Raw genomic sequence first — 70,051 nt, 5'->3', positions numbered from 1 at the left:
AGGTTGAGAAAGATCTCTCAGAACTGTGCCAGAGCTCTATATTACTTTAAAGTGTGGTAGAGCTTTGCCAAAAATCCTGCTGTTGTTCCACAGCTGAACTGCACGTCACTTAGGTCAGCAGTACACCAGGAATGTGTGAGCTCTGTCTTAGTGGGTTTCACTTGTTAGAAGTAATTTAATGCTGCACACACACCATTTGTGCTCTTGGGTTTGGTTTTTTTTTGACAAGTCTGCTGTCTGCCTCTGACCTCTTGGATTTGCTTTTGCCTAGGCTTAGTTTGTTTTTTTTTTTCAGATTTGAACTGCTCCTTTTCCTGAGACTTCCATCTTTTGTGACTGGAAAGAACAGTGTGCTGAAACAGTTTGCTTTTTACTGCTGCTACGTACTCGTTGGAACAGGATAAGAGGATAGAAACTGACTTCTGCTTTTTCTTGATAGGTGTTTACTAAATGAGATTGTTACAAGAAACCCGTTATTGCTGAAGAATGGAAGTATTCACAGCAAATTATTGCTGTTGGAACTCATTGGAATAAACATACAGCACACTAGATAAAGGAGCTCATGAACGATCCTTGCGATGTGGTAACAGCCATTGAAGAAGCTTCCATCTACGGAAATGTGCAACAGGTAAGAGTTTGGGGATGGTGTCACTCTTTGTTCACGACACTGTTTTGCTGTTTGCACTGATTGAGGTCAGTATACATGAGCAGTGCTACAGGGCTGAATGGACTGTCCAGTTGTACGTCCCACGAGTGCAGCGAGGGAACTCTTGGAAGACCTGTGTCAGTTAATCACTGAACCAGCTGAAGGTCTTGTTTAAGCCTGAGATGAAGGTGCACTCTCCAGTATTTTATTGTTAGTGCAAATGAGTCTGAGTTTGGTGTCAAATACTTGCAAATGCTATTGTTTGTGACCAGAATGTTCAGAATGTTTTTGTGGTTGTTGATTGAGTGGCAGAACTACAAGTGAGTTTTCCAAAGACAGAGCTAGTAAAATGCTTGTTTGACTGCTCTGTGCCACACAGTGCAGAAATTAATTTGATCTATTATTTTGAGAAGGCTACTGTATATCCTGAGGTGTCTTCTCATGGAACTTCCAGTCAGTGTGGTATAGAGCTGAACAATTTTATAAAATGTTACAAGTATGATCTGAATTCTTCAATGACTCAAAACATAATCATTTGGGGATTGAGAATGTTGGGAAGTCTCTAAGACCAGACATTCTGAGCATGAAATGAAACTGGAAAAACATCACTTTTTGTGAAAAGTCTAGTGATTTGGCAGCACTGCAAATGTCCATGTTTTGGGGCTTTTTTTAAGACTATCTGAGGTAGTGCACTGTGCTTATGGAGTGTGAAACTTCTTCAGTGGTACTTCAATGAGAAACTTCAACACTGACAAATCATCAAAAATCACACGTATAAGAAAATACCGATGTGAGATTTTGATTGTGATGGGTTTTAATTTTGCTTCTGGAAGCTGTCAGAAATTCACACCCTTATATTGTACATTATAAGTTTAACAGAAGATTTAGGATTTACCAATGTTCTTTGACATATAACAATGCTTCGTGCTTCTTAAAAAAAGAAATACACAGTAAAGCATGTCTAGATTACATGAATTACCAGCCCTCTGGTTTGTATCCACCTTTAGGTTGTACAGCCTTGTATGGGCAGTGAAAGAACCGCTGTGTTACTCAAAATACTGGCTTTTACCCACAGTAATCTTCAGAAGGTGCTGACATTCACTAATTCAGGAGATGAGGCAGAAATGGTTCATCAGGTGAGCGTCATTTTACACAGGTAAGTGGGGTTTTTAATTATTAAGATATAACAAACTAAAATATCTTGACTTCTAAGAATAAAGGAGGTTTGTGAATTTGTAATTTAACTACTTCTGCTAAAAATAGCCCAAACCCTGCCCTTCTGCCAGCTAGAAGAAAGGCTGACAGGAATGTCTGACACAGAATGCATTCATGATGACATTTTTAACTATGTTCTGTCTCATTTTGATAAATCCCAATATGGTTCCTCCCCACAGTTACAGCTGTGGATATTGGGTCCCTCCTTCGGGACACGGCCTGCTCTGGCCATAGTGATAAAGAAGGAAATCACTGCTCCTGGCTCGGGGCCATTAATGAAGTGAATCGCTGCCCCTGGACTGGGGCCAGCTTTAGCAAAATGAGTCTCTACCGCTGCTGTAGGGTCTTTAAAGAAATGCAAACAAATCTCAGCTTCCCCAGTTCTCTCCATAGAATGCAGGGAGGTCTCTGTTCCAGCACACCTCCTCCTCTCTTTCATCACCGACCTTGGAGTCCACATGGTTGTTTCTCCCACTGTTCCTACTCCTTGCACCACCGCCAGCCAGAAGAAGAAAGGGCAGAAGAAAGAAGAATGGAGGAAGAAACCTCCTCTTCAGGCTTCTTGTTACAAAGTGATGGTGGAGGTGTCTCATTGGCTCAGCCCCAGCAGTGGGTCTGGCTCAGAGCTGGGGAGAGCTGCGAGCAGCTTCTTCCAGGAGTCATCTTTACAGCCCCTTCGCCCTCACCAGAAAAGGCTGTCATGGCAAACCATGACAAAGTGGTTTGGGAAGGACCTTTTTTCTTGCTTCTTAAATCAGTGGATGGAGAGATGGAAACAGCCACTGTTAAAGTGATGTCACACTTCATATGCTTCGAGTAGTACACTTACAAGTGTGTATAAACCGTGTGCTTAGCTTTAACAGATGAATGCATGCAGTCTTTGGAAGCTACAGATGCCACTTGTGTGACACATTTCAGTTTTCCTTCTCCAAGAATCTTTGCTCATCGTGTACACAGCATGCCTGACAACTTCTGTAATGCGATAAAGGTTTGACAAAGCGTTGCCAGGTTAATAGTGCATTTGATCACAAAGTAGTGGATACACAGAAGCTGTTAAAAATACGTGTGTATTTGTTTTAGGATTCTTCTGTAGACCAAGAGAACACAAAGGCAAAGTCAGTCGTTCTGTTAAGAGAAAACAACGAGTGTGATGCACTTGGGATCCTCCGCTATTTGCAGCAGGCAGAAGCTGAAGTTCCCCCAGAACTGCCTGGTTTGACTGCCAAGGTGCTAAAAGATGAAGAATACCAGAAATTGTCAAGGCCACTGTGTACCCATCTTAAAACATTTGGGGCTTGCAGATAAGGAATTGCCAAGCTTTCTTACCACCCATACTGGTGTAGGAAGGTGGTATATGCCTCAATCATGGCTGCTTCTGTTTTCTTGCTCAATTTTGCTATTAGATACTTTCATGAAACCATTTTTTGTTCATGACTCTTTTTCTTGTGGTTACTTTTGCATCAGTTTCACTCTTCTTAGATACTGCTATGAAAATCAAAATACCAACATTTTCTGGAGACCAATCTCATGTAGCCTAAGGTGTCATTGTGGTTTTGAAAACAGTTTTGATAGAATCCTGTTACATTCAGACTGCCATTTTTAGTAGTTAAATAGTCATGAAACCTTCCTGGTTACTGGTTTGACTTTGCTATAGTGGTTCTTCACATCTCAGTAACAATTTGTATGTCAAAACTCCCTTCACTTGGCTTTTCAGTCCCGACTTTACTAGATAGTCTTCCTGTACAGCAGTACTGTAGAGTCTGTCTCGTCTCCACCTTGGATAATGATTGCTGAGGGCAGATGTGTAGACACTGGTGCTTCCTTTCAAGGTTAGTACTTGGATCTGAGAACTGCTGGGTGCTTTCCTTTTTGGATGAGCTGCTTACACTTTCTTCCTGTCCTGTCTTTAGCTAGAATTCAGGTGCGCTCAAGTCATGCAATCAATGGGTGTTCCCCATTCCCAAAAATCATAGGTTGTGAGAATAGACAATAAAAACTGAGTGGATTCCTTGGTGTCACTCCATTTCTGCCTAATAAAGAAGCTTTTGTTGGCAGCTGGTAGTTGAAACTCGTTGATAACCTATAGATACAGTTTGAGTGCTTGAAACCTGGACAGATTTCATAATACTCCTGTTATAAACTTGTACTTCCCTTTTGTGCACTCAAGACAGCAGTTGTGGCCTCTTTCCTCATCTAGTTCTGCTTCTGCTGACTGCAGAGCCTGGACATATGCCTTACAAATCCATTGTCAACTGGATAAGTGTTCACTGTCTCTTTTGTTTAGAACTCGGTATCATGTTGCTTTCCTTTAAGAATCTCTAGTTGCACTGTGAGAGTTTTAGGGTTTTAGTAAGTGGAAATTACCTTTCTGGTCTTCTTTTCTGTCTGGCCTCATACACTCAGCTGTATCTCAGTACTTGTGCCTAGCATGAGCCTTTGGATGAAATGCACCCAGCATTTCGTGAATTGGTGTTCTTGATAGCTTATGTCAAGCATTTTCCGTGCAAAAAGAGGGAAGGCGTCACGCTTCCCCAGTCAGTTCTTCTAAATCTCATTGTAAGGTTGGAGAACACTTAAAATTAAGCTTGGATGATGTGAAATGCCTTAGTGGTTAGTAGCTTGACAGGTAATACTGTAGTTCACTAGTGTTCATTTAAGTGGAATACCACCAAGACCTATTGATCTTGCTCTATAAACTTGTGTCCAGTCTGGACTGGGCTATGGACAGTTACCATTCATAAGGATTCATTCATTCAGGATTATTCCTAATCTTTGGAGTAATAAGAGGTCATCATCTTCTGAAATGCATGTGTACAGCAGTATTTGTCATCTCTTTAGGCTGGAAAGAGGTAGGTCACCTTCAACATGAAAACGTCTCATTAACTTAAGAAACCATCAGTTGTCTTTATAACGTATTTTATGCTTTCAGATTCTGCCTCTCCACGTTGTAAATGCAACAAACTACTTTGGTCGAAGAGTAGATCAGCAGAAGAACCAATATACAATTCTTGCTGAAGGAATTAATGGGTATTTTAAGGAACCTGGTAATAAGATTGCTGTTAAAAATGTGGAGAAGCTGGCATTTCATGGTTTGTGTCAGAAAACAGTTGTTCACAGGTAAAAATGTGGATTTTTTTAGGTTAAATTATTCATGTGCTCTTTTTAATACAAAGTACTTTAGAACTTTTACTGCTCAGTTAAAGTTAACCCACCATGAAAACTAGCAAAAAAATCTCTGCTGTACAAATTGTTCTTTAAAAGCTCTCCCATGCTGCCTGTGCTGAAGGGAAGCCAGAATGGCTCCACATAGACACCACTGAACATTGTGCTGTGAAAGTTTAATCTTTTTTAGACACAAGGAGGTGAAGAAACTTTACAACTATAATAATTCTTTGTTTCCTCTCCAACTCTGAAGGGCTCAGGTGCTAGATATTTCCCCAAAAGAGAAGGAAAATATGTTCTGTAGTGTCAAAATTAACTATATAGATGAAGGCAGAACATGTCAAGTCCAAAGTTACCAGCTGCTTCCCTCACCTGCCAAGTTTCAGTGTCTGCCACCTCAGGCTGGGGAATTTGTAGAGTGAAACCCATTGGTAATGAACTGGAGTGGAACCCAAAGGTAATATTTATCAGATTTTCAATGGTATGTTCTTTTATTTCTCTTTGTGTGTTATTTTCTGTAAGAAAGCAGTAATGAACTGCAAACTTAGTTTTCAAATTTAACTCCTCATTAGTATTGACAAGAAATATCTACTATTGGCCAGATTCTGAGAAGTCAGCTTTCTTGGTTTGTTTTCCTGCAAAATCAAGTGAGATTTATGCGATTTTTTTTCTTCAATTCTTCTGAATTCAGTATCTTCTTCCAGAAAACGTTACTGCTGCTTTTGCATCTGTGGGGATTCAACGGGGGAAGGGTAGCCTCTGTAAATGAAACTGTGTTTGAGTACTGTCCCATTCAGGAAGCTCCTTCCTTAATGAGTAACAAAATCTGGTTTTATTTGTTTAATACTCGTGTCATGTTTAAGCTTGGAAGATTTGTTTCATTACAGTTATTGTAAAGTTATGTTGGAATTCACCTCAAGTGCAGTGACTTTTTTTCCTTAGGTAACTAATTCTATTCATCAAACAATTAAAGGAGAACTACACAAAGCGAAAGTAGTACTGACCTTGGGAAACACAACTGGGATTGACCCAATGGGAGGTATAGAATTGCAGCATTACAAAATATTTGTATCTAAACTCCTTTACCAAGAGCACCTGTTCTTTTCTTTGCTTCTGTCCGTTCCAAGTTCAATTTGATTCCACACGGTATTCAGGTAATACTGTTGGATAATTTACTGTGGTGGCGTCTGACCCCTGGAACAGGTTTCTCAGAGACTGTAGAGTCTCTGTCCTTGGAAATAAGCAGAAGCAACCAGCATGTGGTCCTGGGCACATGATTCTAGGTGTCCCTGCTTGAGCAGGGAGTTTGGATGAAATTATCTCCAGAGGGCCATTCCAGCCACAGCCATTCTGTGGTAAACTGAGATAACTTCTCATGGCAATAATCTCAGGCATGGGATGAAATTGTTTTAATTATTGGTTTTCTCAGAGTCAACTCTTCAGGTTTTCCTGAAATGAAAATATTACAGTCAGTGCCATGTTTGTATTGTTCTGTCAGTTCCCTGGCCTGTAATAAAGGCACTGGCAAATATTCTTCTGGGTAAGACTGACTAGAAGGTAACAGCCCTCCATGCAGTGAGTGTTTCCTCTGAACATTCTCCTATTCTCCCCAAACTTTATTGGTAGGAGATTGACTTAGAGATGAGTTTCGCTTAAAGAGTTGGTTATTTTTTAATTGTCTGGACAAGTTCATCAGAAAGGCCACCCCTCCATCTCAGGATCATGACGTGCCTCTTGTGGCTGCTTGGTCCTGTCCAAGAGTACAGTTAGTTAGTGTTTTGGAATGTGTGATGCTGTTTTCCATCTGACCATTCAGTCAATTTCAGATGAAAAATAAAGTGGAAACGGGGAATTCCTGGAAGTAATTCTCTTTAGCAGCTTCCTTTTCTATATGGCACATCTCAGCCTTTTTCTGATTGCCATGCTTTTGTTCTTGTTTAGAGTTTTTCTAACTGTGTCCCCCCAGCAGTTTTCTTCTTCTATTTTGGTCTAGGAAGTTATTCTGTGTGGTGTGTATTTCAGCTGTAACTTGTGTAATCAGGGCTCGGATTGTTTACTTGGTTGCTCTCTTGGTTGTGTTCCATGGAGTTAACTACGAGTTCCTTACGACACTATTATGATGAAAAAGATGGCAATATCTGGAGAAGAATTAAACATGGGAACGTGCCTGTTGGGACATTGGGAGAAAACCAATTACTTACAGTTATCAATAAATGGGTACATGTTTAAAGTTTTACTTAGAGCAGCTTAGAGTTAGAGAGAGACTACCGATGAGTTATGGTTTCAACTTGGTGTGTTTTGTCATCCAAGGTCCGGGTTACCAGGCTTCCAGACTTTAAGGTGTCAGTCAAGGAATACGACGTTCAATCTGAGGTTTTGCCTACAGGTCTGGGAACTGACAATGCAGAACATAGAACACAACTTCAGAAGCTGTGCAGCCACATGAACATATTGGACATGCAGCAAACTTGGAGCCCTTGTAAGAGTTTACAAGGTTTTTTGAGCATACACTTTATGAAAAAAGAATGCTACAATTAAGGAGATGTTTTCATGATTGATATTACTGACTGTGTGTTTCGTTTGAACACAGAAACAATAGTGTTTGTAATATGTCTGCATTCCTGTGACTGTCTGTAGTGGGTCTGGGATGGTAGTGATTTTCCACAGCAGCTCCTGCAGTGCTGTGCTTACTGTTGATATCAATATTATGACTACCGCTCACACAGCATCAGGGCTGTCCCTCCAGCACTCCTTCCCCCACCTTCACCAATAGCTGTGCGTGGGCATGATCTTGGCACGGGCCATGGCCAGGACAGCTGACCCAGGCTGACCAAGGAGATATTCCATACCATATGACATCAGCTCAGGAATATAAACTGGGGGAGAGGAGCAGGAAGGGGAGGCGAGATTCATTTCTGGCCTTCCCAAAGCAACCGCTACGCGTACCGCAGCCCTGCTTCTCGGGAGGTGGCCGGACGTCGCTGCTGATGGGAAGTGGAGAGGAACAGCTTTATCTGCTTCTGCTTTGCTTCCCGCGCGCGGCTTTGCTGCTTCTTTATTAAACTGCTTTTATCTCAACCCACGAGACTCCCATCTTATTTTCTCCCCTTCCCTGGCTTGCTGAGGAGGTGGGGGACAGAGTGGTGTGGTGGGCACCTGGCATCCAGCCAGGCTCAAACTACCACACCTACTTACCACTGTAGTTTTGGTCTGTGTACCTGCTTTCTTGTAGTGTCCAGACGCAATCGCGTAACTTGTACCGGCAGCCTGTATTTTTCCAATGGGAGCTGAGCAGGCCAAGTGCATGGGATTGGAGAAAACTGCCACAGGAAAGCAGCTCAAAATGTGACACAGTGCTGGCTGATAGACTACATGGGGAACTACTTACCACTGTAGTTGGGGTCTGTGTACCTACTTGCTTGTAGCTCCCACACGCAGTGGCGTAACTTCTACTGGCAGCCTGTGTGTTTTCAATGGGAACTGAGCAGCCCAAGTGCATGGGATTGGAGATAAGTCCCACAGGAAAGCAGCTGCAAATGTGACACAGTGCAAGATGATAGACTGCAATGGGACCTACTTACCACTATAGGTGGAGTCTGCCTTCCTGCTTTCTTGTAGCTCCCATACTCAGTGGTATAACTTAACCGACAACATGTATTTTTTCAATGGGAGCTGAGGAGAAAAAGTGTGGTATTGAAGATAGCTCCCACAGGAAAGCAGCTGCAAATGTGACACCGTGCTGGCTGATAGACTGCAACGGGACCTACTTACTACTGTAGCTGGGGTCTGCCTTCCTGCTTTCTTGTAGCTCCCATACGCAGTGGTATAACTTCCACCGACAACATGTATTTTTTCAATGGGCGCTGAGCAGTCCAAGTGAGTGGGATTGAAGATAGCTCCCACAAGAAAGCAACTGTAACTGTGACACAGTGCTGGCTGATAGGGTACACCGAGATCTACTTACCACTGTAACTGAGGTCTGCCTTTCTGCTTTCTTGTTGCTCCCATACACAGTGCTATAACTTAACTGACAGCATATATTTTTTCCCTGGGAGCTGAGCAGTCCAAGTGAGTGGGATTGGAGATAGCTCCCACAGGAAAGCAGATGCAAATGTGGCACAGTGCTGGTTGATAGACTACAGAGGGACATACTTACCACTGTAGTTGCGGTCTCCGTACCAGCTTTCTTGTAGCTCCCATACGCAGTGGTATAACTTAACCGACAACGTCTATTTTTTCAAAGGGAGCTGAGCAGTCCAAGTGAGTGGGATTGAAGATAGCTCCCACACAAAAGCAGCTGCAAATGTGACACAGTGCTGGCTGATAGACATGGGGACATCACAGCACACGTGGACACTGCAACGGGGTTCAGTGACATTGCCACAGTTGTGGCAATTGCAGAGAGACTGTGTGACATCACAGCTTATCTGGGCACTGCTACAGTGCTGTGTGACATCACAGCAGACATGGGCACGGCAACAGTTCTCTATAACATCACATCACATCTGGACACTGCAACAGTGCTCTGTGACATCACAGCACATGTGGGAACTGCATCCAGGCTGTGTGACATCATAGAATCCTAGAACGGTAGGGGTTGGAAGGGACCATTAGAGATCATCTAGACCAACCCCCTCCCCCACAATCAAGTTCACTTAGGTCAGGTCGCACAGGAACGTGTCCAGGCTTATGCTGAATCCTCCAAGAAAGGAGACTCCACAAGCCCTTTGGGCAGACTGCTCCTGTTCTTTCTGTTCCACGGACGTTTGACATCACAGCACATTTGAACACTGCAACAGTGCTCTGTGACATCACAGGATGTGTGGGCCCTGTAACAGTGCTCTGTGACATCACAGCACTCCAGGGCACTGCAAGAGTGTTCTGTGACATCACAGCACAAATGGACATTGTTACAGTGCTCTGTGACCTGACAGCACATCTGGGTACTACAAGAGTGCTCTGTGACATCACTGCACAGATGTGCACTGTTACAGTGCACTGTGACATTACATCTGAGTACTCAATCACTGCTCTTACATATATCAGCAACACTGGGCTCTACAACAATGCTCTGTGACATCACAGCACATGTGTGACATGACAACACATCTGGGCACTTCAATAGTGCTCTGAGACTTCACATAGTATCTGGGCACTGAAAAGACACTCTGGCATCACAGCAGACGTGGGCACTGCAACAGTGCTCTGAAACATATCACAAGAGGACATTGCTACAGTGCTCTGTGATATCACAGCACATCTGGGAACTGCAACAGGGCTGTGTGACATTGCAGCACATCTGGGCAGTGCTACACTGCTCTGTGACATCATAGCATATCTAGGCACTGGAACGGGGCTGTGTGACATCACAGAACATCTGGACACTGCAACAAGAGTGTTTGACATCACATCACATCTAGACACTGCCGTGGGGTTCTGTGATGTCACATCACCACTGGACACTGTCACAGTGCTCTGTGACATCACAGCAGATGTGGGTACTCAATCACTGCTTTGATATATAACAGCACATCTGGGCACTGCAACAGGGCTATATGACATCACTGCACATGTGGGCACTGCACCAGTTTCCTGTGAAATCATAGGACATCTGGGCACTGACATGTGTGACATCCAAGATCATTTGGGCATTGCAGAGAGACTGTGACACCACTGCACTTCTGAGTGCTGCAACAGTTCTCTGTGACATCACGTATGGGTTCTGTGATGTCACATCACCACTGGGCACTGCAACAGTGCTCTGTGACATAACAAGACATCTGGGAACTCAATCACTGCTCTGATATATAACAGCATATTTGGGCACTGAAACAGTGCTGTGTGACATCACAGGATGTCTGGACACTGCAACAGGTCTGTGTGACATCACAGCACATGTGGGCACTGCAACAGGGCTGTGTGACATCACAGCACATGTGGGCACTTCAACAGTTTCCTCTGAAATGACAGGACACCTGGGCACTGACGTGTGACATCCAAGATCACTTGGGCATTGCAGAGAGACTCTGTGACACCACAGCACTTCTGAGTGCTGCAACAGTTCTCTGTGACATCACATCTGGGAAGTGCAACAGGTCTGTAAACCTGGCTGTGTGACATCACAGCACATCTGGGAACTGCAGTGGGACTCTCTTACATACAGCACATCTGGGCACTGCAACAGGGCTCTGTGACATCACAGCACATGTGGGTACTGCAACAGGAGTCAGTGACATTGCAGCACATTTGGGAATTGCAGAGAGGCTGCGTGACATCACAACTCATCTGGGTACTGCTACAATGCTCTGTGACATCACAGCAGACGTGAGCACTGCAACAGTTCTCTATAACATCACATCAACTCTGGACGCTGCAACAGTGCTCTGTGACATCACAGCACATCTGGGAAAGGCAACAGTACTCTGTGACATCATAAGACGTGGGCACTGCAATAGGACTGTGTAACGCAACAGCACATCTGGGCTTTGCAGCAGGGTTGTCTGATATGACAGCACATCTGGGCACTGCAACAGGGCTCTGTGACATCACAGCACATGTGGGTACTGCAACAGGAGTCAGTGACATTGCAGCACATTTGGGAATTGCAGAGAGGCTGCGTGACATCACAACTCATCTGGGTACTGCTACAATGCTCTGTGACATCACAGCACATCTGGGCACTGCAACAGTTCTCTATAACATCACATCAACTCTGGACGCTGCAACAGTGCTCTGTGACATCACAGCACATGTGGGTACTGCATCCAGGCTGTGTGACATCATAGAATCCTAGAATGGTAGGGGTTGGAAGGGACCATTAGAGATCATCTAGACCAACCCCCTCCCCCTCAATCAAGTTCATATACTGCACTTCGGAGCCTGTTCAGGGTTTTTCCAAGAGGAAGTAAATACTTATACACATCTTGTTTTCCCATCACATGCATGTTTGGATTTGGTTCAGGAACCTCATAGGCTTTTCCATACATACTTACTGACATTCCACTTCGAGCTTTCACTCTTATTTTTGTAGCAATGCAAGTGGAAGTGCCTGAAGCCATTTCAATTTAGCGTCCTGACAGATTTTTCTAATCTCTCTTTTTAGGGTCTGATTCATTCTTTCCACTTTTCCACTCAATTGCTGTCTCCAAGGGGCATGTAAATCCCAGGAAATTCCTAGGACTTTGCTTACCTCTTGTACCACATTGGCCACAAAATGTGGTCCTCTGTCTGAAGATATTCCAAATGGAACTCCAAACCTTGGAATAATTTCTTGCAGGAGCCATTTAACTGTTTCCGTAGCCTGATTGGTGCGTCAGGGAAAGACTTCTGGCCATCCTGAAAAGGTGTCAACCCCAACCAACACATATTTATATCCATTGCATTTAGGTAATTCTGTAAAATCAATTTGCCAATAATCTCCTGGTTCCACTCCAGTTTTTATTTTGCCCATCTGTGCCTTTTTTTTTACTATTGGATTGTTCTTTAAACAAATTTCACATTTCACAATTACTCATTTGGCCATTTCCAACATTTGTATTGATATCACACTTTTCAGAAGCTGAGTCATAGCTTCTGCACCCCAATGACACTCCCTGTGCTTTGTTTGCAAAACCTCTCTCATGACTAAGGGAGGCAACACTACCTGACCTGTACTTGTTGTCCACCATCCTTCTGAATTTTTCTCTGCATTTAGTAACTCAGACAATTTCTCATCCTCCCCGGAATGTTTTGGTGGCTCCCTAGGAAGCGCTACTGTTCTGGTGGGGATGATTGCCATTTGTGAGACTGTGTGTTGTGCTATTTTACTCTCCTTGAGTTCCCTGTCTGATGTACTTTACAGTGCATGATTGTTGCTTGAACTGGTTCCTGCACTGCCACTAGCAGTTGCAAGATTTCCTTTTGATGCTTATTGTTTGTTCCCTGGGAAGACAGTCATCCTCTTTCTTTCCACAGGGTGCCATGGACCTGACTACTCCAAAAGCATATTTTGAATCAGTCCAAATACTAACTCGTTTTCCTTTACTGAATTCCAAAGCACTTCTCAATGCAATCAGTTCTGCCTTCTGTGCAGAAGTTGTGCTTGACAATGCATTTGCTTCTATTATCATGTTTTCGGTTGTTACCACATATCCTGCGTGGCGAGTTCCATTCATGACGAAGCTGCTGCCACCTGTGAACAGTTCCCATTCCGGGTTTTCAAGAGGATCATCCTTCAGGTCCTCTCTGCTGGAATATGTATGTTCAATGGTTGCAATGCAGTCATGTTCCAGTTGTTGCTCTTCCTGTGAAGTGCTCAGAAACACTGCAGGATTTAGAAGGTGAGTTGTTTTCAACACCACATCATCCTGCTCAGTGAGAATTACCTGGTATTTCATCATTTGGCTCGGGGATAACCAATGTCCCCCCTTTTGCTCCGAGACTGTGGTTACCATATGTGGGACATAGACTGTAACAGTCCTTCCCAAGGTCATCTTTCTTGCTTCTTGGATCAGTGTGACAGTGGCAGCTACTGCTTGCAGGCAAGAAGGTCATCCCTTGCTCGCCAAGTCCAGTTGTTTGGAAAAATATCCCACCAGTCTCTTCCAGCTTCCTAGTTTCTGTGTCAGAACTCCTAGAGACAAATGCTGGTTTTCATGAACAAATAACTGAAAGTCTTTGGCTCAATCTGGCAAGTCTAAGGCTGGCGCTGTCATCAGAGCTATTTTAAGCTTCCGGAAAGCTTCCTGCTGTTCTTTGCCCCATGTAAAAGGGGTAGATTTTTGGGCTTCATATAATGGTTTGACTATAAGACCATAATTCATGATCCAGAGCCTGCACCATCCTGTCATTCCCAAAAATGCCCATAACTCCTGCACAGTGTGTGGCTCCAGAATAGCACAAATCGCTTCCTTTCCATTTGTGCCCAGCCTCCGTTCTCCTTTTGAAATTTCAAGGCCCAAATAGATCACTCTTTGGCTGCTATTTGAGCTTTTTCTTTTGATACCTTGTACCTGTTTAATCCCCAAAAGTTTAAAAGTTCAATGGTTACCTGTATCCAGGCTGACCTTTCCCTTGTGGCAATTAGGGTGTCATCCACATATTGGAGAAGCAGATGCTCTGGTCTCGGTTTCACTGTCATTTCATTAGTCCAGAGTTCCAGTTCTTTTGCCAGTTGTCTTCCAAAGATAGTCGGGCTGTTCTTGAATCCTTGGGGTAGCCGTGTCCATGTTGACTGCACCTTGCATCCTGTTTGGGGGCTTTCCCACTCAAAAGCAAATAGTTTATGACTTTCCTTTTCCAAGGGGATACAAAAGAAAGTATCTTTTAAATCAAGCACTGTAAACCACTGATCATTTTCTCTCAGAGCTGTGAGTAAGGTATATAGATTTGCTACAACTGGATGTGTATCTTTCACAATCTGATTTATGGGCCTTAAGTCCTGAACTAACCTATACTCTCCATTCAATTTCCGTACTGGTAAAATAGGTGTGTTATCCTCTGACTGACATTCTTCTAGAATTTGATATTTCAGAAATTTGTCAATTGGTACTTTTAATCCTTGTTTTGCCTCAGGTTTTATTGGGTATTGTCTCACCCTGACCGATTTTACTTTTTTTTCATTTCAGTTTTTACTGGTTGTGTCAATTGTGATTTTCCTGGAATCTCAGTTTCCCACACCATTGGGATCGCTGCATTCTCCACTTCTGGAGGTAATTCTAGCACCTTTAGTTTTTCTTTTATCATCAATATTTGTCCTGTCTTTGATGCAAATATTTTTAGTAACAAGTCTCCATTTTCAAAGACAATTTGTGCATTTAATTTAGACAACAAGTCCCTCCCCATCAGGGGTATGGGACATTCTGGAACATACAAAAATTCATATGTTATCACTTTATTGCCAAATTGTAAATTTAAGGGTTGCAAAAATGGACCATTTTCCTCTTTCCCTGTGGCTGCCGCAATATTTGCAGTTTCAGTTCCTATTGTGCCTCTACATGTATTTAAAACTGAATGCATTAATCCCATGTTTATATTGGGTTCTGTTCTCTGTTGGGTTTTTTTTTTCCTTTTTTTGGTGGGGTTTTTTTCCTCTTTTTTGTTTTTTTTTTTATCTTTCTCACTTTATCTGGATGCTCCTTATAGTATTGACCAGTTGATTTTTTCTCAGAGAATTAAATCAGAAGGTGAGAAAGGCACTTTCATGTGTACTGGCTCACCCTGCCCAACCCCTTGCCTTAATGGGGCAATTATATGCTGTTTGATTTTAGAATTTAAGGGGATCTTTAAGGTGGTTATTAAATGAGTACAGCATTGAGTTCTCATGGACACCAATGAGGAAGATTCTGTGTCAGAGTCCTCATTTTTCCACATTACTACTATCTGGACAGGGCTGGGAGCCCTCCCTAGAACCAGCCCTCCGGGATATATCCTTGTCAGGTTGCTGGATCCCTGTTCAGGTTCATGTTGGGGAGCGGGTAAGTGAGAGGGGGTGTATATATTGGAACAGATCTTCCCCCTTAAGGGTCAAATGTTTAAGACACATTTTTGCTGCAGTGCATGGGGAGCAATGGTTTTCAACCTTTTGTTTTTCTGCTGTGAGTGACATTACCCAATTTGTTCATTCAGATTAAAGTCCTCTGGAGAGCCTGTTCCAGTGCTTCACCTTCCTCTTCCGCGGACGTTTGACATCACAACACATCTGAACACTGCAACAGTGCTCTGTGACATCACAGGACGTGTGGGCCCTGTAACAGTGCTCTGTGACATCACAGCACTCCACGGCACTGTAAGAGTGTTCTGTGACATCACAGCACAAATGGACATTGTTACAGTGCTCTGTGACCTTACAGCACATCTGGGCACTTCAAGAGTTCTCTGTGACATCACATCTGGGAGCTGCAACATGGCTGTGTGATATTGCACCACATGTTGGTACTGCAACGGGGCTCTATCATTGTAGCACATGTGGGAATTGCAGAGAGGCTGTGTGATATCACAGCTCATCTGGGCACTGCTACAGTGCTCTGTGACATCACAGCACCTCTGGACGCTGCAACAGTGCTCCATGACATCACAACACATCTGGGTACTGCATCCAGGCTGTGTGACATCATAGAATCCTAGAGTGGTAGGGGTTGGAACGGACCATCAGAGATCATCTAGACCAACCCCCTCCTCCAGAATCAAGTTCACCTAGATCAGGTCGCACAGGAACGTGTCCAGGCTTATGCTGAAATCCTCCAAGGAAGGAGACTCCACAAGCCCTGTGGGCAGCCTGTTCCAGTGCTCCGTCTTCCTCTTCCGCGGACGTTTGACATCACAGCACAACTGAACACTGCAAGAGTGCTCTGTGACATCACAGCACGGGTGCGCACTGCAACAGGAGTGTGTAATACAACAGCCCATCTGGGCTTTGCAGCGGCACTGTGTGACATGACAGCACTTTTGGGCACTGTAGCAGTGCTCTACGACATCACGTCATATCTGGGCACTGAAACGGGTTTCTGTGGCATCACAGCAGACGTTGTCACTGCAAGAGTGCTCTGTGACATCACAGCACAACTAGGTACTGCAACATGGCTGTGTGACACTGCAGGAGATGTGGGCATTGCAGAGGTTGTGCTGTGTGTATTGCATCACAGCACATCTGGGCACCACTACACTGCTCTGTGACATCATTGCTTATCTAGGCACTGGAATGGGGCTCTGTGACATCACATCACATCTGAACACTGCAGCAGTATTCTGTGACGTCACATCACCTTTGGGCACTGCAACAGTGCTGTGTGACATCACAGGACGTCTGGGCACTGTAGCAGTGCTCTAAGGCTTCACATAATATCTGGGCACTGAAACAGGACTCTCTGACATTACAGCACATCTGGGCACTGCAACAGTGCTCTATAACATCTTATCTCAACTGCACACTGCTACAGTGCTCTGTGACATTACAAGACATCTGAGCACTCAATCACTGCTGTGATATATAACAGCATCACTAGGCACTGGCACGGTGCTCTGTGACATCACAGCACATCTGGGAAAGGCAGCAGTGCTCTGTGACATCACAGAACATGTGCACAGTGCAACAGGACTGTGTTACACAACAGCACATCTGGGCTTTGCAGCAGGGCTGTGTGACCTTACAGCACATCTGGGCACTGCAATAGTGCTCTGTGACATCACAGGACGTCTGGGCACTGGACACACACTGCTCTGAGACTTCACATAGTATCTGAACACTGAAACGAGACTCTGTCATCACAGCAGACGTGGGCACTGCAACAGTGCTCTGAAACATCCTATCACAAGAGGACATTGCTACAGTGCCTGTGAGATCACAGCACAAGTGGGAACTGCAGTGGTACTCTGTGACATCACAGCACATCTGGGCACTGCAACAGTGCTTTGACATCATAGCACATCTGGGCCCTGCAACAGGGCCGTGTGACATCACAGCACATCTGGGCATTACAAGGGGGTGTGTGAAATCAGAGAACATCTAGGCACTACAACAGGACTGTGTGGCACAGCAGTACATGTGGGCATTGCAGAGGATGTGCGGTGTGTGTTGCATCACAGCACATCTGGGCAGTGCTACACTGCTCCGTGACATCATAGCATATCTAGGCACTGGAACGGGGCTGTAGGACATCACAAAAATCTGGACACTGCAACAAGAGTGTTTGACATCACATCACATCCAGACACTGCCGTGGGGTTCTGCGACGTCCTAGTACTAGGCAGTGCAACAGTGCTCTGTGACATCACAGCACATCTGGGAAAGGCAACAGTGCTCTGTGACATCATAAGACGTGTGCACTGCAATAGGACTGTGTAACGCAACAGCACATCTGGGCTTTGCAGCAGGGCTGTCTGATATGACAGCACATCTGGGCACTGCAATAGTGCTCTGTGACATCACAGGATGTCTGAACACTGGACACACAGTGCTCTGAGATTTCACATAGTATCTGGGCACTGAAATGAGACTCTGTGACATCACAGCAGATGTGGGCATGACAACAGTGCTCTATAACATCACATCACCTCTGAATGCTGCAACAGTGCTCCGTGACATCACAGCACATCTGGGTACTGCATCTAGACTGTGTGACATCATAGAATCCTAGAGTGGTAGGGGTTGGAAGGGACCATTAGAGATCATCTAGAGCAACCCCCTCCCCCAGAATTCAGTTCACCTAGATCAGGTCGCACAAGAAAGTGTCCAGGCTTGTGCTGAAATCCTCCAAGGAAGGAGACTCCACAAGCCCTCTGGGCAGCCTGTTCTGCAGGGTTTCTTTTTCTTTGTGCAGGGGTTCTTCTTTGTTGCACGAAACGGGAGTGACCAGACATCAATCTGATGTGCATCAGCTCCAATTTATTGTCACATCATCATCACTTCTATACCTTTTCCAAATGCTTTGTACGTGCCACAATTCATGGCAAATAGTTAATACTAAGCATCACACACTATGCATAAGGCCTCAAAGTTTCATTTTGGTAACAACTTAAACACCAACCTCACTGTGTTTAAACACCATCCTTATTGTGCTTAAAACATCAGCCTTATTGTGTCTAAAATATCACCCCATCTGTTCGGCCTTCAGTTAGTTTTCTCTCACACTATGGTTATGCTTACCTTACGTTTAGTTACCTTTATATTATTGTTAGTTACATATGTTACCATTTATTAGTCAAGTACAGTCAATCATACAATGCTAAATTGAATGCTATATTCAGTCCTCTAACAACGCTTGGTTTAATGTCCTGTCCGATCTTCTTGCTTTGACCTTGTTTCTGTTACAATCTGCTGTTTCGGTTTTCCCCTTGCTCAAGCTTGCTATGGATGTGGACGAGGAGGTGCAAGCCGGTCCATCACAACTTTATCCGTCCATAATTAACCTCAACTCCCATTGAAAAAATACAAACTGTCGGTAGAAGTTATACCACTGCGTATGAGAGCTACTAGAAAGCAGGAAGGAAGACCCCAGCTACAGTTGTACGTAGGTCCCACTGTAGACTATCAGCCAGCACTGTGTCCCATTTGCAGCTGCTTTCCTGTGGGAGCTATCTTCAGTCCCACTCATTTGGACTGCTCAGCTCCCATTGAAAAAATACATGTTGTCGGTTAAGTTATACCACTGAGTATGGGAGCTACAAGAAAGCAGGAAGGCAGACCCCAGCTACAGTAGTAAGAAGGTCCCCATGCAGTCTATCAGTCAGCACGGTGTCACATTTGCAGCTGCTTTCCTGTGGGAGCTATCTTCAATCCCACACTCTTTTTCTCCTCATCTCCCATTGAAAAAATACATGTTGTCGGTTAAGTTATAGACTTATAGAGGATGAGAGGTGCCAGTATAAACCAGTACGGACCAGTACGGGCCTGGTGGGGCTCCCAGTAACTCCCAGATACCCCCAAACCACCTCCCAGTCCCTTCCAGTAGCTCCAAGCAGCTCCCAGTAACCCAGAACCCCCTCTCAGTAGCTTCCAGTAACTCCAAAGCCCCTCCCAGTAGCTCCAAGGAGCTCCCAGTCAACCCAAAACCCCCTCCCAGTAACTCGCAGTGACTCCCAGTAGCTCCCAGTAACACCCAGTGACCCACAACCCCTCTCCCAGTAACTCCCAGTTTTTCCCAGTAGCTCCCAGTGACTCCCAGTAACACCCAGTGACCCACAAATCCCCTCCCAGTAGCTCCCAGTAACTCCCAGTGACCTCAAACCCCCTCTCAGTGACTCCCAGTAGCTCCCAGTGACCCCCAGTGACCCCAAACCTCCTCCCAGTGACTCCCAGTTGCTCCCAGTGACTCCCAGTGACCCCCAAACCCCCTCTCAGTCCCTCCCAGTAGCTTCCAGTTTCTCCCAGTGACACCAAACCCCCTCCCAGTCCCTCCCAGTAGCTCCCAGTGACCCACAAACCCCCTCCCAGTCCCTCCCAGTGACCCACAAACCCACTCCCAGTCCCTCCCAGTTGCTCCCAGTAACTCCCAGTGACCCACAAACCCCCTCCCAGTGACTCTCAGTGACCCCAATCCCCCTCCCAGTAACTCCCAGTAGCTCCCAGTAACTCCCAGTGACCCCAACCCCCCCAAACCACCCCAATCCTCTTCCCAGTCCCTCCCAGTAACTCCCAGTGCCCTCCCAGTATAAACCATACCATCAAGTGCCCCAAAACCACCCCAAATCCCCCTTAAACCACCCCAAAACCACCCCAAACCTCCCCAAACCACCCCAAACCCACCCCAACCCCCCTTCCCAGTCCCTCCCAGTAACTCCCAGTGCCCTCCCAGTACAAACCAGTACCGTCAAGTGCCCCAAAACCACTCCAAATCCCCCTTAAACCACCCCAAAACCACCCCAAACCACCCCAACCCCCCCCAAACCACCCCAACCCCCTTCCCAGTCCCTCCCAGTAAGTTCCAGTGGCCTCCCAGTTTCTCCCAGTGACCTGTACGTCCCCCCCCCCCGCCCCGGGACACGACGGAAGACGGGCGAAGGTTCAACTTCAAGGTGACGTCGTGGAATGTGGACGGTCTCAGGGCCTGGGTGAAGAAAGGAGGCCTGGAGGTGGGTTAAACTGGGCTGAAACTGGGCCAGACTGGGGCGCCCCAGAGAAATGGGGCTGGAAAGGACCCAAAAAGGGGGGATTTTGACCCAAAAATGGGGTGAAAAAGGTTCAAAATGGCGGTTGAAATGAGGGAAAACGGGGCAAAATAGAGCCAAAATGAGGCCAAAATGGGTAAAAATGAGCCCAAAATGAAGCTAAAAATGGGTCTTGAAGTGGTTGAGAAGTTGGTTCAAAGGAAGGGAATGAAAATGGGCCAAAAATGAGGGATTTTGACCCAAAAATGGGGTGAAAAAGGCTCAAAATGGCGGCTGAAATGAGGTAAAATTGGGAAAATGGAGCCAAAATGAGGCCAAAATGGGTCAAAATGAGCTCAAAATGGAGCTGAAAATGGGTCTTGAAGTGGTTGAGAAGTTGGTTCAAAGGAAGGGAATGAAAATGGGCCAAAAATGAGGGATTTTGACCCAAAAATGGGGTGAAAAAGGCTCAAAATGGCGGCTGAAATGGGCCTGAAATGAGGTAAAATTGGGCAAAATGAGGCCAAAATGGGTCAAAATGGGTCAAAAGGAGCCCAAAATGGAGCTGAAAATGGGTCTTGAAGTGGTTGAGAAGTTGGTTCAAAGGAAGGGAATGAAAATGGGCCAAAAATGAGGGATTTTGACCCAAAAATGGGGTGAAAAAGGCTCAGAATGGGCCCAAAATCAGCCTGAAATGAGGTAAAATTGGGCAAAATGAGGCTAAAATGGGTCAAAATGAGCCCAAAACGGAGTTGAAAATGAAACTGAAAATTATTAAAAAATTGGTTAAAGAATGGAACTTAAAATGAGCCAAAAATGGCCCAAAATAACCCCAAAATGCCTCAAAATGGCTCCAACAAAGGCTTAAAAATGGTGCCTGAAATGGATGAAAAAAGCCTTAAAAACACTTAAAAGTGACTCAAAATCACTCAAAATGACCCAAAATGACCCAGAAAAACCTCTTAAACACAGATTCGAAGAAATTACTCAAAAAATGACCCAAAAGTGCCTCAGAACGACCCAAAAATGCCTCAAAAACCCAACAGAAAATGGCGCCAGAAATGGATGCAAAAAGGCCTTAAAAAACCACTTAAAAGTGACTCAAAATCACTCAAAATGACCCAAAATGACACCAAAAAACCTCTTAAACACAGGTCCAAAGAAATGTGTCAAAAAATGACCCAAAAGTTCCTCAGAATGACCCAAAAATGCCTCAGAATGACCCCCCACAAAGAGACACAAAATGGCGCCTGAAATGGATGCAAAAAGGGCTTAAAAAAACACTTAAAAGTGACTCAAAATCATTTAAAATGACCCAAAATGACCCAAAAACATCTCTTAAACACAGATTCAAGGAAATTACTCAAAAAATGACCCAAAAGTGCCTCAGAACGACCCAAAAATGCCTCAGAAACTCCTCACAGAGACACAAAATGGCGCCAGAAATGGATGAAAAAGGCCCTAAAAAACCACATAAAGTGACTCAAAATCACTCAAAAAGACCCAAAATGACCCAAAAAAACCTCTTAAACACAGATCCAAAGAAATGACTCAGAAAATGACCCAAAAGTGCCTCAGAACGACCCAAAAATGCCTCAAAACCCCCCCATGAAATGGCGCCTGCCAAGAGACTCAACATGGCGCCTGAAACGGGCTCAAAACGGCCCCGAAACCGCCTCAAACTGCCCCAAAACTTCCCTTTCCCCCCCCCCCCAGCGGGTCCAGGCCGATGCCCCCGACGTCCTTTGCCTCCAGGAGACCAAATGTGGGGCCGAGTCGGTGCCAGAGGAGCTGCGGAGCCTCGGGGCCTTCCCTCACCAGCACAGCCCCAGCGACCGGCCCAGCTACAGCGGCATGGGGCTGCTCAGCAGGACCAAACCCCTGGCTGTCACCTATGGCATGGGTGAGTAGCCAAAGCTGGGGCGCTGCTGGCCGTTTCCAGGCCCTGGGTGGCTGCCACAGGCTCGCGGGAGACATTTTGAGGCCTTCGGTGGCCATTTGGGGCCTTCAGGAGCCATTTTGAGGCCTTAAGTGGCCATTTGGGGCCTTAAGTGGCCATTTGGGGGTCTCAGGAGGCATTTTGAGGCCTTAAGTGGCCATTTGGGGCCTTAAGTAGCCATTTTGAGGCCTTAAGTGGCCATTTTGAGGCCTTAAGTGGCCATTTGGGGCCTTCAGTGGCCATTTTCAGGCCTTAAGTGGCCATTTGGGGCTCTCAGGAGCCATTTTGAGGCCTTAAGTGGCCATTTGGGGCCCTCAGGAGCCATTAAAGCCACGAAAGTGACGTTTTAAGCCTCTAAAGCCTCTTTTTAGGCCTCTAAAGTGACTCTTTAGACCAGTAAAATGACTTTTTAGGCCAAAAAGTGACTTTTTGGGCCTCTAAATTGACTTTTTGGCCTCTAAAGTGACTTTTTAGGCCTCTAAAGTCCATTTTTGAGCCTCTAAAGCCCCTTTTTGACCTCTAAAGTGACTTTTTAGGCCTCTAAAGCCCCTTTTTGGGCAACAAAAAGACTTTTTGAGCCATTAAAGTGACTCTTTAGACCTCTAAACCCTCTTTTTAGCTACTAAAGTGTCTTTTTAGGCCTCTAAAGTGACTTTTGGGACACTACAGTGACTTTTTGGCTACAAAAGAGACTTTTTAGGCCTCTAGAGCCCCTTTTTGGCCACTAAAGTGACTTTTTGTGCCTCTAAAGTCCATTTTTGTGCCACTCAAGTGAATTTTTGACCTCTAAAGTGACTTTTTAGGCCTCTAAAGCCCCTTTTTGACCTCCTAAGTGACTTTTTAGGCCTCTAAAGTGACTTTTTGGGCCTCTAAAGGGACTTTTTGGCCACTAAAGTGACTTTTCGGGCCTCTCAAGCCCCTTTTTGACCTCTAAAGTGACTTTTTGGGCCTCTAAAGCCCCTTTTTAGGCCTCTAAATGTCTTTTTAGGCCATTAAAGTGACTTTTTGGGCCACTAAAGCCCCTTTTTGGGCCACTCAAGCCCCTTTTTGAGCCAATAAATCCCCTTCTTGACCTCTAAAGTGACTTTTTCGGCCTCTAAAGTCCCTTTTTAGGCCTCTAAAGTGACTTTTTGAGCCACTAAAGTGCCTTTTTAGGCCATTAAAGTTGATTCTTGAGGACTAAAGTGACTTTTTGGGCCTCTAGAGCCCCTTTTTGGGCCCCTAAAGCCCCTTTTTATCCCCGTCTGTGTGTCCCCTTGCCAGGTGACCCCGAGCTGGATGCCGAGGGCCGCGTGCTGACGGCCGAGTTCCCTGCCCTGCGCGTCGTCTGCGTCTACGTGCCCAACTCCGGGCGAGGCCTGGGCCGCCTGAGCTTCCGGCAGGCCTGGGACGAGCGCTTCTGCTCCTTCGTGTCCCAGCTGGACCGGTCCAAACCGGTCGCCATCTGCGGCGACCTCAACGTCGCCCACCAGACCTTGGACCTGAGGAACCCGTCGGGGAACAAGAGGAGCCCCGGGTTCACGCGGGAGGAGAGGGAGGCGTTCAGGGAGCTGCTGGGGGCGGGCCCACGACCTCCCCTTGATCCTGTGACCCTGCCATGACCCCGTGACCTCCCGGTGACCCCTCCATGACCCCTCTGTGAGCCCTCATGACCTCCTTTTGCCCCTTTCACCCCTCCTTGCCCCATGGCCTTACGTGACCCCACGACATCCCCCTGACCCTGTGACCTCCCTGTGACCCCACCGTGACCCCGTGACCTCCCGTTTACCCCGTGACCCCGTGGTGACCCCCTGACCCCTCTAGCTGCCCCGTGCTTTTGGTGGTTGGTCAGAACTCCCCCGACGAGGACGTCGTGGTGAGTTTTGGGTGGGGTTGGGGGGTGGGGTCATGGCCACGTGCTGTGACCCCTCCATTACCCCGTTAGGCCCCGCCCTCTCCCCTTTGCCCCTCCCCCCCAGGTGGAGTGTATTGTCAAGCTCGACCCGACCCAAACTTCCTTCCTCAAGGTGACCTTTGACCTCTGACCCCAAGCATTCCCAGTGCCTCCCAGTGAACCCCAAACCTGTCCCAGTGACTCCCAGTAACCCCCAAACCCCCTCCCAGTAACTCCCAGTTACCCAAAATCCATTCCAAGTGACTCCCAGTAACTCCCAGGGACCCCCAAACCCCCTCCCAGTATCTCTCAGTGAGTCCCAGTGACTCCCAGTTACCCCCAACCCCCTCCAGTGTCTCCCAGTGACTCCCAGTAGCTCCCAGTCACCCCCAGCTCCCCTCCCAGCTCCTCCCAGTGACCCACAAAACCTCTCCCACCTCCTCCCAGTCCCTCCCAGTGAGCCCGAACCCTCTCCCAGTCCCTCCCAGCCCGTCCCAGTATATCCCAAACCCCCTCCCAGCTCCTCCCAGTCCTTCCCAGTAACCCCAAACCCCCTCCCAGCTCCTCCCAGTCCTTTCCAGTAACCCCCAAACCCCCTCCCAGCTCCTCCCAGTCACCCCCAACCCCCCCTTCCCAGTCCCTCCCAGTAACTCCCAGTGCCCCCTTTGCCCCCCCCCAGATGGCAGACGGGGGCGGCCAACCCCAACTCACCCAGGTAAAGGGGAAGGGAATGTGGGGGGGGTGGTTTACGGCGTGGGCGTGGCCTGACAGAGAAGGGGTGGCCACGCCCAAGCCGCGCCCCTCTGTGATGTCACATGGCCACGCCACGCCCCCGCCCCCCCCCCCCCCCCGCAGCCAGCCAAGCTGACGGAGGCCTTCAAGTACTTTGTGCAGGGGATGGGCTACAGTGACTGGCTAATGAGCTAATTAGCAGCCTTAATTAGTGCAATTAATGAAGGGGGGGGTGGGCAATTAGGGAGGAGCTTAATTAGTTGGTTTGGGGTTAATTGCAGGGTTAATGTATGATGAGATGGCCTTAGAACCACTTTGGGGGGGGTAATTAACCTCATTAATGCACTGTAGGGTGCTAATTAACATCGTTAATGATAGGGGTGGGGGTCTAATTAATAAAGAGGCAGGCTCAGCTAATCAATAAGGGTCTAATTAATTAGTTAGGAGCTTAATTAATTGCTCCTAAGTGGTTCATTAGGTGTTAAATGGATTTAGGGCTGCTTTGGGTTGCTAATTAACATCGTTAATGATGGGGGTGGGGGTCTAATTAATTAAGAGACAGGCTCAGCTAATTAATAAGGGTCTAATTAATTGGGTAGGAGCTTAAGTAATTGCTCCTGGTGCTAACTAAATGGTTCATTAGGTGTTAAGTGGACTTAGGGCTGCTTTGGGTTGCTAATTAACATCATTAATGACATTGGTTGGGGAGTAATTAATTAATAGAAACACTTGGCTAATTAATAAGGGTCTGGTTAGTTAGGGAAGGAGCTTAATTAGTAGCTTCAGGGGTTAATTAAAGCCTTAGTTAATGAGTAAGGCCGCTGTGGTGTGCTAATTAACGTCACTAATGATGTGGGGGGGTCTAATTAACTAAGTGAGGGGCTTGGCTAATTAATAAGGGTCTAATTAATTAGGAGAGGAGCTTAATTAGTTGTTTCAGGGGCTAATTAATACGTTAATTAGTGATTAAAGGGGAATTAACACGCCAGTGGTGTGTTAATGGGGAGGACTTGTGGTTAATTGTGTTGGGGGTGGTTCTAATTAATTAGGAGGGCGCTGAATTAACCACCTCGCTGTTATAAATGAGCACAATGGGCCATTTAAGCCAATTAAAACCAATTTATTAACACAGAAAAGAAAAAGCAAAGCACAGCGCTGGGCGACAGGGGGAGTCACCGCTCCACCAACTGCGCAACGAGAGTCGTTCTGTTCCTCCTTTTATACTCTCCTCCACGTCACCCCTCTAGCGTCCTTCCGCGCATGTCCACCCAGTTGCTAGGGGTCGTTTTCTGCCTCCGGCTGATCGTTGATGAAGGCCCCAGTAGTCTTCCTTGGTGTCCTTTGCTTAAGTCTGAAACTCGGAACAACTTGTAGTTGATTAGTTCAGTAATGTTTATCTTTTGCGGTTTCTCAACTTCGTAAACTATCACAAGGTTGCTAGCCCTTGGTTAACTATTTACAATATATTCTTTCCTGTTTCTAGTGAACAAAAAGTCATGTTCCCATCACAATCCCCCCTTTTTCTATTTCACTCTTTTTGTTCACTGAACCTGGTGAGCTCCTTTCTGCTGAGCTCCAAGTAGTCCTCTGCGTTTTCACTGTTTAGTGGTTCATATCTTGCTCTAACTAGCATAAGGTGAGCAGCCTCCAATCTTCCCTTCACTATGTTTATCAATTTGTTAAATATACAAGGCCCAAAGGTTAATATCAAGATAAATAATATTAGAGGTCCTGCTATAGTGGACAAAAGCGTTGTGAGCCAAGGAGAGTGGTTGAACCATGATTCATACCAACCCTGTTGTGCTTCCCTTTCCTTTTTACGTTTTTCCAATTGCTTCCTGAGCTCAGCCATGGTATCTATCACTATTCCAGTGTGATCTGCATATGTGCAACATTCCTCTCGTAAGGCTACACACAACCCTCCTTGTTGTAAAAACAATAAATCTAAACCCCTCCTATTCTGGAGCACTACTTCTGATAAGGACCTTACTGATTTGACTAGCCCATCTATCGCCTTTTCGATTCTACTCGAATCTTCATCTACTGAGGCTCTTAAGTTTATCATACTTTTTTGTTGGTTTATTAAGGCAGCTGCTCCTGTTCCTATTCCCAATATTCACAAAAAAAATTCCCCAGGGTAGTTGCAATATGCCTTCCCTGGATTTGATGCTGGGCACATATAGAACCCTACCTTATTCTTACAGGGCTGAGTCTGGATAATGTCACACAGCTGACATCTAAAAGAGGGGGCCCCCGAAGTTGTAGTTTTTGCAATGACCCGTTGATCTTCCCATCTGATAAGTGACCATTTAAAGGGTTCATGGCTTGGTACATTGTCTCCTAGTGCTGTCCTGATCAATGACCATATCATCCACATCCACATTAAAGTTAAGTAAAATCCACTGCCAGTGTGGGTATGGTTAATTAGTCTGCCCAATTTTCCCATCCTTCTAACCCGAATCCTCTCGCCCCTTTGGTCATTGCCTGTAAGCTCCATGGGGTTCCGTCCTTTCACCAAGTATCCCTCTGCCTCGCTCGTCAACTAGTTTGCTGCTAGTTACGAGGGTTATTATCTTCTTGGCAGCAAGGATCCTTTTGGGGATGGAACTTACATTCCTCTCGCTCTTTGAGAGAGTTCACAGGGAGTTGCACCTGCAGCTGTTGGTTCGCCCACGGCTTGACCCTCGCGGGGGCCGAGAGGCTGGTTAGAACAGTATTGCCAAATTCAAATAAGAGGCCCCAATCCCGGCTTTGAGGCCTCGGATTGAGGTTATGCCCAAACTATCCCTCCCAGTACGGTTGGTAAGTATGGGCCCTCCCTTTTTCTGACAGTGGATTTATCACAACTTCTTACAAGTTTTAACTTGTACCAATTTTATAACAAAAGTTCAGCAAGCTAAATAATTAACAAAAATGCAAAAGTTAGCTGTTAAAAATTCAAGCTCGGTAAATAGGGACACAAAGTCAATGATAGCTTTCGCTGGATTCTTTCCTGGTTTGCTGGTGACAGTCTTTCCCACTACTTAAGGGGCAGGGATTTATAATCGTACCGTCTTTCCTTCCTCCAAGTCTATGAGCTTTGTCCGGACGTCCCTGGTGTAACCTTAGTTAATACCAGCTTTAGGTCGTCTGTTGGTGTCTTTACTTTCCACTGAGGAGCCGGACACTCTGGGAAGTTGGAAGGGTCTACTGGCCCCTTTATTCGGCTTGCATGAGTCCACCCTTTCTCGGCTGTTCTTATGGCGGTGTCTGTGGTGAGCAGTGTTAAATAGGGCCCTTCCCACTTCGGTACTAGTGGGTTTTCCTTCCAACTTCTGACTAACACCCAATCTCCGGGCTGCACCTGATGTAATACAAGATCCAAAGGAGGTCTTTGGGTCCACATTCCTTTTTCCCATAAACTTCTCCTATACTTTGCCAAAATAATTAAATAACGATTCAAATTTTCGTCATTAATATTGGGGTTTGTTTGTACCTTTTCTAAATTATAAGGCATTCCATATAACATCTCAAAGGGAGATAACCCCGTATCTGCTCGTGGTTGTGTTCTAATGTTCAATAGGGCCAGTGGTATACATTTTACCCATGATAATTTAGTTTCTAACATCAGTTTAGTTAATTGTTTCTTTATTTCTCCATTCATCCTTTCTACCCGCCCTGAGCTCTGAGGATGATATGGGGTATGTCTTTCCCACTTTATTCCCAACGCATTAGCTAAATCCTGAGTTATTTTCGAGGTAAAGTGCGGGCCTTGATCTGAGTCTATGGTTTCGGGTACCCCATATCTCGGTATTACTTCTTCAAGCAAAATTTTTACTACAGTTTGGGCAGTCTCTCTCGTAGTTGGGAATGCTTCCACATAGTGTGTGAGATGATCCACCATCACCAAAAGGTATCTTATTCGCCCCACTTTAGGTAGTTCTGTAAAGTCAATTTGTAGGCTTGAAAATGGTCTTTTAGCTAAGGGTCGACCTCCGGGAGGTAATTTCCTCAAGTTACTCCGATTAACTCGTAAACAGGTAGGACAACTTTTGGTGATGTGTTTGGCAATGTCGTGCAACCCAATAGTCATATATTTGGTTGCAAAATGATCTGCTAGTCCTTGAGCTCCCCAGTGTGTACCTTGGTGTAGTTTATACATAATTCTTTGGGCTACTGCTTTGGGCAATATTTCCCGCCCATCCTGGGTTATCCATTTTCCATTGTCCTTAGACAATTCCAATTTCTTTAACTTGTCCTCTTCTTCGGAGGTGAAGACTAATTCCGTGTCCTCCGTTAATCTATCCTGCCTCTTCGGGTTTTCCCTTAAAAGCATTTCTCTAGCTGCTGCTCGCTTAGCTTCCCGATCTGCTGCATTATTCCCCCTAGTTTTGAGGTCCGTTCCTGTTTGATGGCCTTTTAGGTATACTACTGCTATTCTTTTGGGTCCCCTCAGGGCTTGCAATACTTCAATTATCAATTGCTGGTGAACTAACCCCTTCCCTTGTGAGTTAATTAATCCTCGTTCTTCCCATAATTTTCCAAAGGTGTGTACTACCCCAAACCCATATTTGGAATCAGTATATATCGTTCCCTCCTTCCCCTTCAAAAGTTTTAAAGCTCGAAGGATGGCATACAGTTCACAGGCTTGTGCTGACCAGGACTTATCCAAAGCCCCTGATTCCACTACTTGTAAGTTTGTGCCCCTTATGATAGCGTAACCTGATTGACGTTTTCCTTCTACCACCCGGGAGGATCCATCTACAAATAACTTTTCTCCTTCATCTAATTCTTCTTCTTCTAAGTCAGGCCTAATTTTAGTTTGTTCTTCAATAGTTATCAAACAATTATGTGTCAAAGGTGTTTCTTCTACATTCCCAAACAAAAAGGTAGCTGGATTTTGAATAGCAGTTGTTTCTAAGGTAAAATTTGGTGCTTCTAATAAAATTCCCTCATATTTTAGGAGCCTAGTGTCTGATATCCATTTGTCTGCCTTTTGCTGCATAACGCTCCTGATATTATGGGGAGAATAAACCTTGAGATTGCTATTAAAGGTAATTTTCCTAGCCTCTTCGACTAATAACGCGCACCCAGCTAACATTTGCAGACACGCAGGCCATCCTCTGCTTACGGGGTCCAAAAGTTTCGATAGATACGCTACAGGTTTCCTCTTATCTGCCCATTCTTGGGCTAGTACTCCAAAAACTATTCCTTCCTCTATATTAACAAATAAGTAAAAAGGTCTTTTTAAATCAGGGAGGCTTAAAACTGGGGCATGCATCAGACTCTCCGTTAGTTCCCTCAGTTTTTCTGTGTCCTCCTGAGTCCATTTCATCCACCCATCCTGAGTCAGCTTTTGGTATAAGAACCTGGCCTTACTACTATAATTCTCAATCCATTGTCTACAATATCCTGTTAAACCCAAAATTTGTCTAATTTGTCTCTTGTTTTTAGGTATTGGCAATGATAGAATAGCCTGCACTCTTTCTGGGTCTATTCTTTTCTCACCTCGTTTTAAATAGTGCCCTAAATATTTTACTTCTTCTTCCACAAACTGTAGTTTGGCTCTTGAAACCTTTAATCCTTTAAGTCCCAAAAAATTTAAAAGTTTTATACTTTCTTTTCTTACTGCTTCTTCATCTTTTCCTGCTATTAATAAGTCATCTACATATTGTATCAAGGTTATCCCAGGTTCAGTTTGGTAATCCTCCAATATTTGTTCCAAAGCCTGCCCAAATAAATTAGGGGATTCTGTAAAACCTTGGGGTAACACCGTCCATCTAAGTTGTTGTTTCCTCCCTGTCTCTGGGTCTTCCCATTCAAAGGCAAAGTAATCTCTACTCACTTCATCTAAAGGACAAGCCCAAAAGGCATCCTTTAAGTCGATTACACTGTACCAGTGATTGTCCGGGCTCAGTTTACTCAATAACGTATAGGGATTAGCCACTACTGGGAACCTGGCTATTGTTCTCTTGTTTATTTCTCTTAAGTCATGTACTAAACGATAAGACCCGTTTGGTTTCTTTACCGGTAAAATTGGAGTATTATAAGGGGACATACAGGGTTCCAGTAGTCCCTGTTTGATTAGCCGGTCGATTTCTGGTTTCAGCCCTTTTCTCCCTTCCAAAGACATTGGGTATTGTTTTATTCTTACTGGCATCTCTGGATTTCTAATAGTGACCTTGAAGGGAGTAATTTCTAATCTTCCAGCGTTGTCAGGATTATACCATACTTCAGGGTTGATCCTTTCCTCATCTTCCAATCTCAAGGGGCACAACTTAATTTGGATTTCCTGTTCCACCACTGTGATTTGAATACCTAATTCTACAATCATATCCCTTCCTAATAGGTTATAATCTGATTCGGGTACTAATAAAAAGTCCCCAATGCCCATTTTGGAGTCTGATTCTACCATTACCTCTTTTATTATCTTAACTTCAAAAGGTTCTCCTTTTGCTCCCACTACTGTGGCAGTTTCTCTAGATAATTTACACCCTTTAGGTAATGACTGGAGTGTAGACCTTTCAGCTCCAGTGTCAACCAGGAAAGTAATATCCTGGCCCTGGGGACCCACCTTCAATTTTATCAAGGGCTCTCTTCGATGTTTCTGGGTCCCCAAAAGGTAGAGCCCCTGACCCCCCTAATCCTCCTTAAACTCCTTCTCATCCCTGATCCGCATCCGACATTCCTTCTTAAAGTGTCCCTTTTTCCCGCAATAAAAACACACCTTCAAGTTTTGTTTATCTTGTCCATTCCACCTGGATTCCCTTTTGTCTTGCTTGGGTTTCCTATCCATCTCCCGGCTTTCACGCATTGCAGCCACCATTATTCGGGCTTGTTTCTTATCTCGCTCTTCCTCCCTTCTCACATATACCTTTTGGGCCTCTCTTAGCAATTCATCTAACTCCCTATCTTGCCAATCCTCTAATTTTTGTATTTTCTTTCTAATGTCTTCCCAGGATTTGGAAACAAAGTGTACTTTCAGTACTGCCTGTCCCATTTGTCCATCCGGATCCATTCCTGAATACAACTGAAAGTTCTTTCTTAGTCTCTCCAGCCATTCAGTGGGGGTCTCATCTTTTTTTTTTTTGTCTTTCGTTAAAAGCTTTGTTAATATTCTGTCCCCTTGGAACAGACTCCCTGATCCCTTGCACAATTATTGTTCTGAGATCTTGCATATGCACTCTATGGGCCGGATTCTGATGGTCCCAATTAGGGTTTTGTAACGGCCATTTTGTATCTGCTGCCGGCCCTTGCGCGTGCTGCGTATCCCAGATGCGCATTCCTTCCCTTCTGATCATATTTTTCTCTTCTGCTGTAAATAAGATGTTCAATATAGATTGCAGTTCTTCCCAAGTGTACATGCTGGGTCCCAAAAATTGATCTACCCGCTCGGCTACTCCAAGTGGATCTTCCAAAAGGGATCCCATTTCTTTCTTAAAATCCCTAACATCCCCCGAACTTAGAGGCACCGATATAAACCCTATGCCAGGTTGGGGTCCCCCCATAGGCATCTCTCTTAAGGGATATAAACCCTTCCTGGTCCGGCTTCGGGTTACCGGTCCTGTATATTCGGGTTCGTCTGAATCTGAATCTGTCCCTGCTGGTGCGCTCGGAGGAGCCACTGCTGCCTGTACTTGGGGTGGGGGTACATAGGGTGGAGGTGCCACTAAAGCGTCATCTGGTTTACTTCCCTTTTTCTTACTCTTATTCCCTTTTGGTATTTCGGAGAGCTTAAACAGAAATACCTCCGGTCTCTCCACCCACACCCTAGCGTAATGACTCTCTTCTTGGGTACAGGGGGGTATTTTGCTATTCACCCAAATATTTAAGGCTTGTCTTACCCAAAGTTCTGAAGAACCGAATATAGGCCAAAACACCCTTTTAGAAATTTCCTTCCCTCCCCATACTTCAACGCAATATTGAATCATTTTGGCCTTATCCTTGTCCTGCGTGCCTGGAAAATGTCGCCAGTTTTCTAACACAAACCCTAAAGGGCTTTCCCTAGGTACTGGAGGGAGTTTTACCTCGGCAGGGGGCTTACTCTTCCCCTGTCCCATTCTTCCGGAGTGCTTTCTTTCCGCGCTCCGGGATCCCACAGGGGCTTGCCCTTCCCCTGTCTTATTCTTCCGGAGTGCCTTCTTTCACACAATTCCTTTCGCTTCCCCTGGTTCGTGGCCCAAGCCCTCGCGGGTCTGTGGGAACCGCACTACTGAGGGTCCGCACTCACTTGGAGAGTCTGGCTGCCAGCTCTCCTCTCATGCACATCACACAGTCGCACTCCGGGATCCCAACCCCCGCCCGGACGGATCCCGTATTACTCACGCGCCCTGGACCGTCGTCCCGCGTCTTCGTCCGGACTTTGTGCACAAAACTTTTAAGGGGGTTCCCCGGGCCCTTAATTCTTCCGGAGTGCCTTAATTGCACTCCGGGATCCCCTTTGCTTTCTCTTTTCTTTTTTTTGGGGTTCGTCGGTCGGGGTCGAGGGTGGATTCCAAGCACCGGGGCCACCAAATTGGTGGGGCGCCCCCCCTAGTGACTGAGAATCCTCCCCTACGGCCTCCGATCCGAGTCACGGCACCAAGCTGTTATAAATGAGCACAATGGGCCATTTAAGCCAATTAAAACCAATTTATTAACACAGAAAAGAAAAAGCAAAGCACAGCGCTGGGCGACAGGGGGAGTCACCGCTCCACCAACTGCGCAACGAGAGTCGTTCTGTTCCTCCTTTTATACTCTCCTCCACGTCACCCCTCTAGCGTCCTTCCGCGCATGTCCACCCAGTTGCTAGGGGTCGTTTTCTGCCTCCGGCTGATCGTTGATGAAGGCCCCAGTAGTCTTCCTTGGTGTCCTTTGCTTAAGTCTGAAACTCGGAACAACTTGTAGTTGATTAGTTCAGTAATGTTTATCTTTTGCGGTTTCTCAACTTCGTAAACTATCACAAGGTTGCTAGCCCTTGGTTAACTATTTACAATATATTCTTTCCTGTTTCTAGTGAACAAAAAGTCATGTTCCCATCACACTCGCGGCTTAATAAAGCTCTTAATTAACCCATTAACCCTCGGAGCCTTACTGGGACTAATTAAGGGGGGGGGCACTTCATTCACCAGAATCACCGCGGAGCTAATTAACGGTGGGGGGGAGTTTTCGGAGCCTAACGACCTTCCCCCGCGCCTTAATTAACCCTTTAATTAGCGATTAATTAAGTCGCACCCCCCCCCCGGGTTGAATGGAACGGTGCAGCGGCTGGGCGGGGCCAAGCTCCGCGGCGCCTCGCCATCTGATTGGCTGAGGCGCGGACAGACGGGGGCGGTGGGCGGGGTTAAAGCGCGGTGTCTCCCCTCCCGGCAGTGGCCGCGTCCACCATGACTCGCTTGTCCCGGTCCCGAATCGCTTCGGTCGCCAGTTCCGGCTCGGCCGAAGGCGAACGGGGCCGGAGCCGAACCCTGTCCCGCGGCAGCGTCGGGGGAGGACCCGGGAGCCCTTGATTCGCCCCTGCCCCGGTAACGGAGGGACCGCCCGAACCGCACCCGGCGGCGCTTCGGCTCCTTCCGTCCCCCCCTCGGGTGTTTCCGTCCCCTCTCGGGTGTTTCCGTCACCTCTCGGGTCCTTCCGCCGCCGCTTAGGCAATCGGATCCTTCCGCCTAACGTCCGGATCTAGACGGGAGGGGCGCTGGGAGTTACTGGGAGGGGGGTTGAGGGTTAGTGGGAGGGACTGGGAGGGGGTTTGGGGTTACTGGGAGCGACTGGGAGGGAGTTGGGGGTTACTGGGAGTCATTGATAGGGGGTTTGAGGGTTACTGGGAGGGACTGGGAGCGACTAGGAGGGGGTTTGGGGGTAACTGAGAGTTACTGGGAGCTACTGGGAATTAGTGGGAAGGGGTCTGGAGCTTACTGGGAGCTACTGGGAAGAGGTTTGAGGTTACTGGGATTTACTGGGAGGGGTTTGGGGTCACTGGGAGTTACTGGGAGGGGGTTTGGGGTAACTGGGAGCTACTGGGAGGGGCTTTGGGGGCTACTGGGAGTTACTTGGAGGGGGTTTGGGGTAACTGGGGGCTACTGGGAGGGAGTTTGGGGTAACTGGGAGTTACTGGGAGTTACTGGGAGGGGGTTTGGGGGTTACTGGTAGTTACTGGGAGGGGGTTTGGGGGTTACCGGGAGCTACTGGGAGGGGGTTTGGAGGATCCTTCTCCCCCAGAGCCGGATCTAGATGTGCCCCAATGGGATCCCTCCGCCAATGAGGTTTGGCCCCTTTCCCCGTGGATCCTTCCGCCACTCAATAAAAGCTGCCGCTCCAGTGTGTCAACTGGGTTGAACTGGGGAGACTCTTGCATCCAAACCCCACCAAACTGGAACTCTTACACACCAAGTTGCACCAAAACCTCACTTTTTCCTCTCGGAAATGCCTCAAAACCCCACTTTTCCTCTCAAAACTCCACCAAACCCTACTTTTCCCCTCAGAATTGCCCCAAATCCTCATTTTATCCCCCAAAATTGCCCCAAAACCTCACTTTTTCCCGCAAAACCCCACATTTCCTCTCAGAATTGCCCCAAAACCTCATTTTATCCCTCAGAAATAGCCCAAAACCTCACTTTAACTCCCAAAACTTCACCCAAATCACACTTTTCCCCTCAGAATTGTCCCAAACCCTCATTTTATCCCCTCAAATTTCCCCAAAACCTCATTTTATCCCTCAGAAATAGCCCAAAACCTCACTTTTCCACTCAAAACTTTACCCAAATCACACTTTTCCCCTCAAAACTCCACCAAAACCCCACTTTTCCTCTCAGAATTGCCCCAAACCCTCATTTTATGCCTCAGAAATACCCCAAAACCTCACTTTTGCCCTCAAAATGTCACTCAAATCACACTTTTCCCCTCAGAAATACCCCAACACCCCACTTTTCCCCTCAGAAATACCCCAAATCCTCACTTTTCAGCTCAAAACTCCACCAAAACCCCACTTTTCCCCTCAGAATTGCCACAAACCCTCATTGTATCCCTCAGAAATACCCCAAAACCTCATTTTATCCCCCCAAATTGCCCCAAAACCTCACATTTCCCCTCAAAACTCCTCTTTTCCTCTCAGAAACACCCCAAACTCCCACTTTTCCCCTCAAAACTCCTCCAAAACCCCACTTTTCCCCTCAGAATTGCCCCAAAACCTCACTTTTCACCTCAAAACTCCTTCAAAACCCCACTTTTCCCCTCAGAATTGCCACAAAAGCTCATTTTATCCCCCCAAATTGCCCCAAACCCCCACTTTTCCCCTCAGAATGGATGTGTGGCCTACCCAGACTCTGACCTTTGGCACTGGGAGGCAACTGGGAGGCAACTGGGAGGGAACTGGGAGCAGCTCCTGCTCCGGGCGCTGATTGAGCGAGGAGGCGCCGAGTGCTGATTGGTTGCTACGGGGGTGGAGTCTGCCCGGCAACGGGACTAAAGAGAGATGATTGGCTGAGAGGCGGAGCGGCGTCTGGGCGGCGGGGGGGGGAATGGGAGGGAACTGGGATGAACTGGGGAGGGACGGGGAGGGAACTGGGGAGGGACGGGGAGGGAACTGGGACGAACTGGGAGGGCACTGAGAGGGAACTGGGAGCAACTGGGATGAGCTGAGAGGGCACTGGGAGCAACTGGGAGGGAACTGGGAGCAACTGGGATGAGCTGGGAGGGCACTGAGAGGGCACTGGGAGCAACTGGGAGGGAACTGGGAGCAACTGGGATGAGCTGGGAGGGCACTGAGAGGGAACTGGGAGAAACTGGGAGGGAACTGGGAGCAACTGGGATGAGCTGGGGGGGACTGAGGGGGCTGGGAGCAACTGGGAAGGAACTGGGAGGGAACTGGGAGCAACTGGAATGAGCTGAGAGGGCACTGGGAGGGAACTGGCAGCAACTGGGAGGGGACTGGGATGAACTGGGAGGGAACTGAGGGGAACTGGAGGGAACTGGGAGCAACTGGGATGAACTGGGAGGGAACTGAGGGGAACTGGAGGGAACTGGGAGCAACTGGGATGAACTGGGAGGGAACTGGGAGGGGACTGGGATCAATTGGGAGGGGACTGGGACAAATTGAAGGGAACTGGGAGGGACTGGGAAGGGGTTTTGGTTTTTTATCCCACTTTCAGCCAATTTTGACCCATTTTTGACCCCATTTATTCCATTATCCCCTAATTTTATCCCACTTTCAGCCATTTTTAACCCATTTTGACCCATTTTGACCCCATTTATTCCATTATCCCCCAATTTTATCCCACTTTCAGCCATTTTTGACCCATTTTGACGCATTTTTGACCCATTTGGACCCATTTTTGACCCATTTATTGCATTTTCCCCCATTTTGACCCATTTTTGACCCATTTATTCCATTATCCTCCAATTTTATCCCATTTTCAGCCATTTTTGACCCATTTCCCCCCATTTTCAGCCATTTTTGAGCCATTTCCCCCCATTTTGCCCCATTTCTGCCCCATTTCCACCCCATTTCCCCCCATTTCTGCCCCATTTCCCTCCATTTTAACCCATTTTTGCCCCATTCCCGCCCCATTTTTGCCCCTCAGCCTGCCCCCTCCAGCGCCAGGTAGATCCCCACGGGACAGTGGTCGCTGCCCTGGGCCCGCTGCTCGATCCTGCTGTCGCACAGATCCTTCCTGCCCCTCTGGGACCACAGGCAGTAATCCAGCCTCCAGCCCACGTTCCTGACCCTGGCCCCGCTCAGGTAGGTCCAGAAGGTGAAGGCGTTGGGCAGCGAGGGGTTAAACACCCGGAAGCTGTCGAGGAAGCCTGCCCCCAGCAGCTCCCTGAACGCCTTCCTCTCCTCCCACGTGAACCCGGGGCTCCTCTTGTTCCCCGACGGGTTCCTCAGGTCCAAGGGCTGGTGGGCGACGTTGAGGTCGCCGCAGATGGCGACCGGTTTGGACCGGTCCAGCTGGGACACGAAGGAGCAGAAGCGCTCGTCCCAGGCCTGCCGGAAGCTCAGGCGGCCCAGGCCTCGCCCGGAGTTGGGCACGTAGATGCAGACGACGCGCAGGGCAGGGAACTCGGCCGTCAGCACGCGGCCCTCGGCATCCAGCTCGGGGTCACCTGGCAAGGGGACACACAGACGGGGATAAAAAGGGGCTTTAGGGGCCCAAAAAGGGGCTCTAGAGGCCCAAAAAGTCACTTTAGTCCTCAAAAATAAACTTTAATGGCCTAAAAAGGCACTTTAGTGGCTCAAAAAGTCACTTTAGAGGCCTAAAAAGGGGCTTTAGAGGCCGAAAAAGTCACTTTAGAGGTCAAGAAGGGGATTTATTGGCTCAAAAAGAGGCTTGAGTGGCCCAAAAAGGGACTTTAGAGGCCTAAAAAGTCACTTTTGTACCTAAAAAGGGACTCTAGTAGCTCAAAAAGGGGCTTTAGTGGCCCAAAAAGTCACTTTAGTGGCCAAAAAGGGGCTTTAGAGGCCTAAAAAGTCACTTTAGAGGCTCAAAAAGTCACTTTAGAGGTCAAAAATGGGGTCCAGTGGCCTAAAAATATACTTTAGTGGCTCAAAAAGTCACTTTAGTAGCCAAAAAGGTCCTTTAGTGGCCAAAAAAGTCACTTTAGGGGCCCAAAAAGGGGCTTTAGAGGTCAAAAAGGGGGTTTAGAGGTCTAAAAAGTCACTTTCGTAGCCAAAAGGGACTTTAATGGCCTAAAAAGACATTTAGAAGCCTAAAAAGGGGCTTTAGAGGCCCAAAAAGTCACTTTAGAGGTCAAAAAGGGGCTTGAGAGGCCCAAAAAGTCACTTTAGTGGCCAAAAAGTCCCTTCAGAGGCCCAAAAAGTCACTTTAGAGGCCTAAAAAGTCACTTTAGAGGTCAAAAGGGGGCTTTAGAGGCCTAAAAAGTCACTTTACTGGCCAAAAAGTCGATGTAGAGGCCCAAAAAGTCACTTTTTGGCCCAAAAAGTCATTTTACTGGCCTAAAGAGTCACTTTAGAGGCCTAAAAAGATGCTTTAGAGGCCTAAAACGTCACTTTCGTGGCTTTAATGGTTCCTGAGGGCCCCAAATGGCCACTTAAGGCCTCAAAATGGCCACTTAAGGCCTAAAAATGGCTCCTGAAGGGCCCCAAATGGCCACTGAAGGGCCCCAAATGGCACTTAAGTCCTCAAAATGGCTCCTGAGAGCTTCTGGTGGCCATTAAGAGCCCCAAATGGCCACTTAAGGCCTCAAAATGGCTCCTGAGAGCCCCAAATGGCCACTTAAGGCCTGAAAATGGCCACTGAAGGCCCCAAATGGCCACTTAAGGCCTCAAAATGGCTACTTAAGGCCCCAAATGGCCACTTAAGGCCTCAAATGGCACTTAAGTCCTCAAAATGGCTCCTGAAGGCCCCAAATGGCCACTTAAGGCCTCAAAATGGCCACTTAAGGCCCCAAATGGCCACTTAAGGCCTCAAAATGGCTCCTGAGACCCCCAAATGGCCACCGAAGGCCTCAAAATGTCTCCCGCGAGCCTGTGGCAGCCACCCAGGGCCTGGAAACGGCCAGCAGCGCCCCAGCTTTGGCTACTCACCCATGCCATAGGTGACAGCCAGGGGTTTGGTCCTGCTGAGCAGCCCCATGCCGCTGTAGCTGGGCTGGTCGCTGGGGCTGTGCTGGTGAGGGAAGGCCCCGAGGCTCCGCAGCTCCTCTGGCACCGACTCGGCCCCACATTTGGTCTCCTGGAGGCAAAGGACGTCGGGGGCATCGGCCTGGACCCGCTGGGGGGGGGGAAGGGAAGTTTTGGGGCAGTTTGAGGCGGTTTCGGGGCCGTTTTGAGCCCGTTTCAGGCGCCATGTTGAGTCTCTTGGCGGGCGCCATTTCGTGGGGGGGTTTTGAGGCATTTTTGGGTCGTTCTGAGGCACTTTTGGGTCATTTTCTGAGTCATTTTGCTGCCCGTTCCCGAAGGAAAACACAAAACAACCGAGGTCGTTTTATGCGGTGCTTTATTGAGGGCCCTAGGGACCTGAGGACTAGTGTCCAAAGTCAGAGCCCCCCCTTCCAGGAAATTTTACAGGGTTTATATACTTTTCAGAAGATGATTACTTCATTGTACCTACGTGCTGTTTGCTAGTTTTCATAAGGTTTATTATTACATTGTACTCTTTCATGTAATTTCTTTTAAGTACAAATCTTTCATTTTGTCTAGACACATGGTCACAAATTAACAAATATTCATCCAGCATAACAGTCCTAGGAACAGCAGATTATGTTCTACATGCTTCAACTGTCTAAAACACAGTAGATAACAACTGATAATCAGTAACAATTTAATAATTGATCAGTAACAATTTCCTAAGACATTCTTTGCTTGATTACACAGAATGTTCAACATGCTTCACTAATCCCTTTGATTCTCTAAACACAAATGTACATGGTCTATATTTCCAACTAGGCCTTTATTTAGACCTTAACTTATTTTATGCTGCCAACAATTTCTTTGGATCTGTGTTTAAGAGGTTTTTTGGGGGTCATTTTGGGTCTTTTTGAGTGATTTTGAGTCACTTTATGTGGTTTTTTAGGGCCTTTTTGCATCCATTTCTGGCGCCATTTTGTGTCTCTTTGTGGGGAGTTTCTGAGACATTTTTGGGTCATTCTGAGGCACTTTTGGGTCATTTTTTGAGTCATTTCTTTGGATCTGTGTTTAAGAGGGTTTTTTTGGGTCTTTTTGAGTGATTTTGAGTCACTTTTAAGTGGTTTTTTAACGCCTTTTTGCATCCATTTCAGGCGCCATTTTGTGTCTCTTTGTGGGGGGTCATTCTGAGGCATTTTTGGGTCGTTCTGAGGCACTTTTGGGTCATTTTTTGAGTCATTTATTTGGACCTATGTTTAAGAGGTTTTTTGGTGTCATTTTGAGTGATTTTGAGTCACTTTTAAGTGGTTTTTTAAGGCGCCATTTTGTGTCTCTTTGTGGGGGGTCATTCTGAGGCATTTTTGGGTCATTCTGAGGCACTTTTGGGTAATTTTCTGAGTCATTTCTTTGGATCTGTGTTTAAGAGGGTTTTTTTGGGTCATTTTGGGTCATTTTGAGTGATTTTGAGTCACTTTTAAGTGGTTTTTTAAGGCCTTTTTGCATCCATTTCTGGCGCCATTTTCTGTCGGGTTTTTGAGGCATTTTTGGGTCATTCTGAGGCACTTTTGGGTCATTTTTTAGGTCGTTTCTTTGGATCTGTGTTTAAGAGGATTTTTTGGGTCATTTTGAGTGATTTTGAGTCACTTTTAAGTGGTTTTTAAAGCCCTTTTTGCATCCATTTCTGGCACCATTTTTTGTCTCTTTGTGGGGAGTTTCTGAGACATTTTTGGGTCGTTCTGAGGCACTTTTGGGTCATTTTTTGAGTAATTTCTTTGAATCTGTGTTTAAGAGATTTTTTTGGGTCATTTTGGGTCATTTTGAGTGATTTTGAGTCACTTTTAAGTGTTTTTTTAAGGCTTTTTGCATCCATTTCAGGCACCATTTTTAGGCCTTTGTTGGAGCCATTTTGAGGCATTTTGGGGTTATTTTGGGCCATTTTTGGCTCATTTTAAGTTCCATTCTTTAACCAATTTTTTTATCATTTTCAGTTTCATTTTCAGCTCCGTTTTGGGCTCATTTTGACCCATTTTAGTCTCATTTTGCCCAATTTTACCTCATTTCAGGCCGATTTTGGGCCCATTTTGAGCCTTTTTCACCCCATTTTGGGGTCAAAATCCCTCATTTTTGGCCCATTTTCATTCCCTTCCTTTGAACCAACTTCTCAACCACTTCAAGACCCATTTTCAGCTCCATTTTGGGCTCATTTTGACCCATTTTGGCCTCATTTTGGCTCCATTTTGCCCAATTTTACCTCATTTCCGGTCCATTTTGAGCCTTTTTCACCCCATTTTTGGGTCAAAAACCCTCATTTTTGGCCCATTTTCATTCCCTTCCTTTGAACCAACTTCTCAACCACTTCAAGACCCATTTTTAGCTTCATTTTGAGCTCATTTTTACCCATTTTGGGCTCATTTTGGCCCATTTTGGCCTCATTTTGGCTCCATTTTGCCCCATTTTCCCTCATTTCAGCCGCCATTTTGAACCTTTTGCACCCCATTTTTGGGTCAAAATCCCCCCTTTTTGGGTCCTTTCCAGCCCCATTTCTCTGGGGCGCCCCAGTCTGGCCCAGTTTCAGCCCAGTTTAACCCACCTCCAGGCCTCCTTTCTTCACCCAGGCCCTGAGACCGTCCACGTTCCACGACGTCACCTTGAAGTTGAACCTTCGCCCGTCTTCCGTCGTGTCCCGGGGCCGGGGGGGAGGGACATACAGGTCACTGGGAGAAACTGGGAGGCCACTGGAACTTACTGGGAGGGACTGGGAAGGGGGGTTGGGGTGGGTTTGGGGTGGTTTGGGGAGGTTTGGGGTGGTTTTGGGGTGGTTTAAGGGGGATTTGGGGTGGTTTTGGGGCACTTGATGGTATGGTTTATACTGGGAGGGCACTGGGAGTTACTGGGAGGGACTGGGAAGAGGGTTGGGGTGGTTTTGGGGGGGTTGGGGTCACTGGGAGTTACTGGGAGCTACTGGGAGTTACTGGGAGGGGGATTGGGGTCACTGAGAGTCACTGGGAGGGGGGTTGTGGGTCACTGGGAGTTACTGGGAGCAACTGCGAGGGACTGGGAGTGGGTTTGTGGGTCACTGGGAGCTACTGGGAGGGACTGGGAGGGGGTTTGGCGTCACTGGGAGAAACTGGAAGCTACTGGGAGGGACTGAAAGGGGGTTTGGGGGTCACTGGGAGTCACTGGGAGCAACTGGGAGTCACTGGGAGGAGGTTTGGGGTTACTGGGGGTCACTGGGAGCTACTGGGAGTCACTGAGAGGGGGTTTGAGGTCACTGGGAGTTACTGGGAGCTACTGGGAGGGGGTTTGTGGGTCACTGGGTGTTATTGGGAGTCACTGGGAGCTACTGGGAAAAACTGGGAGTTACTGGGAGAGGGGTTGTGGGTCACTAGGTGTTACTGGGAGCTACTGGGAGTCACTGCGAGTTACTGGGAGGGGGTTTTGGGTTGACTGGGAGCTACTGGGAGCTACTGGGATGGGCTTTGGGGTTACTGGAAGCTACTGAGAGGGGGTTCTGGGTTACTGGGAGTGACTGGGAGCTACTGGAAGGGACTGGGAGGTGGTTTGGGGGTAACTGGGAGTTACTGGGAGCTCCACCAGGCCCGTACTGGTCCGTACTGGTTTATACTGGCGCCTCTCACCCTCTATAAGTCTATAACTTAACCGACAACATGTGTCTTTTCAATGGGAGATGAGGAGAAAAAGAGTGTGGGATTGAAGATAGCTCCCACAGGAAAGCAGCTGCAAATGTGACACCGTGCTGACTGATAGACTGCATGGGGACCTTCTTACTACTGTAGCTGGGGTCTGCCTTCCTGCTTTCTTGTAGCTGCCATACGCAGTGGTATAACTTCTACCGACAGCATATATTTTTTAATATGAGCTGAGCAGTCAAGGGGAGTTAGATTGGAGATACCTGCCACAGGAAAGCAGCTGCAAATGTGACACAGTGCTGGCTGATAGACTACATATGGACCTACTTACCACTGTAGTGAGGGTCTGTGTACCTGCTTTTTTGTAGTGCCTAGACGCAGTGGCGTAACTTCTTCTCAAATCATATATTTTCAAAGGGAGCTGACGAGGCCAAGAGTGTGGGATATTTGATAACTCCCACAGGAAAACATCTACAAATGGGACATAGTGTTAGCATTGTTTGAGGGGGAGATGTTGGGGCCTGGGCTATAATGAATTTATGCAGTCAGTCAGAAATGGAGAAAGTTAGCAGTTTGTCTTTGAATTGCCTTCTACAGCAAAAAAGGCCAGAAAGGAATGTCTGTGTGATAGCAAGCTTGAGCAAGGGGAAAACCGAAACAGCAGATTGTAACAGAAACAAGGTCAAAGCAAGACGATAGGACAGGACATTAAACCAAGCGTTGTTAGAAGACTGAATAGAGCATTCAGTTTAGCATTGTACGATTGACTGTACTTGACTAATAAATTGTAACATATGTAACTAACAATAATATAAAGGTAACTAAATGTAAGGTAAGCATAACCATAGTGTGAGAGAAAATTAACTGAAGGCCGAACAGATGGGATGATATTTTAGACACAATAAGGCTGATGTTTTATGCACAATAAGGATGGTGTTTTTACACAATGAGGTTGGTGTTTAAGTTGTTACCAAAATGAAACTTTGAGGCCTTATGCATAGTGTGTGATGCTTAGTATTAACTATTTGCCATATATTGTAGCACATACACAGCATTTGGAAATGGTATATAAGTGATGATGATGTGACAATAAATTGGAGCTGATGCACATCAGATTGGTGTCTGGTCACTCCCGTTTCACGCAACAAAGAAGAACCCCTGCACAAAGAAAAAGAAACCCTGCAGAACAGGCTGCCCAGAGGGCTTGTGGAGTCTCCTTCCTTGGAGAACTTTAGCACAAGCCTGGACATGTTCTTGTGTGACCTGATCTAGGTGAACTTGATTCTGAGGGAGGGGGTTGGTCTAGATGATCTCTCATGGTACCATCAAACCCCTACCATTGTAGGATTCTATGATGTCACACAGTCTGCATGCAGTACCCAGATGTGCTGTGATGTCACAGAGCACTGTTGCAGCATCCAGAGGTGATGTGATGTTATAGAGCACTGTTGCCATGCCCACGTCTGCTGTGATGCCACAGTCTCGTTTCAGTGCCCAGATACTATGTGAAATCTCAGAGCACTGTGTGTCCAGTGCTCAGACGTCCTGTGATATCACAGAGCAGTATTGCAGTACCCAGATATGCTGTCATGTCACACAGCTCTGCTGCAAAGCCCAGATGTGCTGTTGCGTTACACAGTCCTGTTGCACTGTGCACATGTGCTGTGATGTCACAGAGCACTGTTGCAGTCCCTAGTGATAGGACGTCACAGAACCCCATGGTAGTGTCAGGATGTGATGTGATGTCAAACACTCTTGTTGCAGTGCCCAGATCTTCTGTGATGTCCTACAGCCCCGTTCCAGTGCCTAGATATGCTATGATGTCACGGAGCAGTGTAGCACTGCCCAGATCTGCTGTGATGCGACACACATCGCACATCCTCTGCAATGACCACATGTACTGCTATGTCACACAGACCTGTTGTATATGTCTAGATGTTCTCTGATTTCACACGCTGCCTTGCAATGCCCTGATGTGTTGTAATGTCACAAAGCCAGATTTACAGCCCTTTTGCACTTCCCAGATGTGATGTCACTCAGAAGTGCTGTGGTGTCACAGAGTCTCACTGCAATGCCCAAATGCCTTGGATGTCACACATTTCAGTGCCCATGGGTCCTGTGATTTTATAGGAAACTGTTGCAGTGCCTACATGTGCTTTGATGTCACAGAGCCCTGTTACAGTGCCCAGATGTGCTGTCATTTCAAACAGCTCTGCTGCAAAGCCCCGATGGGCTCTGGTGTTACACAGTCCTGTTGCACTGCACACGTGCTGTGATGTCACAGAGCACTGTAGCTGTGTGCAGTTTTGATACGATGTTATAGAGCACTGTTGCAGTGCCCAGATGTGCTGTCATGTCACACAGCCCTGCTGCAAAGCCCAGATGTGCTGTTGTGTTACACAGTCCTGTTGCACTGCACATGTGCCATGTCACAGAGCAATGCTGCAGCGTCCAGAGTTAATGTGATGTTATAGAGCATTGTTACTGTGCCCACATCTGCTGTGATGTCACAGAGCACTGTAGCAGTGCCCAGATGAGCTGTGATGTCACACAGCCTCTCTGCAATTCCCACTTGTGCTGCAATGTCACTGAGCCCCGTTGCAGTTCCCACATGTGCTGTGATGGCACACAGCCCTGATTGACGGGTGCGCGGCGGCCAATCGCAGGCAGCGGTGCCTCAGGGAGGGCGGGCCCAGCCACAGCTGTGGCAGCCCCGCAGCCAATCAGAGACATCAGCGCCTCAGGGAGGGCGGGCCCAGCCCAGGACAGAGTGACAGCTCCTCAGCCAATCAGAGAAAATGCTGCCTCAGGGAGGGCGGGCCCAGCCAGGGCAGTGACAGCCCTGCAGCCAATCAGAGGCGGCCTCGCCTCAGGGCACAGAGGGAAGGTGAGGCCAGGGAGCCCAACATGGCGACAGGGGAAGAAAGGAGAGGAAGGAGGAGAGGTCACTGGTGAGGGATCAAACTGAGGCCTCCTGCAGAGCCGGCCTCTGCAGCACCCTCCCCGCTGCTCTCCCCACTGTTCTGCTACAGCCAGTGTGTGTCTGTGGGAAATGATTTGTGCCCAGTGTGTGAACCTAAAAGGTTTGAAGCCCCTCTGGTGTGATGTGTGTGAGGAAATCAGTGTCCAGGGTGTTTGAAGCCCCTCTGGTGTGATGTGTGTGAGGAAATCAGTGTCCAGGGCGTTTGAAGCCTCTCTGGTGTGATGTGTGTGAGGGAATCAGTGTCCAGGGCGTTTGAAGCCTCTCTGGTGTGATGTGTGTGAGGGAATCAGTGTCCAGGGTGTTTGAAGCCCCTCTGGTGTGATGTGTGTGAGGAAATCAGTGTCCAGGGTGTTTGAAGCCCCTCTGGTGTGATGTGTGTGAGGGAATCAGTGTTCAGGGTGTTTGAAGCCCCTCTGGTGTGATGTGTGTGAGGAAATCAGTGTTCAGGGTGTTTGAAGCCCCTCTGGTGTGATGTGTGTGAGGGAATCAGTGTTCAGGGTCAGGAGAAATGTGGGTAATGTGTGTCAATATTCTCCAATATTTGTTCAAGGTCAAAGCTTGGGTTGATGGTGACATGCCATTGAGGAGAGAAGAAGAGATTTGGCAGGAATGTGCCAGAAACCCTATAGCCTGAAAAAATCAGCCTGGCCTCAAGTTAGCTTGAATTGTGGTGATCCTAAAGAGACAGACAGAATTGGTCAAAGGATGGTTAGAAACTGATAGAAGAGATGGAAGTTGTCAAAGAGATAAGAGCCAATGGAACTAGAGTACAGAAATGTAGGCAGGGGCAGGAGGAACAGCCCAGCAGCTGCGGGGGAAGATTGCAACAGGCCTTGTGAATGCGTGGGGAACAAATCTCCAGGGTTTTCATCATGAACTGGCAGCAAGTGTGTGTGTGGGGGCCTCAGACTCTCACATCTCCATTGAGTGAGGTTGTTGCAAATGTGCTGGGGCAGAAAAACTTCTCTACACCAAGTCAGATCAGCAGAGATATCCTTTATGTGACGATGCGCCGGGGACACGGGATGGTTCCCAAAGAGGCTGGAAGCTCCTCGCTTCTGCTGCCATCGGTGCAGGGAGGGAAGGCCCGTGCAGGAAAAAGCCCCCGTGATCCCTTGTGCCCTGCAGCGCTGCTCCCGAGGGCCACCCCCAGCGACTCCTGGAGGGCCGCCGGCGCGGCGCTGCTGCCGTACCGCAGCTGGGCAGGGTCCCGGCACAGCTCCATCCGTGGCCTCCGCCGTGGCTCTGAGCCATGTTCAACGGGGGCCCTTTGTCCCTGAGGGCTTTAGTGCAGCACTTGGATGGTCGTCTCCATCCGGCAGATTTCCTCTTGTCCAGTCTAGGGGGAGTTTGCGACTTGGTGGGCACCTGGCACCCAGCCAGGGCTAAAGCAGCACGTTTGATCACAGCCCCGTGCTGCAGAGCTGCTCCTCCTTCACTGCCTCCGCTGATGTTTCTTTTTGGCAGCCCTGAATATGAGAAACACATTGAACGTGATCCTGAAGGGCCCTGGAGCTACTTTGTTCCTCGGGGCTTCATCACAACATGGAGGACTTGCTCTCCTCTTTCTCCTTGCTGAGCTGCAATAATCAGTGAACTCCACGAAACGGCTGCGGAGATCACGGCCCTGCGTCGCAGATCTGCTGCTCTCTCTCTGCATCTGCTGAGTTTCCTCCTTGGGTGTGGGAACCCCCATGGAGGGGACCTTGGAGGACCCTGGAGCTGTGTCATTGCTGGGAGCATGGCCAAGAATGTCAGGACTGCTCTTCCTCTTTCTCCACCTTCCTGCTGAGTGCTCATAGTCCCCGGGCTCAACGCTCCAGCTGTGATCACCGCTGCCCCACTGTGGGGATCTGCTGCGAGCCCTCTGCCTGGCGCTGCTGCTCTCATCGGGGGATGAAGGGCTGTGTGTGTGCTTCTGTCTGTGTCTGCCTGCTGTCTGCTGACCAGACAGCGCAGCACCAATGTGTTGGCCGAGGCCTGAGCAGTGGCATTTCCCGCTGCTGGGTGTCTGTGGCCAGGTGAGGTGCAGACGGCCTGCACGTGCCACTGGGGCAGCTGCCTGGCTTAGCTGGCTTCTGCTGGCTGTTGCAGGGGAGCTGCTGCCCCGTGCAGAGTGCACTGCCAAGTCCTGCAAAGAGAGCTGTGAAAAGGTCCTGTCCTTTGCTCCTGAAAGGACCACAACTGTGGGGACTCTCCAGAAGCTGTGTGAGGGGACAGCTCAGGCCCTCCCAAAGCCTCCCCTGGAGGGGGAAAGAAGGGTCAAAGGCCAACAAGCAGGATGCATCTAGGTGGGATGCCTTGAGAGAGAGAAGAGTTGTGGCTGTCAAGAAAGCTGCAGCGTGGGAGGGTGAAGAGTTGCAATGCAAGAGCCCAGAGAGAAACCCACTGTCCCTTTGGCGCCCTGAGCCACCTCACCAGAGTTACCTTGGTGTGTGAAGGCAGACCCCGTGCTCCTACAGAACCTGCCTTCTGGGTGCTAGACTGCAACAGCCTGAAGAAGGAAGAGATATATAATGCCATGATGGAGGAAGAAGCTCTTTCTGAAGTTTTCAAATCAGAGCTCCTGGGGAGAAGAAAAGACAAAGGATCTTGCTTTAGGGCTGTTCTGGACTGTTGAGTCATTTCCTTGGAGCAGCTTCTGCGACAGAGTGAAGACTTAACCAAGTCTACAAATGGGAATTGTGATTGGGGTCTTGCCACCAGTTCTGCCCCTGTCACAGCACGTCCTCATCTTTCTGCCCCCCACAGCCTCCATTCCTTAGACACATAGAATTACAGAAGGGTTTGGGTTGGAAGGGACCTGAAAGATCATGGTCCAACTCTCCTGCCACATGCTCTGGGCCACTTTCCTCTAGAAGAGGTTGATCAAAGCCCACTCCAACCTGGCCTTGAGCACCTCCAGTGAGGAGGTATCCACAACTTCTCTGAGCAACCTGTGCCAGGGTGTCAGCACCCTCAGAGAAAGAATTTCTTCCTAATATCTGACATCAATCTTCCCTCTTTCCACTTAAAATCATTATTCCTCCTCCTATCACTACCTTCCCCAAGAAAGAGTCTCTCCCTGTCCTTCCTGTAGGCCCCCTTGAAGGGCTCTTCTCTACATTAGCCAGCTGCAGAGAGTAGACAAGTAGAGGCTGACAGCATGGCAGCAGCCCAAAGTCCAGGAAGGAAAGAGGAGGACTGCGGTGGGAGAGTTCAAATTGCTCAGCACTGAATGCTACAGGGAGTTAATTAGCTAATTGTCTCCTAGGACACTCGGGAGGGATAAGAAGAAACACAGCAAGACTGGGGAAAGGAAACATATTCTGGACACATTCTTGTAAGACTTGCCATTACCTGACATAAAACAGTAAATAGGCTTGCTGCCTCTGAACTGTATTGATGTCACAAGGATTCACAGACTCATCATCCATCTTGTACCACTGCCCATTGCCAGCCTGTGAAGAAAGACGTTGCTGTCTGCAGAGGAGCTGCAGGGTTTCTCCACAGAGACACCAGCAGACAGCTGTAGGAGCAAGAGGAGGACCAAGCAAATCCAACCCAGCTCCTAAGGAGTCCTTCTCCCCCCAGACCTGGGCTGCCAGGAGCCCTGCCCTGCCAGCTGCTCTTCATGGCACACGTCTCTCCCCTGCTGGGAAGGCTGTTGCTCGGTACCTTTGTGTAGCAGAAATAGTGTCCCGAGTCACACGTGGAACCGGCGTGCACCAGGACAGCGTATAAGCTGTAGACGAGCGGCTCTGCAGGCACCTCGGACATGTAGGGCCGAAGATCCAAGCGCTCAGGGTACCCCACAACCTACAGAGAGACCAAGAGGGATCAGAAATTATCCTGAACTACTAGATGCAATAGCCCCCAGAACGTCATGGTTTGGGTGTCAGCAAACTGCTCTGGGCCAAAGCCGCCCTCTCAGAGCAGAGGAGATGCTCATCTCCCCACGGGAACTCTGGTCTGCCCACGGCAACTCTCGTGTCCCCAGCAGTCAACGGCAAGAACCGAACATCAGCAACGTGTGCAAGAGCATCCTGCTTTGGGGAACCTGCTGCTCCAGGGAGGACCTGCTGCTCCAGGGAGAGAAGGTTGTTGCCCTCCAGTTGTGTACATGCCTTGCAGATCTTCCTGCCAGTGACAGCGTCAAAGCGTTTCAGGCACACTGTGAGAACCCTGGGTGCACGATGGACTGTGACCCTCTTGGAGACGGCAGCCAGCTTGTCACACCTTGGAAGCAAGCACAGAGACCAGTGCCTAAATGCACCCACTTCTCCCCCAGGAAGGCCAGGCAAGCGCTCATGGCTTACACAGCCTTGTGTCACTGTCAGCCTTAGTCAGTACCAGAAGGCCTCGTGACAAACAACCTGCCTCTCACTCCTGTGCAAGAAACCTACATGACAAGGCAACTTCTGCTGGAGGCCATGCAGCACCTTCACGGCAAACCTGCTGTTAAGATGGCATCAAGGATCATCTTACCTGCTACAGTGAAAGCAGTTTCCACCATCCAGCTGCTCTGGTTTCACAAAGTCCTTCAGAGCTGTGGTGACAGATGAGGCTGCCTGGAGGAATGAGAAAGGAGAGCCCTGGACTTGGAGCAACACCCTTGCCCAAACACTTACGAGAAGGTGACAAGGAGCCCCAGGCAGCTGACACAAAGGAGACCCCTTGGGAGCCCACAAGCAGTGTCCAGGGGAGGCAGAGAGAGGGTATTCTCCTCCCCAGAAAGACACAGCCGTTCTTCTTCCCACGCGCCACCAAGCTCTCTGGTGTTCACAGCACACGTTGTTGAGCCAACTGCATGGATTCCAGAAAGCAGCAGGGGCCTTGGGATACCCTGGAGTGCAATGATAAAGCCTCTTACCTTTATATCCACAGGGACATCCAGGAAGGCCTCATAGGAATCAGAAACTGCATTGCAGCTCAAGCATGTGACTGGAAGGCAAGGGAAAAGGCTCAGCCATAGGGCAGGTCGAGCAAGGCTGCCAGTCCTTCCTACCCACTATGCCAGTCATACCAGCAGCTGTTCCTCACCAGCTGGCAGAAGGACACAGACAATCCCAAGGAGAGTAATAGTCATGGGAAAGTACCTCTGGATCTCATCTGTCCTCCAAATATTTGATGGATGATGGTGGTCTCTTCAGAGGCGGCGTCCAAGCTGGAAAGAAACAGCAAGGGCAGAGAGTTACCAGCTGCGTGGGACTGGCTTTGTCTGAAAGCCCTGAGAGTAGGGTTTCCTTGATGAGAGCCCATCAAGGAGCCCAAAGGGGCTGGGAACGTGGGAAAGGCCGTTTGCTTGTGCTTACTCGCTGATTCCTCTCAGACAAACTTTCTGCATGGCATCGACAGCAGAGCGTAGGAACTCGTGGGCATCTTCCTGCCTGCCCCGCTGGAATTGTTCTCCTATCACTAAGAAAGAAGTTAGTAGTTCTCTCCTCCAAGAAGGGAACAAAACCTCTAAAAGCAGCTTCTGCTGTGAAAGGACTTACGTGGAAGGACATTGATGAAAGCCAAAGGCTGGAGCACCTTGCCTGAGGAATGCAGGACCATGTTAGCGTGGGCTTCCATTCTGCACATCATGCAGAAACCTTGCTGAAGACCTGAAGAGGGAGAGAAGAGGGAGGGCAGGAAGCTCAAGTCAGCCAAATCTCCATAGCAATGGGAAATCCGTCTGAGACCTGGGAGCTGTAAGGAGTCTCCACTCCTCCCCAGGTGTCAACATCCCCAGGAGCCCTGGACAGTTTAATGACTAGAAAACTTTCTTGAGAGAGATGCCAAACTGACACAAGTGTCTGTGCAACCTGACAAGAGAGTGGAAGTGAGAGGAACAAGAGAGCCAGGGCTAGAAAGAGGTGCCTTTCTGAAGAGGTGCACATCTAGACGGGAAAAGAGGCTTCTAGGCTTGAGTGTTCCAAGCACAGCAAGTGGTGACTTTGACCCAGCAGGGCTGCTTTTCTCCTCAATCAAATGCCAGGCTCTGGGAGCCCTTGAGAAGTGCCCAGGGGACTGCCAAGGAGATGTTCCTGCAAGTACTCACAGGACTGGCTGTGCTCCCGAGACAGCAGGTAGTTGGCCAGAGGCGGGGTGTGCGTCAGGCACTGCAGCACGGAGTTGAGGAAGCACGTGTTGCCCATGTTGTAGAGTCCTGCTCCAATGCTCTGTCCTGGCTGCCAGTCCATGCAAAGCTTCTCCGGGGGAAAGAGGATCCGTTCTGGTGGAGCCATTCCCTCGGCAATGACTGCACAGAGATGGAATTTGTCAGAGGATGTGACCACACTCTGACATCTTCAAGGCACATTCAAGGCTTCTGACACTGTCTCCCACAACATCCTCATCAGAAAGCTCAGGCAGTGTGGCTGGGATGAGAGGACAGTGAGGTGGATGGAGAGGTGGCTGAGTGACAGAGCCCAGAGGGTGGTGATCAATGGCACAGAGTCAAGTTGGAGGCCTGTGGCCAGGGGAGTTCCAAAGGGATAGATTCTGGGGCCAGTCTTATTTAACATCTTCATCAACCACCTGGATGAGGGGACAGAGGGACCCTCAGCAAGTTCCCTGCTGGCACCAAACTGGGAGCACTGGCTGATTCCCCAGAGGCTGTGCTGCCAGAGAGTGGGATCTCTACTGGCTGGAGAGTTGGGCAGAGAGGAACCTCCTGAGGTTCAACAAGGACAAGGGCAGAGTCCTGCAGCTGGGAAGGAACAACCCCCTGCACCAGGCCAGGCTGGGAGTCGAACTGCTGGAGAGCAGCTCCAGGAGAGAGACCTGGGAGTGCTGATTGATAATAAACTGAATATGAGCAGCAATGTGATCTCGTGGGCAAGAAGCCAATGGCAGCCTGGGGGCATCAAGAAGAGTGTGGCCAGTGGGACGAGGGAGGTTCTTCTCCCCCTCTGCTCTGCCCTGGTGAGGCCTCATCTGGAGTCCTGTGTCTAGCTCTGGGCTCCTCAGCTCAAGAGGGACAGGGAACTGCTGGAGAGAGTCCAGCGCAGGGCCAGCAAGATGATCAGGGGACTGGAGCATCTTTCATATGAGGAAATGCTGTGGGACCTGGGGCTGTTTAGTCTGGAGAAGACTGAGGGGTGATCTTATTAACATTAATAAATATCTAAAGGGTGAGTGTCAGGAGGTTGGGACATCCCTCTTTTCTACAGTAGATAGTAACAGGACAAGGGGTGATGGGATGAAGCTGGAACACAACAAGTTCCACTTAAACATAAGAGAACACTATTTCACCGTGAGGTGAGGGTGAGGGTGAGGGAGCCCTTGCCCAGGCTGCCCAGAGGGGTTGTAGAGGCTCCTTCCTTGGAGGTCTTCAAGACCCACCTGGACATGTTCCTATGCGACCTGATCTAGGTGACCCTGCTTCTGCTGGGGAGTTGGACTGGATGGTCTCTAAAGGTCCCTTCCAACCCCCACCATTCTGTGATTCTATGATTCTATGATCTTTGACAAGTCGAGTTCTGTGGAGTGGGACTTGGGACACCCAGCTCTAACCTCCAAGCCAGAAACCTTGGGGACACCTAACACTGCTGTGGGCATTTACTGGGGAAGAAAGCGTTCTGGAAGAGACTCTGTTCCCCTGCTGGCGTTGCTGACAGTCACACCTCCCTTTTCCATCTTGTCTGCAGCAGTGACTGACTGTCAGCCTCTCCTTGAACAGCTGCCTCTGCCCTGCCTCTGTCTCCCTTCCAACCACCTCAGTCAGGGTGGGCTTCCTGCACCTCTTGGCTGAGCCCAAAGCCTCAGATGGTGCCGCAGCCCCACTTTTGACCTGTTCTACTCTGTTGTAAAGAAAGAAGGTTTAGCAAATAGGAGCTCCACCCTGGTCAGCCCAGAGAAATCTCAGCCTCGACATCAGGAGGTATAGACCAGCCTCTGCTCTCACCCCCTGTCTACCTGCTCTACAGTCTGTCCTGAAAGGTAAATCATAGTTACCTTTGCAAGAGGATGGTAGTTGAGGAGAAGTGAGGAGGAAACGACAAACAGCGTAAAAAAGCTGGAAGGCGAGTAGCGAGGGAAGGAGCTGAGTTGTCCCGAGGGCAGCTAAACTGTCCTGCTGGGAGGCCCAACTGGCTCTGGCTGTCCCGCTGGGAGGCTTTATAGTCCCTGGCCAGGTGAGGTCACAAACGCCGGGTGGGGTCTGGAACAGCCCCTGTGTGACATCAGCAGCGCCCAACGTTCTCTGTCTCCCTTGGTGACGGCCACAGCGCTGCCCCTCCCCTGGGATGGCCTCTGGAATCACAGAAGGGCTGCAGGGAGGAGGCAGCTGAGGTGCAAGAACTCTGCTCCACAGTGGCTCCCTGGGACACCAGCACAGAGGCTGGGACAGAGCAGAGACTCTGTGGGCAGCCCTGTGAGCTCTTGCAGAAGAAGGGAGCTGCAGGGTACTGTGGAACTCATAAGCTGTATGTCTGTGATGCCAGGAAAGTGCCAATCAGGACTCAATAGCCAATGTGACTGTCAAGCAGGTGTTTCTGGCAGCGCTGGGCACACAGGGGATGGCTCCACCAAGTGTGTGCCCTGCTTAGAGCAAAACTTTCCACATGTCCCAGACTAGATCTGCATGTTCATTGCACTTCTGCATGAGTTCCCCCCATTGTCCTGCCTCAGTCTGCCCAGGCCACAGCTCCCTCACGCCTCCTTCACTGGGCCTCGGGGCCATTGAGGATGAAGATCTGAGTCTTCCTCACAGTGTGTTTTTCACCCTTGGCTTCCTGGTGTTTGGCCAAACCACAGGACAGGCTTCAGCAGTTGCTTCTTCACTCCTCTCACTCTGATTTGCCCAAGATAAGTTCTGTTCTTGCCAGATCACAACAGGAGTGAGATGTGCTGCAGTGACGGCTTCTTGTGACTCTCCAAGGTCAGCAATGTCCTGAAGCTTGTACTGCCACAAGGGAACAAGTTCCTAACACCAATATTTCAGATACCAAACACTTACAAATGTGTTCCTGCAGATTTCTGGCTGAATGATGCTTCTGTGCTCTGAGGCTTCTGTAACATCTGCAATTCATTTGACACCTGGGCCAACAGCCTGTCATTGTCTGAAAAAACGCTGGGTTTTGGGTGAACTTTGCTCATTAGACTCTGATTATAACACCGAAACACAGCTCCATCCCAAAGCCCACACAGCTGCAAGGTGCCACCAGCCCTCACTCAGCATGTGCTCTGCACTCTCCTTACCCCACACCTTTAAAAGCAAAGTGAGAGCATTACACAGCAATCCAGATGAAGGTCTGTGTGACCAGAGTCACTCCAGCCCCACCTCGAAGGGAAAGAGACTGTAAAAATGGCTTAAGAAAGGGGGCTGTTAGGGAAGACACCATCATGAATCAGTCAGGGAAGGTTCCAGCTCAGGCTGCCTCTGACTCCTGGGAGCAGCTGATGGCTGCACCTCCCTCCCCCCACAGGGACGCCTCTGGCTCAGAGCTGGTTGTGCCAAGGGCTGGCTGGGGAAGCTCAGAAATCCCCCTGCACAGTCGCTTCTCTGATCTCCTGCTGCACTATTTGCAGCCTCAACATCTGCACAAGCTTGGACTCGATCATCTGAGAGGCCTTTTCCAACCATAACAATTCCATGGTTCTATGACAGAGGTAGGAAAGCTGCGGCTGGGTTCTTCCTTGTGTGCCTCAGTGCCCACCCCATCTCTCTGGCCTGCACCCTGCATTTGTTCATCTGGGCTGAGCAGACGAACTGCACACGACTGAGGGCAGCTCCCACACCTAAAGGGCTGGGAAGGTAGAACTTGGCTGCCTCAGTCCTTGGTCTAGGGCCCAAGACCTCCTGGTTGGCATCCAAAACCTCATTTTTAGCTTCCAAAGTGGTACTTTTGGGAACAAATCCTCATTTTCACCATCCAAAGCGAGAGGTTTTGCTTCCAAACCCTCCTCTGGGGGCCCAAACCCTCCTTTTTAGCTTCCAATGCCTTATTTTGAGGCCTAGGCCACCATGGAAATCTTTCAAACCTCACTTGGTGACCCAAACCCTAATTTTCTCCCAAAGCCCAGTTTTCACCTTCCAAACCTTGGGATTAGATTTCAAATCATCCTCTTCTAGGTCCAAACCATAACCTTTCTTTTCCAAGTCTCATTTTTGTGCTCAAACCCTCATTTCTTTGCTTCCAAACACTCAATTTTAACCTCAAAAGGCTCATTTTGTGGCCCAAATGCTCATTTTGAGCTTCCAAAGCCTCTTTTTTGCCTTTTTCAACCTTATTGCTTGGAGCACAGTCCTCCAGTTTGTGATTCCAAAGTCTCACTTTGTGGCCCAAGTTGTTCTTTTTAGCTTTAACCTGTTCCTTTTCAGCTTTCAATCCCTCATTCTCGGGTCTCAACCTCAGTTATCAGCATCCAAAGCCTCGTTTTAGCTTTCTAACACACCTTGTTGGGTAAACCCCGTCCTTTTGAGCTGCCAAGGCCTCCCCTTGGAGGGCACAAGCAGGAGCTGGGCAGATGCTGCCCCTGTGTGTCTCTGTGCCCGTGCGGCCGCTGCGTGCCGCGTCCCCTCACACCCCAGGCTGCACATGGGCAGGGCCTGGGGGTACCCAGGGAGGGCCTTGGGTGGCCGCCCCTGTGTCAGCGTGTGCCCGGCACCCCGTGTCCCGTCCCTGCCCACCACACAGCACACACCGGCCCCAGCCTCTCGCCCCCCGCCCTGCAGGGAGCCCTCAGCGCTGAGAAGGGCCCCTGAGCTCAGTCTTCTCCTCTGCAGGGCCGCAGCCTCTGCTGCCCACAGCCATGTGCCGGCCCCTCAGCACTCGGCCCCTCGGGGCCTGTGTCCAGCAGCTCCCGTCTCTCTGGCCCTGCCTCTGCCTCTGCCTGTGGCTCAGGGGCTTTGCAGCACAGGGCGGGAGGGGCCAGAGCCGGCCCTGAGGCGCCGCCGCCTCTGATTGGCTGCGGGGCTGTCACTGCCCTGCCTGGTCCCGCCCTCCCTGAGGCGCCGCCGCCTCTGATTGGCCGCCGCTCACACGTCAATCAGGGCTGTGCCCGCCTGCTGCGCTGCCATTGGCTGCCCCGGGGCTGGGCGCTGAGGGAGCCTCTGGCTCAGGCCACAGCAGCTCTGGCTGGGATCTCTGTGCTGTGTCAGTGCCCCACAGAGAGCACAGACACACTGAGGCACAGACAGTGCTGCTGGGCGGGGAAATGACCCCTCAGTGCCCTTGGCTGGCCCAGCAATGAACAGGGACGGCTGGCAGCCCCTGCCCAGGGCTACAGCTCCCACATGGCCCAGGAGCCAACAGCCAGTGCCCCAGGCCTACAGCTCCCACACGCCCCGGGGCCTCCTTCCTGCTGCCTGACCCTGCAGGGACACCAGCCCCTGGCTAGGCCCCCCTGACCCTGCAGCCCCATGGCCGCCTCCCCAGGGCTGCACAGGCCCAGCCCCAGGAGGAGCCAAAGGAGGAGGAGGAGGAAAATACAAGGGAGGAGCAGGGCAGAGGGACAGAGCAGGAGAGGGATGGAGCTTAAGGAGACAGGGAGTGCAGGAGGAAAAAGAGCAACAAGCAGCAGCAGAGAGGGACAGAGAGAGGATTGGAAGGGCAGTAAGGAGGATGGGGGGATACACAGACACAGGCAGGGACAGGGAGTGGGACAGGGGGGCAGAGAGACAGAAAAGACAGAAATGGGACAGGGATTAGGACAGAGAGACAAAGGAAAGGAGAGAGAAAGGGAGAGTCAGGGGCAGAAGGCAGGGACAGAGAAGAGAAGGAAGGGAAAGCATCCAGAGAGAGCGAGGAACAGAGGGATGTGGATCAGCAGAAGGAGGCACAGGAGGGTGGAACAGCAACGGCCTCAGAGCGTCAGAGGACGAGCTAAAAGGGGATGGGAAGAAGGATGGAGGCCCGGAGAGAAGAGAGAAGCTCCAGCCAGCTGAGCAAGAGAGATGAGCAGGAAAGTGGGGACAGGCCGTGGGAGAGAGGGAAAATAAGGCCAGGAATAACAACATGGTGATAGAAAAAGGCAAAGGACAGGGAGCAGGAGAGGAGAAAAAATAGCAACAGGATGTAGGACAGACAAGGAGGGGTTAGAAAACACAGACAAGGAGTCCTACAGAGAAAGAGAAAGAGAAAGAAAAAACAGTGGTGGGGTAAAGCCAGAGAGGGGGGAGGTGAAAGATGAGGGCAGGGAGCCAGACTGAGTGATGGGGAGAGACCAAAGCTAGCAATTATGGACAACTGCCCTCATTCCCTGAGCACTGGCCAGGAACTGCATTAGCAGGAGCCTCCAGAAGTGTGGTGCCTGCAAAAGGCCTGTCCTGGGCCCAGCCCTGCACCCTGAGAGTGCTGCCGACCAGCACCTTGTCCAGTGGCCAGCCCTGGGGAAGGGAAATCACCCAGCTGTTTCTCTGGGATTTTTTGTGATGGTTTTGCTTTCAAAAAGCAACTCTCTATGTTCTAAATACCAGTTGCAAGGAAAAGGGAAGCAGGCTTCCCAAGTGGGACACCTTTAATGCCTGAACCAGGTACCAGACTTCAGAGATTTCATAGAATCATGGAATAGAATCAGAGAATGGTGGGGTTGGAAGGGACCTTTAGAGATCATCCAGCCCAACCCCACGGCAGAAGCAGCTCCCACCTAGATCAGGTCACACAGGAACGTGTCCAGGTGGGCCTTGAAGCCCTCCAAGGAAGGAGCCTCCACAGCCTCCCTGGGCAGCCTGGGCCAGGGCTCCCTCACCTCATAGTAAAAGAGTTTTTTCTTGTGTTTCAATGGAACTGTTTGTGTTCCAGTTTCATCCCATCACCCCTTGTCCTGTTGCTGGCTACAACAGAGAAAAGGGATGTCCCTTTAACATTTGTCAATGTTAATAAGGTCTCCCTTCAGTTTCCTCTTCTCCAGACTAAACAGCCCCAGGTCCATCAGCCTTTCCTCATCTGAAGCATGCTCCGGTCCCCTGATCATCTCTGTGGCCCTGCACTGGCGTCTCTCTGGCAGTTCTCTGTCCCTCCAGCTGGGGAGCCCAGAACTGGACACAGGACTCCAGATGAGGCCTCACCAGGGCAGAGCAGAGGGGGAGAAGAACCTCCCTCACCCTGCTGCCCACACTCTTGCTCATGCCCAAAGAATGCCATTGGCTTCTTGCTCACGAGGGCATGTTGCTGGCTCATGGTCAGTTTATTTTCAGCCAGCACTCCCAGGTACTTCTCCTGGAGCTGCTCTCCAGCAGGTCACCCCCAGCCTGTCCTGGTGCAGGGGGTTGTTCCTTCCCAGATGCAGGACTCTGCCCTTGTCCTTGTTGAACCTCAGCAGGTTCCTCTCTGCCCAACTCTCCAGTCGGTCGAAATCCCGCTGAATGGCAGCACAGCCTCTGGGGAATCAGCCAGTGCTCCCAGTTTGGTGCCAGCAGGGAACCTGCTGAAGGTCCGTCTGTCCCCTCATCCAGGTGGTTGATGAAGATGTTGGTCCCAGGGCAGCCTTTTTTCAGTCTAGACTGAGCAGACTGAATGCACACGAATGAGGAGAGCTCCTACACCAAGAGTAGGATGAAGGCAGAACTTTGCTGGCAGACAGGCTGCCATGGAACCTCTGAAAAGTGTGAGAAACCTGGGGCGGGGGGCTTTTGGGTGTCCCTCAGTGTCCACCATGTCCCCTGAATCTCTCTTGGCTGCATCTGGGCTTTTTCAGTCTCTCCTGAGCAGCTTAGAAAAAAAACACGGGTGCCCTGCACAATCCTTTCTGTTCCTGTTTCAGGGGGTTTCCCTTTGGTCCCTGTAGGATGCTGCCACAGCGGCGCCACCACGGCTCCTGCAATAAAGACGAGCCCATGACGCAGCCCTGGGCTGGGTGTCCCTGGCGCTGGGGCTTGGCCAGGGGGGACACGCCGTAGGAAGAAGATTGAAGCCAGCAGCTCGGCACTTTGGCACTTTGACAGTTGGATGGCAAGGGGATGGGGCGGGATGGTAGTGCCCAGTGAGAGCACCGGGGGTCATGGACAATGGCTGGAACAGAAGTTTCAGTGAAGGAAAAGCTGCTTTAGAGGAAGGGTGGGGGAGCCCTGGCACAGGCTGCCCAGGGAGGGTGTGGAGGCTCCTTCCTTGGAGCTCTCAGAACCTATATGGACACGTTCCTGTGTGACATGACGGGTTGGACTAGATGATCTCTGAAGCTCCCTTCCAACCCCACCACTCTGTGATTCTGTGATTCCCTGACCATGGCCACCTTTGAAGAATGGTTTGTTCACGTCAAAGCTGGCACCACAAACCTTCAGTCTGGGCTCAGCAGACTGACTGCACACAAATGATGAGAGCTCCCACCTTCCTACTTCTTGTAGAATAAACTTTCCTACTTTCCTCTCTCAGTCAAGCACTTGGAGTCTGTTTTGCCCAGAACACACACACTCCCCCCACTGCTCTCACCAATTGCCCCCAACAGAGAACCTGATGACTTGTGGTTCCCACTCAGATGGGCTGGCATTTGGGCTGGCTGCCCTTCTGGGGACACCTTCACCACTGTCCCCAAAGCCATGGCCAATTCCTACTGGGACAACTGCGACATCTCCTACTTGGGATGTGCTGCCCACACATTGAGGACTCTCCTTTTCATTTCAGGACAGCGGTATCTTCTCCCCATCATGTGCTACAGCCACTCTCTGGCCATCTGCAAAGCCCTGCACTAGGGCCCCCCCTGGGCAGCAGAGCCTGTGTCCAGGTGGCAGCAGCTGCCTGGGGCTCTGGCTTTCCCTCAAGTTTCTGTACTTCACTTTCTGTCAAGTTTCCTTTGTTTCCCGTGTTTTTCTTTGGCAACATTAGACTTTATTTTGTAGTGTATTTACTACAATTACTACTATTTACTACAATTACTACTATTTCCTCTTCTTTTTCTCTTCTGCAAGCGCTTGAGGCGTCTGGGACTTTGCAGTCCTAGGGACAGAAGGATGTGTCACCGGTGCAGGGGGATGCAGATGGTAGATGTTTTCGAGACACAGGTGTTTGAACCTGCTGCCAATCAGGCTCAGCGCTCCTTCAACTTCATGGGAGAGGCCTGGAAGACAAGAATCCCACCCAAGGTCAGCAGCACAGGTAGGCTGAGGACACCTCCAGCCCTGCCATGGGAAGCAACCCAGCTGCCAGAAGCCTCCTGAGCTGCACTGACAAGTTCAGTTGGAACAGATTGGACACAGACCCTGATATCCAACCAACGTGAGCAGCTCAGAGCCCCAGGCCCCACTTGGAATGGCTTTGGCCTCCAGCATAGACCCAACTCACTGACAGACACTTCTCAGCCCCAATTGCTCCAACATCGTTCCCAGACAAGATGCTGAGAAGCATCCCCTATCTGCTGCTTCAAGCCCAAAGGGATCCTGCAAAAGGGGCTGCTTCAGCTCCAGCAGCCAAAGCTGCTCAAATGCATTCCCAGCCCTACAACAGAGGCTGCACGTGCCCAGGCCCAGGCCAATTGCCACATCCCTCTGCTGGAACAGCCCTGAGCAGAACACTTGGGTAAAAGCCGTGGCCTTTCCAAGCCACTGAATCCATTTCTAGTTTAATTAAAGCCCCCAAGCTACATTCTAGACTCTGAACAAAGAGGCATTCCTCTTACCTTTGATGTGACAGACTTTGTAGTCATCGACATCAGGGACAGCTGAGAGAGAAATTTTGGCCCCAGACTCTCTCTGCAAGCTGTTAATAAACTGTCCTTGCTTGCCAATCAAGCGTGAGACTGTATCCTTGATGAAACACAAGAAAGCAAGAGTCAAGGAGAGAAATGTAGATCAAACCCCACTGTGCCCTGGGGCTTCTTTTGCCCATCTTCCTGGTTCCTGCAGCTCATTTGCAGGGTGGGTTTGGACAGGCAGCGGGAGCGTGACCCTCTTGCACAGGGGAAAGCATCACAATTCATCCCCTGCTCTCAGGGACTGTGAACCCTCAAAGCCTTCTGAAGGCTTTCAGAGCATCGCCCTGACAGATCAGGGTGGAAGGTGCTGGAGAAGGACTCCAACCACCAGCCCGGGGTGTAGCTCTAACATGCCTCTTCTTTCCATCTCTGCACCTCTTCTTCATTCCTGTTGGGTCCCCATGGCAGCTGAAAGTGTCTCTGTAGGGCAGGGCAGGAGGCACGAGCAGGACAGTGACTGCTTACCTTTGGCACCTCTATTGCCCAGACAACCACCTTGGATTTTCCTCTTTGGCCGCGCTTCTTTCGGGTCACTGTCTGCCATTCATCCTGCGGGGATGGCGGCAGCGCAGCAGCTATCTGGGCATAGCTCGGCTTCTGCCCGGCTCCTGGCGCTGCCGGCGCTGCTGACGGCCGCTGCTCTGCGTCGGCGCCTGAGCCTGAGCCTTGTGTGGGGCTGGCTGCAGCGCTGCCGGGACACTCTGTGCTCTGCACGGGGACAGAAACAGCAGCAGGGACGCTGCTTTCCCCTGCACATCCTGCTGGCTCGTCTCTGTCTTTGTCATCCTCCTGGGTGCTCGGCACAACTGGTGGTGTTGAACATTCTGGAAGCTCAGTCTCTGGGCATTCCTCTTCCAATGAGGAAGAGAGTCCCTGAGGGACACAGGCTTCTCTCTGGGGCCACAATTCCTTCTCTGTGCCTCCTTCCTCCAGCGCTTCCTCAGCAGCTGTGGCCGGTTCCTCACGGTCTCTGGCCTGCGCTTTTCGGGAGGAATAGAGCCACCAGCAGCCCAGCAGTGCCAGTGCTCCGGGCACGACGTATGGGATCACGCTGCAGAAGCGCAGAGACATTGCACACAGCCTCAGCAGGATCTAGCAGGAGACACAGACAGCATGTTCAAATAGACACAGGGAACGAAACAGGAAGGCAAAAGTGTCACAAACGCTGTGAGGTATTTCCAGGAGCAGTTTTCCAGCTGCTCCTGAAACTCACAGCTCTGCTCTACCATCTCGAGCTTCCAAACCCTCCTGTTTGGGCACAAACCTTCCTCTGTAGTCTCCTTTTTGGACCACAATGTAAACTAGAACAGAGCAACACTTTCCACAGCCATGGCCAGCCTAGGCAGGGGCAAGAGCTCAGCCTAGAGATCGAACTGGAGGTGCAGATTTGGTTCATCCTTACCTTTGGAAGTGGATGGAAGTTGAGGAGAAGTGGGCAGCAAACAAGCAGTCGTTGAAGAAAGCACAAAGGCAAGTAGCTACAGATGGAGCTGAGTCCACCTGAGGGCAGCTCAGCCCAACTGGCTCTGGCTGTCCCGCTGGGAGGCTCTACAGCCCCTGGCCAGGTGAGGTCACAAACGCCAGGTGGGGTCTGAAACAGCCCCTGTGTGACATCAGCACTGCCCAAAGGTCTCCCTCTCCCTTGGTGACGGCCACAGCGCTGCCCCTCCCCTGGGATGGGCTCTGGAATCACTACTGGCCATAATTTAGAACTTCTGCTAGAGGCACAGCATTGTTCACACTGTCAGGAAAAGTGACACTGAGCAGGGCTAAAAAGGATAAAACCTTTGCACACACACTCACACACTGGTTGTGGAACATTTCCCACAGACACACACCGGCTGTCAAAGCAGTGGGGTTGCACTCGATGGTCTCTAAAGTTCCCTTCCAGCCCCCACCATTCTGTGATTCTCTGATTCTATGAACATGTCTAGGTGGCTTTTGAAGACCTCCAGAGGAGGAGATCTCCTCTCTCTGCTCACTTTGAAGGGTTCATTAATAAATCAAACCTTTTCTCCCCACACTGAGTCTGTTTTGCCCCAGACATTAATTGCTGAGGGATCTCCCTGTCCTTACCTTGCCACACAAACCTCTTGTTTTATTTTTCTCTCCCCTGTCCAGCTGAGGAGGGGGAGGGATAAAGCGACTTGGTGGGCACCTGGCACCCAGCCAGGGCTGAACCATCACACCAAAACCACAAGCTGCAGCCAAGCTGTAGTCCCAGGCAAGGGAACAGGAATTGCTTGAGCTATTGCTAGGAGCAGGTTTCCGGCTGCTCCTTCCATTCACAGCTCTGCTCTACCAGTTCTGTGCTCTAAACCCTCATGTTTGGGCCCAAAGCATTGCTTTCAGCTTCCAAAGCCTCATCTTGTGGTCAACAGAAGAATCACCAGACAGCAACACTACCCATAGCCTTGGCCAGGCTCTGGAGGTGGAAGAGCTCAGCATGGAAATGGACTGGGAGGTGTAGAGCAGCCTCTCCTGTCATCCCTGTCTACATCCTCCTCCCTGTCCTGAGAGTTTAGGTCATCCTTACCTTTGGAAGAAAACGGGAGTTGAGAACTGGGCAGCAATGGGGAAATGTTTGGAGGAAAGCACGAAGGCAAGGAGCAAGGGAAGGAGCTGAGTTGTCCCGAGGGCAGCTCAGCCCAACTGGCTCTGGCTGTCCCGCTGGGAGGCTTTATAGCCTCTGGCCAGGTGAGGTCACAAACGCCGGGTGGGGTCTGGAACAGCCCCTGACATCAGCAGTGCCCAACATTCTCTGTCTCCCTTGGTGACGGCCACAGCGCTGCCCCTGCCCTGGGATGGCCTCTGGAATCATTCCTGGCAATGCTTTAGAACTTCAACTTCTACTAAAGGCACAGCACTGCTCACACTGTCAGGGAAAGTCTGACACTGAGCAGGGCTGCAGGGAGGAGGCAGCTGGGGAGCAAGAAATCCTCTCTGATGTTTGTGATGCCAGGAAAGTGCCAATTAGGACTCAATAGCCAATGTGAGTGTCAAGCAGGGATTCTTTCTGGCAGCGCTGGGCACACAGGGGATGGCTCCACCAAGTGTGTGCCCTGCTTAGAGTGAAACTTTCCACATGTCCCAGACTAGATCTGCATGTTCATTGCACTTCTTCATGAGTTCCCCCCATTGTCCTGCCTCAGTCTGCCCAGGCCACAGCTCCCTCACGCCTCCTTCGCTGGGCCTCAGGGGCCATTGAGGATGAAGATCTGAGTCTTCCTCACAGTGTATTTCTCACCTTTGGCTTCCTGATGTTTGTCCAAACCACAGAACAGGCTTGAGCGGGTGCTGATTCATTTGTCTCACTCTGATTGTTCCAAGATAAGTTCTGCTCTTGCCAGATCACAACAGGAGTGAGATGTGCTGCAGTGACAGCTTCTTGTGACTCTAAGAGATCAGCCATGTCCTGAAGCTTGTACTGCCACGGAACAAGTTCCTAATGGCAATATTTCAAATGGTTACAGATGTGTGCTTGCAGTTTTCTGGCCAAATGCTGCTTCTGTAACATCTGCAATTCATTGGACACCCTGGGCCAAGAGTCTGTCACTTTTCTAGCGCTGGGCTTTGGGTGCACCTTGCTCATCAGACTCTCATTATCATGGGGCTGTTTAGTCTGCAAAAGAGGAGACTGAGGGGGGATCTGATGAATAGTGACAAATATCTCAATGCTGGGTGTCAGGAGGCTGGGGCAGCACTTTATTGTGTCTAGCAACAGGACAAGGGGTGATGGGATGAAGCTGGAACACAACGAGTTCTTAACTAGAAGCAAAGACTCTTTCAGTGTGAGGGGAGGGAGCCCTGGCCCAGGCTGCCCAGGGAGGCTGTGGAGGCTCCTTCCTTGCAGGTCTTCAAGACCCGCTAGGGCATGTTCCTGTGTGACCTGCCCTAGGTTGACCTGCTCTGGAAGGGGCGTCGCACTGGATGATCTCTAAAGGTCCCTTCCAACCCCCACCAATCTGTGATTCTATGGTTCTAATACCCAAACACAGCTCCATCCCAAAGCCCACCCAGCTCCAAGCTGCCACCAGTCCTCACTGAGCATGTGCTCTGCATTCTCCTCACCCCACACCTTTAAAAGCAAAGCGAGAGCATTTCCCAGCAATCCCGATGAAGGTCTGTGTGCCCAGAGTCACTCCAGCCCCACCTCAAAGGGAAGAAAAGACTATAAAATGGCTTAAGAAAGGGGTTGTTGGGGAAGGCACCATCGTGAATAAGTCAGGGAAGGTTCCATCTCAGGCTGCCTCTGACACCTGGGAGCAGCCAACGGCTGCAGCTCCCTCCCCCCACAGGGACGTCTCTGGCTCAGAGCTGGTTGTGCCGAGGGCTGGCTGGGGAAGCTCAGAAATCCCTCTGCACAGTCGCTTCTCTCATCTCCTGCTGCACTATTCGCAGTCTCAACATCTGCACCAGCTTTGGCAGACGCTGTGTCCATCCCCAGCAGCCCACCAGCACCTGGGGAACCTGTTGCTGCCAGCAACTGCACCGTGGCTTCAGCTGGGTGTCAGAGTCACAGCGAAGCTGGGGAAGGGTCATGAGAACAGGTCTGATGAGGCTCAGGGAGCTGGCAATGTTGAGCCTAGAGGAGGCTGAGAGGAGACAGGATCACTCTCTACAGCTGCCTGAAGGGGGTTGTAGTGAGGTGGGGGTCGAGCTCTTCTCTCCAGTACCGAATAGCAGAACACGAGGAAACGGGTTTAAGCAGCACCAGGGAAGGTTCAGATTGGACATCAGGAAGAAGTTTGTCAGTCAGAGGGTTGTGAAGCACTAGAATGGGCTGGCCAGGGAGCTGGGAACCCTGCATTTGTTCATCTGGGCTGAGCAGACAAACTGCACACGACTGAGGGCAGCTCTCACACCTAAAGGACTGGGAAGGTAGAACTTGGCTGCCTCAGTCCTCAATCCCCAAGACCTCCTGGTTTGCATCCAAAACCTCATTTTTAGCTTCCAAAGTGGTACTTTTTGGAACAAAGCCTCATTTTCACTATCCAAAGTGAGAAGGATTGCTTCCAAACCCATCTCTGGGGGCCCAAACCCTCCCTTTTAGCTTCCAATGCCTTGAGTCCTAAGCCCCCATGTAAATCTTTCCAACCTCACTTGCTGACCCAAACCCTTATTCCCAAAGCCTGATTGTCACCTTCCAAACCTTGGGATTAGATTTCAAATCATCCTCTTCTAGGTCCAAACCATCACCTTTCTTTTCAAAGTCTCATTTTTGTGCTTAAACCCTCATTTCTTTGCTTCCAAACACTCAATTTTAACCTCAAAAGGCTCATTTTGTGGCCCAAATGCTCATTTTGAGCTTCCAAAGCCTCCTTTTTGCCATTTGTAACCTTATTGCTTGGAGCACAGTCCTCCAGTTTTTGATTCCAAAGTCTCACTTTGTGGCCCAGGTTCTTCTTTTTAGCTTTAACCTGTTCCTTTTCAGCTTTCAATCCCTCATTCTCGGGTCTCAACCTCAGTTATCAGCATCCAAAGCCTCGTTTTAGCTTTCTAACACACCTTGTTGGGTAAACCCCGTCCTTTTGAGCTGCCAAGGCCTCCCCTTGGAGGGCACAAGCAGGAGCTGGGCAGATGCTGCCCTTGTGTGTCTCTGTGCCCGTGCGGCCGCTGCGTGCCGCGTCCCCTCACACCCCAGGCTGCACATGGGCAGTGCCTGGGGGTACCCAGGGAGGGCCTTGGGTGGCCGCCCCTGTGTCAGCGTGTGCCCGGCACCCCGTGTCCCGTCCCTGCCCACCACACAGCACACACCGGCCCCAGCCTCTCGCCCCCCGCCCTGCAGGGAGCCCTCAGCGCTGAGAAGGGCCCCTGAGCTCAGCCTTCTCCTCTGCAGGGCCGCAGCCTCTGCTGCCCACAGCCATGTGCCGGCCCCTCAGCACTCGGCCCCTCGGGGCCTGTGTCCAGCAGCTCCCGTCTCTCTGGCCCTGCCTCTGCCTCTGCCTGTGGCTCAGGGGCTTTGCAGCACAGGGCGGGAGGGGCCAGAGCCCTCCCTGAGGCGCCGCCGCCTCTGATTGGCTGCGGGGCTGTCACTGCCCTGCCTGGTCCCGCCCTCCCTGAGGCGATGCTGCCTCTGATTGGCCGCCGCTCACACGTCAACCAGGGCTGTGCCCGCCTGCTGCGCTGCCATTGGCTGCCCCGGGGCTGGGCGCTGAGGGAGCCTCTGGCTCAGGCCACAGCAGCTCTGGCTGGGATCTCTGTGCTGTGTCAGTGCCCCACAGAGAGCACAGACACACTGAGGCACAGACAGTGCTGCTGGGCGGGGAAATGAGCCCTCAGTGCCCTTGGCTGGCCCAGGAATGAACAGGGACGGCTGGCAGCCCAGGGCTACAGCTCCCACATGGCCCAGGAGCCAACAGCCAGTGCCCCAGGCCTACAGCTCCCACACGCCCCGGGGCCTCCTTCCTGCTGCCTGACCCTGCAGGGACACCAGCCCCTGGCCAGGCCCCCCTGACCCTGCAGCCCCATGGCCGCCTCCCCAGGGCTGCACAGGCCCAGCCCCAGGAGGAGCCAAAGGAGGAGGAGCAGGAAAATACAAGGGAGGAGCAGGGCAGAGGGACAGAGCAGGAGAGGGATGGAGCTTAAGGAGACAGGGAGTGCAGGAGGAAAAAGACCAACAAGCAGCAGCAGAGAGGGACAGAGAGAGGATTATAAGGGCAGAAAGGAGGATGGGGGGATACACAGACACAGGCAGGGAGACGGAGTGGGACAGGGGGGCAGAGAGACAGAAAAGGCAGCAGGACAGTGGAGTGACAGAGAAATGGGACAGGGATTAGGACAGAGAGACAGGGGAAAGGAGAGAGAAAGGGAGAGACAGGGACAGAAGGCAGGGACAGAGAAGAGAAGGAAGGGAAAGCATCCGGAGAGAGTGAGGAACAAGAGGGATGTGGATCAGCAGAAGGAGATGCAGGAGGGTGGAACAGCGATGGCCTGAGAGAGTCAGAGGAAGAGCTAAAAGGGGATGGGGAGCAGGATGGAGGCCTGGAGAGAAGAGAGAAGCTCCAACCAGCTGAGCAAGAGAGACGGGCAGGAAAGTGGGGACAGGCTGTGGGGGAGAGAGGGAAAATAAGACCAGGAATCACAACATGGTGATAGAAAAAGGCAAAGGACAGGGAGCAGGAGAGGAGAAAGGAAAAATAGCAACAGGATGTAGGACACACAGGGAGGGGTTCAAAAACACAGACAAGGAATCCTACAGAGAAAGAGAAAGAAAAACAGTGGTGCTGTAAAGACAGAGAGGGAGGAAGTAACAGATGAGGGCAGGGAGCCAGACTGAGTGATGGGGAGAGACCAAAGCTAGCAATTATGGACAACTGCCCTCATTCCCTGAGCACTGGCCAGGAACTGCATTAGCAGGAGCCTCCAGAAGTGTGGTGCCTGCAAAAGGCCTGTCCTGGGCCCAGCCCTGCACCCTGAGAGTGCTGCCGACCAGCAGCTAACGAAGGGAAATCACCCAGCTGTTTCTCTGGGGTTTTTTTTGATGGTTTTACTCAGAAAAAGCAACTGTGTATGCTCTAAATAGCACCTGCAAGGAAAAGGGAAGCAGGCTTCCCAGGTGGGACACCTTTAATGCCTGAACCAGGTACCAGACTTCAGAGATTTCACAGAATCATAGAATAGAATCACAGAATGGTGGGGTTGGAAGGGGTCTTTAGAAATCATCCAGTCCAATCCCTGCAGAAGCAGCTCCCACCTAGATCAGGTCACACAGGAACGTGTCCAGGCAGGTCTTGAAGCCCTCCAAGGAAGGAGCCTCCACAGCCTCCCTGGGCAGCTTGGGCCAGGGCTCCCTCACCTCTCAGTAAAAGAGTTTTTTCTTGTGTTTCAATGGAACTTTTTGTGTTGCAGCTTCATCCCATCACCCCTTGTCCTGTTGCTAGCTACAACAGAGAAAAGGGATGTCCCAACCCCCTGACACCCACCCTTTAGATATTTGTAAATGTTAATAAGGTCTCCCTTCAGTTTCCTCTTCTCCAGACTAAAAAGCCCCAGGTCCATCAGCCTTTTCTCATCTGAAACATGCTCCAGTCTCTGTGGCCCTGCACTGGCGTCTCTCTGGCAGTTCTCTGTCCCTCCAGCTGGGGAGCCCAGAACTGGACACAGGACTCCAGATGAGGCCTCACCAGGGCAGAGCAGAGGGGGAGAAGAACC

General features: G+C 49.6%; 3 protein-coding genes across 3 annotated transcripts; 1 reads left to right on the top strand and 2 right to left on the bottom strand.

The window, feature by feature from the left end:
* Positions 1-20,470: 20,470 nt before the first annotated feature.
* On the top strand, positions 20,471-24,124 carry LOC133629205 (DNA-(apurinic or apyrimidinic site) endonuclease-like; the record flags this gene model as incomplete). The annotated part of the gene is made up of 3 exons (XM_062019865.1): positions 20,471-20,569; positions 22,301-22,487; positions 23,787-24,124. Coding segments are annotated over 3 exons (624 nt in total), but the record flags the coding sequence as incomplete, so codon positions are not given.
* Positions 24,125-33,333: 9,209 nt separating this feature from the next.
* Positions 33,334-47,525, bottom strand: LOC133629204 (DNA-(apurinic or apyrimidinic site) endonuclease-like). The gene is made up of 6 exons (XM_062019864.1): positions 47,494-47,525; positions 42,258-42,381; positions 39,629-39,815; positions 37,670-38,187; positions 34,413-34,764; positions 33,334-33,467 (listed from the first exon to the last, which is right to left on the bottom strand). Exons 1-6 carry the CDS (start codon positions 47,523-47,525, stop codon positions 33,334-33,336), a joined length of 1,347 nt encoding a protein of 448 aa, XP_061875848.1.
* Positions 47,526-49,154: 1,629 nt separating this feature from the next.
* LOC133629203 (ubiquitin carboxyl-terminal hydrolase 42-like) lies at positions 49,155-52,512 on the bottom strand. Its single transcript, XM_062019863.1, has 10 exons — positions 52,326-52,512; positions 51,778-51,888; positions 51,595-51,691; positions 51,379-51,446; positions 51,153-51,223; positions 50,768-50,850; positions 50,407-50,518; positions 49,958-50,098; positions 49,640-49,740; positions 49,155-49,236 (listed from the first exon to the last, which is right to left on the bottom strand). The coding sequence occupies exons 1-10, from the start codon at positions 52,510-52,512 to the stop codon at positions 49,155-49,157; spliced, it is 1,053 nt and encodes a 350-aa protein (XP_061875847.1).
* Positions 52,513-70,051: the final 17,539 nt, after the last annotated feature.

The sequence above is a fragment of the Colius striatus genome, unplaced genomic scaffold, assembly GCF_028858725.1.
Source record: "Colius striatus isolate bColStr4 unplaced genomic scaffold, bColStr4.1.hap1 scaffold_34, whole genome shotgun sequence".
NCBI classification, from domain to species: domain Eukaryota; kingdom Metazoa; phylum Chordata; class Aves; order Coliiformes; family Coliidae; genus Colius; species Colius striatus.
Note: the sequence above shows the minus strand (reverse complement) of the source record. Positions and strands in the feature narration are given on the sequence as shown.

What these genes read in the sequence shown, in the direction of transcription:
- LOC133629203 (XM_062019863.1), bottom strand. Translation starts at nt 52,512, where the DNA reads ATGGCTCCACCAGAACGGATCCTCTTTCCCCCGGAGAAGCTTTGCATG. An exon ending in AACTGCTTTCACTGTAGCAG is followed by an intron (nt 50,519 to 50,767) that starts GTAAGATGATCC and finishes CTTGCTTCCAAG; the next exon opens with GTGTGACAAGCTGGCTGCCG. An exon ending in TATTTACTGTTTTATGTCAG is followed by an intron (nt 49,237 to 49,639) that starts GTAATGGCAAGT and finishes ACCCTGGCACAG; the next exon opens with GTTGCTCAGAGAAGTTGTGG.
- LOC133629204 (XM_062019864.1), bottom strand. Translation starts at nt 47,525, where the DNA reads ATGGAGCTGTGCCGGGACCCTGCCCAGCTGCG. An exon ending in CGGGACCCTGCCCAGCTGCG is followed by an intron (nt 42,382 to 47,493) that starts GTACGGCAGCAG and finishes AGTTTCTCCCAG; the next exon opens with TGACCTGTATGTCCCTCCCC. An exon ending in GGCTGTCACCTATGGCATGG is followed by an intron (nt 38,188 to 39,628) that starts GTGAGTAGCCAA and finishes TCCCCTTGCCAG; the next exon opens with GTGACCCCGAGCTGGATGCC.